The following is a 71,686-nucleotide window of genomic DNA, read 5'->3' on the forward strand; positions in this document are numbered from 1 at the left end:
GCTTTCAATTGTGCATCTGTAAAAGTTTGTCAGGGTTTTAGGTGACAAGACACATTTCTTTAGCCTCCTGAGGTTGAAGTGGCTCTGTTACGCCTTCTTCACCACACTTTCTGTGTGGGTGGTACATTTCAGTTTGTCAGTGATGTGTATGGCCAGGAATTTGAAGCTTTCCACCTTCTCCACTGCAGTCCCGTCGATGAGATAAGGGGGTGCACCCTCTGCTGTTTCCTGAAGTCCACGAATATCTCCTTTGTTTTGTTGACGTTGAGTGATAGGTTGTTTCCAGACACCACACTCCCAGAGTCCTTACCTCCTCCCTGTAGGATGTATCGTCATCGTTGGTAATCCAGCCTACTACTGTTGTGCCGTCTGCAAACTTGATGATTGAGTTGGAGGCGTGCTTGGCCACGCAGTCATGGATGAACAGGGAGTACAGGGGTGCTGAGCACACACCCTTGTGGGGCCCCAGTGTTGAGGATCAGCGGAGTGAAGGTGTTTCCTACCTTCACCATCTGGGGCGGCCCGTCAGGAAATCCAGGACCCAGTTGCACAGAGCGGGGTTCAGACCCAGGGCCTTCAACTTAATGATGAGCTTGGAGGGTACTATGGTGTTGAATGCAGAGCTACTGTATAGTCAATAAACAGCATTCTTACATAGGTATTACCTCTTGTCTAGATGGGATAGTGCAGAGTGATGGCGATAGCATCGTCTGTGGATCTATTGGGGCGGTAAGCAAATTGAAGTGGGTCTAGGGTGACAGGTAGTGTAGAGGTGATATGATCCTTGACTAGTCTCTCAAAGCACTTCATGATGACAGAGGTGAGTGGCTTCAAGACAAGTCTCTGAATGTCCTTAAGTGGCCCAGCCTGAGCCCGGAGTTGAACCCGATCAAACATCTCTGGGGACACCCGAAAATAGCTGTGCAGCGACGCTCTCCATCCAACCTGACAGAGCGTGAGAGGATCTGCAGAAAAGAATGGAAGAAAGTCTCCAAATACAGGTGTGTCTAGCTTGTAGTATCATACCCAAGAAGAATCAAGGCTGTAATCGCTATCAAAGGGGCTTCAACAAAGTACAGAGTAAAGGGTCTGAATACTAAAGAGGGGTTCTTTATTTTAACTATTTTCTAATAAAATAACAGTGATGAAAACTATGAAATAATAATAACACATGTAGTAACCAAAAAAGTGTTAACGAAATCAAAATATATTTTAGATTTTAGATTCCTCAAAGTAGCTACCCTTTGCCTTGATGACAGCTTTGCACACTCTTGGCATTCTCTCAAACAGCTTCATCTGGAATGCTTTTCCAACAGTTTTGAAGGAGTTCCCACAAATGCTGAGCACTTGTTGGCTGAATTTCCTTCACTCTGTGGTCCAACTCATCCCAAACCATCTCAATTGGGTTGTGGTTATGTGATTGTGGAGGTCAGGTCATCTGATGCAGCACTCCATCACTCTCCTTGGTCAAATAGCCCGTACAGAGCCTGGAGGTGTTTTAAGTCATTGTCCTGTTGGAAAACAAATGATAGTCCCACAAAGCCCAAACCAGATGGGATGGCTTATCGCTGCGGAATACTGTGGTAGCCATGCTGGTTAAGTGTGCATTGAATTCTAAATAAATCAGACAGTGTCACCAGCAAAGCACCCCCACACCTCCTCCTCCATGCTTCATGGTGGGAACCACACATGCAGCGATCATCCATTCACCTACTCAGTGTCTCACAAAGATACGGCTGTTGGAATCAGAAATCTCACATTTTTCACTCATCAGCCCAAAGGACAGATTTCCATGGTCTAATGTCCATTGCTCACGTTTCTTGGCTCAAGCAAGTCTCTTGTTCTTATTGGTGTTCTTTAGTAGTGGTTTCTTTGCAGAAATTCGACCATGAAAGCCTGATTCACGCAGTCTCCTCTGAGCAGTTGATGTTGAGATGTGTCTGTTACTTGAACTCTGTGAAGCATTTATTTGGGCTGCAATTTCTGAGGTGCAGTTATCTCTACGGAACATATCCTATGCAGCAGAGGTAACTCTGGATCTCCCTTTCCTGTGGCGGTCCTCATGAGAGCCATTTTCATCATAGCACTTGATGGTTTTTGAGACTGCACTTGAAGAAACTTTTAAAGTTCATGACATTTTCCGAATTGACTGACCTTCGTAAAGTAATGATGGACTGTTGTTTCTCTTTGCTTATTTGAGCTGTTCTTGCTATACTATGGACTTGGTATTTTACCAAATAGGGCTATCTTCTGTATAACACCCCTACCTTGTCACAACACAACTTATTGGCTCAAACGGAAATAAATTCCACAAATGAACTTTTAACAAGGCCCACCTGTTAATTGAAATGCATTCCAGGTGACTACCTCATGAAGCTGGTTGAGAGAATGCAAATAGTTTGCAAAGCTGTCATCAAGGCAAAGGATCGCTGCCTGCACCCGCATGCCCGACGAGCATCACCACCCTGGATGGTTCCGACCTTGAATATGTGGACATCTATAAGTACCTAGGTGTCTGGCTAGACTGTAAACTCTCCTTCCAGACTCATATCAAACATCTCCAATCGAAAATCAAATCAAGAGTCGGCTTTCTATTCCGCAACAAAGCCTCCTTCACTCACGCCGCCAAACTTACCCTAGTAAAACTGACTATCCTACCGATCCTCGACTTCGGCGATGTCATCTACAAAATTGCTTCCAACACTCTACTCAGCAAACTGGATGCAGTTTACCACAGTGCCATCCGTTTTGTCACTAAAGCACCTTATACCACCCACCACTGCGACTTGTATGCTCTAGTCGGCTGGCCCTCGCTACATATTCGTCGCCAGACCCACTGGCTCCAGGTCATCTACAAGTCCATGCTAGGTAAAGCTCCGCCTTATCTCAGTTCACTGGTCACGATGGCAACACCCATCCGTAGCACGCGCTCCAGCAGGTGTATCTCACTGATCATCCCTAAAGCCAACACCTCATTTGGCCGCCTTTCGTTCCAGCACTCTGCTGCCTGTGACTGGAACGAATTGCAAAGACTTTTATCTCCCTCACCAACTTCAAACATCTGCTATCTGAGCAGCTATCCGATCACTGCAGCTGTACATAGTCTATTGGTAAATAGCCCACCCATTTTCACCTACCTCATCCCCATACTGTTTTTATTTATTTACTGTTCTGCTCTTTGGCACACCAATATCTCTACCTGTACATGACCATCTGATCATTTATCACTCCAGTGTTAATCTGCAAAATTGTAATTATTCGCCTACCTCCTCATGCCTTTTGCACACAATGTATATAGACTCCCTTTTTTTCTACTGTGTTATTGACTTGTTAATTGTTTACTCCATGTGTAACTCTGTGTTGTCTGTTCACACTGCTATGCTTTATCTTGGCCAGGTCGCAGTTGGAAATGAGAACTTGTTCTCAACTAGCCTACCTGGTTGAATAAAGGTGAAATAAAAAAATAAATAAAAATAAATAATTTGAAGAATCTCAAAAAATATATATATTTGATTTGTTAAACACTTTTTTGATACTACATGATTCCATGTGTGTTATTTCATAGTTTTGATGTCTTCACTATTATTCTACAATGTAGAAAATAGTAAAAATAAAGAAAAACCCTTGAATGAGTAGTTGAGTCCAAACTTTTGACTGGTACTGCACTGAGTTTACCAAACATTAAGAACCTCTCATCACACAGACCTGTTTCATGTCTCCCCATCATCCACAATGTGGCATTCAAACCTGTGTGCCCAAACCGTAGTTTACTCCACACAACTTCCTCTCTCCTACATCCCATACTCCCCACCTCTTCCTTAACTGCACATTATAAAATTGCCTCCCCTTACTTCTAGCATCCCACTACCTTTGCCAAAGATTGAGCCCGGATCAAGGACTTGACTTCCCTGCGGCCCAGCAGGACCTGAATATCTCCCCCCTCTCTCCTCACCGCACTCTTAGCCACCACATCAGCCTTCTCATTACCCCCCACACCCACATGGGCGGGAACCCAGCAAAAGCTACCACCACTCCAATCCTCTCCAATCCCACAAACAGCACTATCTATCCAACCTGCGGTCTCCACACTCAGCAGATTCTTTGGTGGAGTTTAACATCCAATATGTTGCATTACTGCCACCAACTGAACTATAATACAAATCCATTACCCTTTGTGATACAAAACGGGAAACGAGAAAAATTAAATACAAATATATTTTTAATTACCCTACCCACTACCCCATTCCACTACTTTGACCCTATCTGCTCCTGCACCATGCCAACTGCCTGGCCGACAGGACACCACCACTCAACTCAATTCAAGGGTTTTATTGGCATGGGAAACATGTTTACATGTCCAGTAAAATGACATATATTTTTTTACAGTGCAGGTCTATACTGATAGGGTCTAGTTGTCCTCGGATTCGTTCGGAACGGGTCTCTCTCTATATATATATTTTTTTACAGTGCAGGTCTATACTGAACGGGTCTCGTTGTCCTTGGATTCGTTCAGAACGGGCCTCTATATTTTTTACATGAATTTATGCATATCGGGTCCGGGTGGGAAAGCCCCAGGTCCATCTCGGAACAGGTCCGGGTTTTGGACTCATAAAGGCCTCAAGAGTGAAGGTTTTGCCACATTCTTCGCAATCATTGCACTTGTTCAGGTTCTTCTTGTACTAGCCCCAATTTATCTTATAAGAAAACAAGCAACCAATGGTACAGATATACACACAGACAAACTAATGAATCCGTAGTTGGGAGAGGCACAAAATTAGCGACCAAAAAAAGTGCTTTAAGTAACTTTATATTGGGTTTGAAAACCAAGTCCAGTAGCCTTTGTGGACATTTGCTCTCCTTTTCCGAACTGGGAATGTATTCTTCGTACTCTGTTTATTGTTTTCTCCAATGCCTCAAATATCTAAACAACCACCACTGTTAAACGAGTGAAATAGATAATAAACAAACGTGAAATAAACAATGAACAGTAAACAGTACACTCAGAAAAGTTCCAAAGAAATAGCGACATTTCAACTCTCATTTTATGGCTATCTACAGTGTTGTAGCAATGTGCAAATAGTAGCCAATGCAAATGTAGCCATATATTTCCTGTGACACTTCACAAAGATACACTCAGACTACATTAGTCTCTTTGATTGAGTTTAGTGTAGTTAAAATAATAATCATGGTCAAAATAATGATCTTGTGCGAATGTAATCTTAATGGAAACGGAATGAGATTCTATCCATCTACTTATAATATAGCAGGTGACTGCGAAAAGGCAGGTGTTTTCATAACTTTCATTACCACATGGTAATATAAATCCAGTATTGTACTATACTATTCTTACTACGGAAAACATCAATGTACACGGTTATTGAAATGTAAATCATTTGTAGGAAATCAATACATTTAGCTACAAGTGATTTGTGATTAGCATGTCACGCATTACGTCATACGCAACGTGCCCTGCCGTGCCCCTGCAATTTGGACTAGAAACCCCCAAGCGCGAACCTGCCAACGCCCGCGCAGAGACAGAGAGGAGACGGTACGGAAAATCACTTTTTCATCAATAATTTCCCCCCGAAGAGTGGTTAAAAACTGTTATTACTAGCATCTCACTATCAACGCATGTATCTGGTTGTTTACTTAATTGGAGATAAAATGCTTCATTTTGTCAATCTCATTCAACAACAGCATCCGCTTACCAGCCAGTCTACTGCAAACTAACGTTACTAGCTAGCAGCAGAGGAAGCTGAGAGCAAGCTAGGTCAACGGTAATCATTCATTTTCAATTAAATATTATATCTAAATGAGCTAACCGGTACGACAGGGTTCATATGAAAACAAATAACGTTATTATGTATTTCTTCATCATTGCCCGATCGCACTGTTATTAACTTGGATAACTAAGTAGCTCGAATGGCGATGGTTGCTCACTGCTGGAAACTGCCAGGGAGAGTAACGTTACTGAGAAAGCCGGGAAGGAAAACTAAACGATAGTAGCCAGAACACAGAATGTTTAATTATTTCAAGACAATGTAGTTTTGTAAATGTAACGTTAATATTACCTAGGCGTGTTATTATTTTGCAAATTGTTGTGATTGTCGAACATTTCCCTATCAATGTGATAAAATTGTCACCAAACAGATTAGGCCATCGACTTGTACGATCCGTTACGTTATTTAGCTCGTATGTTATTATTACCAAGCTACCAGGACATTATTCATCATTTACCCAGCTAAGAAGTTAAGGTTGACATTCGGCCAATGTTTTGATGATGCTGCATTCCTGTGAAGTCCGGATGTTGAATCCGCACTAAAATTGATTGCATAGCTAAATAATCCAATAATCTTGGATGTTGCAATAAAACAGACGGCGACTGACCTTCCATGCTAATTACCCAGACCATTTCTAATCAAGGTAGTTGGACTTGAGTTCCATGTCATAGGAAAGTGTGTGGTAACTTGTCTTGTGCAGAGCTGATTTCCCCTATTACACAGTGCCCTATATAGTCAGTGCTAATAGAAAAGGGATCCAACTGAACATTATTGACTTTCTGTAGTACATTGATTTCATTTGCTTGGTGTACCAGACAGTACAATGGTGTGCAGTAATAGTAATTTGGATGTTTTTACTAACATGGACCTTTGATTGAAGGGCTGGTTAGCAGTATGTGAGTCTGTGTTTGTCTACATAGCCAGTAGGAAGGAAACAGGGAGGCTGTGAATGGGTCACTAAAGCCTTTCAGGGTGAGTAAACCGGCGTAATACCAGACACCGCCTTGCAGATAGAGCTGCTTTTGGTAGCCTATTACGGCACAGCATTTAACTGTAAGCCCAGAGGAGGAAGTCCCTGAAAACAATTGTACAACTACATTCTGTGTCCCCTGCTCTCTACATTTTAAAATATGAGTCATTTAGCAGACACTCTTACACAGAGCAAATTACAGTAGTGAGTGCATACATTTGAATACATTTTTTCGTACTGTAGAAGTGCCATAGATATGACACAACATATTGGTTTGCTAGGAAGGGTAGTCTAATTTCACATTTCTACTGAGTTTCTTGCAGATTTTTTATTACAGTGAACCCTTGCAAATACAAAGGAGTAGGATGGAGAATCTTCTCTTTTGACATTCTTGGAATAGCCGAACACCGCTAGTATTAGTTCAACATTAGATGTGTGTGTGGCGATGGAGACGCTTTATAGTTGTAGTAATGACTGCATCAGCCTTTATCCACTCATTTGTATTTGTAGGCCAGCCAGCACTCGGAAGCAAGTTCAGCCAGATCAGTGAAATAAGCTTATAGATAAACCCACAGAATCAGTATTGACAGTCAGACAGATTCAGTGTAGTCTTGAGTCCACAGGTGAAAAGTCCACGTTGCTTGGTGTTGGTTGGCAACTATTGGAGTTTCCTTTTAACAGTACATTTTATTGGCCTATATCAAATGATGAACAGAAGTGTGTGTGTGTGTGTGGAACGCCGGGATCGGGATACGATCCTATGCTCTCACGGGTCTACGTGCACCAAAGATGGTGTCTGTAACCACTAGATGGCCCAACCCCCAGGCTGTTGTGCCTACTTTGAGTCCATCCGTTTTGACTTGGCCTTGGCAGAATTAGCTGTAGCCGTCTCATGACATCTGCTTTGGTCATGCAGGTCACCCTTCTGGAAGTATGACGATTGTATTAGCTATTAACAGTGTTGATTAGTTATAAATAGATGGTGTCAGTGCAGGGTAAAATATGGGTAGACGGATAGACTGTCAGTGCTACTAGACAGACAAGGTGAGAAAACATTTTGCAGGCTGTGGTTGAACATGCTCATTAATCTAGCAGGGGGCAGCAATAGGCTTTAATGGGTCCCAGTTTTGTCTGGTAAACCGCTCAGGGTGGAGGGGCTAGATGTGGCAATGTTTGGACTAGAGGTAGACCGATTATGATTTTTCAATGCCGATACCTATTATTGGAGGACCCAAGAAGCCGATACCGATTAAACAGCCAATTTTTTATTTATTTGTAATAATGACAATTACAACAATACTGAATGAACACTTATTTTAACTTAATATAATACATCAATAAAATCAATTTACCCTCAAGTAAATAATGAAACATGTTCAATTTGGTTTAAATAATGCAAAAACAAAGTGTTGAAGAAGAATGTAAAAGTGCAATATGTGCTATGTAAGAAAGCTAATGTTTCAGTTCCTTGCTCAGAACATGAGAACATATGAAAGCTGGTGGTTCCTTTTAACATGAGTCTTCAATATTCCCAGGTAATACGTTTTAGGTTGTAGTTGTTATAGGAATTATAGCACTATTTCCCTCTATACCATTTGTATTTCATTAACCTTTCCGTCCCCCTAGTTAGCCATTTCACTTCGGTTACACCAGCCTCATCTCGGGAGTTGATAGGCTTGAAGTCATAAACAGCGCAATGAAGAGCTGCTGGCAAAACGCATGAAAGTGCTGTTTGAATGAATGTTTACACGCCTGCTTCTGCCTACCACCGCTCAGTCAGATACTTGTATGCTTGTATACTCAGTCAGATTATATGCAAAGCAGGACACGCTAGATAATATCTAGTAATATCTAGTAATATCATCAACCATGTGTAGTTAACTAGTGATTATGATTGATTGTTTTTTTATGAGATAAGTTTAATGCTAGCTAGCAACTTACCTTGGCTAACTGCATTCGCGTAACAAGGCAGTCTCCTTGTGGAGTGCAACGAGAGAGAGGCAGGTCGTTATTGCGCTGGACTAGTTATCTGTAAGGTTGCAAGACTGAATCCCCTGAGCTGACAAGGTGAAAATCTGTCGTTCTACCCCTGAACAAGGCAGTTAACCCACCTTTCCTAGGCCGTCATTGAAAATAAGAATGTGTTCTTAACTGACTTGCCTAGTTAAATAACGGCAGAAAAAAAATATGTAAAAAAAAATTGGCGCCCAAAAATACCGATTTCCGATTGTTATGAAAACTTGAAATCGGCCCTAATTAATCAGCCATTCCGATTAATCGGTCGACCTCTGTGGGTTCTTCTCGTGCAGACCACCTAAACAGTGCTATCACTCATAACTTGGCATCTGCATCAACTCACCCCAGCCAGTGTCCAGCTGCCTGGAGTCACTGTAGAAAGAGAACACCCTGCTCAATCTGCTGTGTGTCCTACTGGACCAGAACGATGGTCAGTACCACATCCTTCGGGTGTTGTGGTATGGAAGGATGGGGTCCATCTGTGACCAGTTTGTTTGCACACGCTGTTTCTTTCACTCTTACGCTCTCTTGCTCACTTGAAATATGACTTGCAGTCTTACTTTCTCTCTCTTCCTCGCTACATTTGTATGCAATTCACAACTAAATGTTTGCCATCATATCTTTGAATAGCTTTCTGCCAGAAGTCAAAGAGCTCTGGATGAGTTATCTGTACTGGGGATTGGCATTTGACCTCCTTTGACTGTTTGTGTACTCACACATTTCTCGCTCTCGCTCTTATATATATGAGCTGAAATAAACAGGTGTGGCATATCAAGAAGCTGATTAAACTGCACGATCATTACACAGGTGCACCTTGTGCTGGGGACAGTAAAAAGGCCACTTTAAAAATGTGTAGTTCAGTCATACAACACAATGCCACAAATGAGTGTGCAATTGGTATGCTGACTGCAGCTCTCCGACTGATGAATCTGAGGAGTACTCATTTTGATTGGCTTGGCCTTGCTCCCCAGTGGTTGGGTCTATGTCCACCCATGGCTGCACCACTGCCCAGTCATGTGAAATACATAGATTAGGGCCTAATGAATTTATTTCAATGAACTAATTTCCTCATATGAACTGTACCTCAGTAAAATCTTTGTTGCATTTCATATTTTTTTGTTCAGTATAAGTGCTAAAGGTAATATGTAATACCTGCATTGAACACAAGGGGCGTTGTTTTCAAACCCCAATGATACTCTGTAATCCAAAGGTTAGCAATGCTAACAAGTACATGTAAAATCTCATAGAGCATGCTAACTTAATGCTAATGAACGCACTACAACATTTTTGTATATTTTTGGTCAGAATCTGTACAAGTAACTCAAATACAACTCTGTTTGCTGCACGCACAAAACAAATACTAGCCAGCAAGGCTCTTGATCCAGGAGGGGATTCTCTGCTGGTATCAAGTGAATGGTTGATTGTGGAAGAGTTAATTAACCACTTAGCGAGATAGCTAACTAGCTACTAAATTAGCAAACCAAATGCACAACTGCAGAGCATTTAGCACATTTTTAGACAGTTAACTTTTAATAGTTTGAAGATATTTAGCTGTGAATTCCGTACTGTAATTGGATCACCTGGCGCATTCTGCACTACAGTGAGTGATTCACAAGGCTCGGGTCTCATCTTTGTGTGCTTGTAATCAAACACCACGTGACTGGGGACTACAGTAAGCGCCATAATAATGTAACGGGTGACATGAAGAACCCAATGTTTTTTTTAATCTCCTGAACCATTGCACAAGTTGACTGCAGGTATTTTACTTAAAGTAGCTACACGTATTCAAATTTAGAATAAAAAAAACTTAGAAGAATTAGTTTCAACATTATTGGCAGTATTGAAAAATCATCCAGTGGCTTTTTCCAAATACATATTTATTTTACCTCCCAAGACTAGTTCCGACCATAGGAATAGTAAGGGGATTGTTTTATAAACTTGTCCACATATGCCATTGAAACCAGTATTTCTCATGTTTTCAATTTTCTTTTGTTGTCCACCAGCCAAAGACACAACCCTGGTCACTTTAACATGTTGTAAGTCTTTAGCTCTTTCCGTCTCTGCCGTGAAACCACTCGCATTTGCAGTTGTATTAAGTATTAAAATAAATCGAATTGTCGTTTTCTGTCAACGATCTACATGATACTCTGTCCAAGTGGAAGAAAAATGTTAACATTTTTGGAAAATTAAACACTATCTTGATTTAGATAAGTATTCAACCCCCTGTGTCAATGTATGTTAGAATGACCTTTGACAGCGATTACAGCTGTCAGTCTTTTTGGCATGCTCCCCAGCCAAAACTGTTCAGAATAGTTTGCATATGACTCCTTTCTGTGATGTTTTTGTTTGGACTAAGGTACAGATTTTTAAGGCTTTTCGGGCACATTATTCTGTAGCGGAGTCTACGTCCCTTCGTCGGTGATTGGTCAACGGTAGATATTGACGTTGTCGTTCAACAAGAGACGACTTGTTTTCCTGCACATTATTTCATTGAGAAATACAAACATCTTAGTTGTAAAATTGCACAACTAAGATCTCAAATGTAATTCATTTCCGATTTGTTTGATTAATTCAGACTAACAGTACTATTACTGCTTTTTATAAATAAATCAAAATCAAGCAAAGGTCTTTTAAGAGTATGAGCACACTTGTTGGGGTCGGCTATGTGCTAGCCAAACTGAATCATGCTGATGCCTTAAGTCTATGAGCTTTCGACACCCATTTATTATTTTCTAAGTTCTGCAAGCTCTACAACATAGAAAAACATTCTAGACGTTTCTGTGCTTTCAACTTCGTGGCAACAGTTTGGGGAAGGCCCTTTCCTGTTTCAGCATGACAATGCCCACACAGCAAGATCCATACAGAAATGTTTTTGTCGATAGGTGTGGAAGAACTTGACTGGCTTGCACTAGCCCTAACCTCAACCCCATTGAACACCTTTGGAATGAATTGGAACTACAAGCCAGGCCTAATCGCCCAATATTACTGCCCAACATCCCGAATGTTCTTGTGACTGAATGGAAGCAACTCCCCCGTTCCAACATCTAGTGGAATTCATATCCAGAATTGTGGAGGCTGTTATAGCAGCAAAGGGGGGGCCAACTCCATATTAATGCCAAAGATTTTGGAATGAGATGTTCAAGCAGATGTCCACGTACTTTTGGTCCTGTTGTGTATTATGTGACTTAAGCAAATTTTGACTCCTGAACATATTTAGGCTTGCCATAACAAAGGCGTCAAATATTTATTGACTTGAGACATTTCAGATTATTAACTAGTATCATTTTTGAAAAAATAATTCCACTTTGACATTATGGGGTATTGTGTTTAAACATTTTAAATTCAGGCTGTAACAACAAAATGGGAAAAATTCAAGGGGTGTGAGTACTTTCTGAAGGCACTGTATATGTAATTAAAAGTCTCATTCAAGTTTGGCTGCAGTTTCTGTAGCCAATACATATAGTCTATCACCTACACTTTGACATGTAGGCTAATTATTTATATACATTTGTTAGGGCTGTCCACAACAACATGTTGGTCGACTGAAAGTTGTCTGTTCTTTACACCAATCAATTGGTCAAATACTAAACGTATATTCTTCTATATATAGACACACCCTATGTGTTTTTTAGTAAAATCTCCTATTAGAGGTTGACCGGTTAATCGGCATGGCCGATTTAATTAGAGCCGATTTTATAAAACTTTTTTTCCCATAACAATCTGTAATCTGCCTTTTTGGGCGCCAATTATGGCCGATTACATTGCAATCCACAAGGAGGCTGCGTGACAGGCTGAACACCTGTTACACGAGTGCAGCATCAAAATGAATTATCCTACATTATTTGTCAAACATGACTGGTGTTTGGCCTTCAAAGTATTCACACCCCTTGACTTTTTCCATATTTTGTTACATAGTGGTACATGTGGGTGCAAGGAGCCAAGGTAAGTTGCTAGCTTGCATTAAACTTCTCTTATAAAAAACAATGGATATTTTCATAATCACTAGTTAAATACACATGGTTGATATTACTAGGTTAACTAGCTTGTCTTGCGTTGCATATAATCAATGCGGTGCCTGTTCAATTATCAAATTACAGCCTACTTCAACTCTACAAATGGGTGAGGATTTAAGAAAAGTGCATTCGCGAAAAAAGCACGATCATGGGCAAATGTACCTGATCATAAACATCGAAGCCTTTCTTAAAATCAATGTACAGTACATAAAAAAACTGCATGTTTAGTTAAAATAAATGAATGTTAGCAGGCAATATTAACTAGGGAAATTGTAACTTCTCTTGCATTCAGTGCAAGCATTGTCTGTATATGCAGCAGTTTGGGCCGCCTGGCTCGTTGTCAACTCTGTGAACTTTTCTTGAAACATGATCAATTATTTTAACTTGGGTCTGGCCTGAAGCTTGTGCTAGCAAACTTGCAACATTGTATAAAATATTCTGGGTGCTCAGTTTCCAGCGCCAGTGAGCTTCGTACAGAAGCAACAATAGGCTATTTGCGCAAGGGCTTAAGAAGCAGTGTTTGACTTGGGCCTGAGCTCACCAGAGCTGAGTACTGGCACCTCAAATGTTCTACTGCTTGAGCTCCTGTTCCTCTTCTAGAATATTAGCTCAAAAGTATTGTGGAGCTCCTGCACCTAAATAGAAACGGTACCAGCACCCAAAAACAGTATCGGAACCTATTTCAGGCTAAGTCAAGCACTGATAAGTAATCAGGTATGCCTATTTTATGACGTTTCCACAGGGTCAGAGCATGAGATTTTTCGCAGAGTGGTTATCAAAAGGGGGAGGCCTGGAAAGATTTAAAAAATACATTGTGGAACTATTGTAATTCTCAATGGATGTAAAAAGACTTCAATTACTTGCTTTTTGGGGTGAAGAAAACGTTACCTTGAGAAGCTCCAAATGTCATTGGTGGTGTTGCGTTAAGCCAATCAGAAATAGTATCAGATCCCCATATGGGAACATTTATATGTTTATATGTAGGCTTACTTCTATGTGTGCGCGTCCTTACTCAACATTGACGGGAGAACTCCAAACCAAAGACGGTGACTAAATTGTTGAAACTCGTAAATGGAATGAAATAAACAAACTTGTTTCTCACAACTGTAGCATAGGTTGAACTCTGCAAACAATGTGTCCTCTCAGACAATGAAAATGGGAGGACTGGAATAATAATATTGAATGCATTGAAATGCATTACCAAAGTAACAAACATTGTAGATTAGGATTTAACGGTACATGTACAACTGGGGGTATATGTTATGGGTAATTGATATACACTAAGAATCAAAGCAAAAAATTCACACGATGCAAATAGTATGGGTAGCCATTTCATTCAAGGGTTTTTATTTTTACTCTTTTCTATGTTGTAGAATAATAGTGAGGACATCAAAATGATGAAAGAGCACATATGGAATCATGTAGTAACCCAGAGTGTTAAAGAATCAAAATATATTTTATATTTGGGATTCTTGAAAGTAGCCACCGTTTGCCTTGATGACAGCTTTGCACACTCTTGGCATTCTCTCAACCAGCTTCACCTGGAATGCTTTCCCAACAATCTTGAAGGAGTTCCCACACATGCTGAGCCCTTGTTGGCTGCTTTTCCATCACTATGTGGTCCAAACCATCCCAAACCATCTCAATTGGGTCGAGGCCAAGTCATCTGATGCAGCACTCCATCACTCTTCTTGGTCAAATAGCCCTTACACAATCTGGAGGTGTATTGGGTCATTGTCCTGTTGAAAAACAAATGTTAGTCCCACTAAGCCCAAACCAGATGGGATTGCTTATTGCTGCAGAATCCTGTGGTAGCCATGCTGGTTAATTGTGCATTGAATCCTAAATAAATCACTGACAGTGTCACCCCACCTCCTCCATGCTTCACGGTGGGAACCACACATGCAGAGATCATCCGTTCACCTACTCTGTGTCTCACAAAGTCACTGCAGTGGAACCAAGCATCTCACATTTGGACTCATCAGACCAAAGGACAGATTTCCATTGGTCTAATGTCCATTATTTGTGTTTCTTGGACCAAGCAAGTTTCTTCTTATTATTGGTGTCCTTTAGTAGTGGTTTCTTTGCAGCAATTAGACCATGAAGGCCTGATTCATGTAGTCTCCTCTAAAACAGTTGATGTTGTCTGTTACTTGAACTTTTAAGCATTTATTTGGACTGCAATTTCTGAGGTGCAGTTAACTCTAATGAACTTAGCCTCTACAGCAGAGCAAACTCTTGGTATTCCTTTCCTGTGGCGGTCCTCATGAGAGTCAGTTTCATCATAGCGCTTGGTTTTTGCGACTTCAAGAACCTTGCAAGTTTCTTCAAGTGCAATGTTCCGCATTGACTGACCATGTCTTAAAGTAATGATGGACTGTCGTTTTCTTTGCTTATTTCATCTGTCCTTGCCATAATTTGCAGAATTTCTTTCCTTATTAACTTTTAACAAGGCACACCTGTCACTTGAAATGCATTCTATGTGACAAACTCACTAAGCTGGTTGAGTGAATGCCAAGAGTGTGCAAAGCTGTCATCAAGGCAAAGGGTGGCTACTTTGAAGAATCTCAAATAAAATATATTTTAATTGAACTTTTTTTTTGGTTTCTACATGTCTGTTATTTCATGTAGGAAATAGTAAAAAATAAACAAAACCCCTTGCATGAGGTGTCCAAACATTTGACTGGTACTGTATATTTGTATATTTATCTTGGCCAAGTCGCAGTTGCAAATGAGAACTTGTTCTCAACTAGCCTACCTGGTTAAATAAAGGTGAAATAAAAAAATATATATATATTTTTTTGTTAGTGCTCGTTTTAGTCAATCTCGATCGACCAACAGCCTAACGACCAAACAGTCGACTAAATGGGGTCAGCCTTAACATTTTATATAGACTTGTCTTTTCTTAACTGAATTTTTAGTGTTTCGGTTTTCTAATCAATTTATTTGGCTATTTTGGTTAATGGCCTTGGTGCCCTGGCAGTTTGGGAATCTCTTGAAGACCAAATGTCCTTGCCCCTGAGATCACAAAATTCCAGGCCTGGTTGTCTGTGTGAGTGGCCTGCAGTGGCTGGGGACTGACATCACTATATTATCATGAAATAATATGGTAAATGATGTATGTATACAGACAATGTTTTATTTTATTTAGGCTGATTTCAAATGTGTTGTGCCAATAACATCTGCCATTGTCTAGTACTGTGCGTGGATATGGGTTATTGATTTGCTACTAGATGTTGCTGTGCTAATGATAAAGCATTTAGGCCTTGCTGTCAAATCAGTGTCTTAGGTCAGTTTGATCTGTTTATATTTGTCTATCCCTAAACATGTATAGCTGCAATTGAAAGTATGCCACCCTCTTCTTCCAGGTCAGCCAATCAGATCTTTGTCTGCCTGTCTGCTTGCTGGTTTCTTCCCACTTCCTCTCTGTGGTTACTGATGTCCCCCCAGTAAAATGGACCATTTCTGCGTTATTGCGACCTTGGTCTTGCTTGTTCTACGGGTAGTAGATGGGTAAAGTGAAGATCAGTGTGAGGTGTGTGTTCCGTAGCATCACAAAACCCAGTGTTCTCCTCTCACTGATGGAGCCCATTTCTCCATGCCAGGAGCCCAGCTCAGCTGTTTGTGTGACCCTGCACAGCCATGCTTTGTTTGTGTGAATGACACTACTATTTAAATGACCCAAATGTCCTTCCCTCTGTCTATAGTTTTCTCCATTAGGGTCGTTTCTGGAGGCCCCTGTCTCCTCCTATCGCCTCAGATCTAAAATAATGGGAGTGAATTAGAAATATTGAATCTCTATTCAACCCATCTGTGATCCGTAATGCGGAAGGGTTTGGGCCAGAGGTTGTTTTACAGACCCGGGCCTGTGTCAATCAGCTATGGAACAGGAGATGTGTCTGGGTGTTGACTGTAGTCACTGTTGCACCTCTTAACCAACACTTCTCTTTCACTGAACTGTGATTGTGGTCTCTCTGGCTGGATGGTGTGTGTAATGAAAGCATGGTTTATGTAATGAGCAAGTGTGTAATGACAGGGAGAGAAGAGGGTAGTGTGTGCACATGACACACCTGCATGTGTATTGAGAGCGGTTGTGTGTGGGTAGAGAAATGGAGGGAGATGGTGTGTGTAAGAAGAGATGGTCAGAAGACCCCATGGAAGAGATGTGTAATAGTGACTGTCAGAGCTCGGTCTGTCTCACTGGGTGAACTTCAGCTCATGATTATTCCAACCGGTCTTCTTCCTCATCTCTGATTCTCACGTTCACTCAGGGGCAGTATGCTGTCACAACCTCAGTCCGCAGTCCAACCATGCTGCTTGGAATGGAGAATGTAAATGGCATGAAGACAACATTTTCATTTTATTTTAGAAACAAAAAAGCGTAGGCCTTGAACAGGGTGCTCATTAGCCTGTAGCTGTCTCCGAGGCTGTCGTTCTGCCGTTGTACCCACTAATCTCTCTTCTGGTTCTTTTACACTCTAGATCTTGAATGAGTAGAGAGGTTTCTAAAGCACAGCTATGCAAACGATCAAGTGTGTTGTGGTGGGTGACGGAGCTGTGGGTAAAACCTGTCTGCTCATCTCCTACACCACAAACAAGTTCCCCTCTGAATATGTACCCACGGTAAGTACCTTAAACACACACCTCTAACCCCTCTCTCTCTCGCGTGGCTCCCTCTCTCTCGCGTGGCTCTCTCTCTCTCTCTCTCTCTCTCTCTCTCTCTCTCCCTCGCGGCTCCCTCTCTCTCTCTCTCTCGCGGCTCCCTCTCTCTCTCTCTCGCGGCTCCCTCTCTCTCTCTCTCTCTCTCTCTCTCTCTCTCGTGGCTCCCTCTCTCTCTCTCTCTCTCGCGTGGCTCTCTCTCTCTCTCGCGTGGCTCCCTCCCTCTCCCTCTCTCTCTCGCGTGGCTCCCTCTCTCTCTCTCTCTCTCTCTCTCTCGCGTGGCTCCCTCTCTCTCTCTCTCTCTCTCGCGTGGCTCCCTCTCTCTCTCTCTCTCTCTCTCTCTCGCGTGGCTCCCTCTCTCTCTCTCTCTCTCTCGCTCGTGGCTCCCTCTCTCTCTCCCTCTCTCTCGCGTGGCTCCCTCTCTCTCTCCCTCTCTCTCGCGTGGCTCCCTCTCTCTCTCCCTCTCTCTCGCGTGGCTCCCTCTCTCTCTCGCGTGGCTCCCTCTGTCTCTCGCGTGGCTCCCTCTGTCTCTCGCGTGGCTCCCTCTGTCTCTCGCGTGGCTCCCTCTGTCTCTCGCGTGGCTCCCTCTGTCTCTCGCGTGGCTCCCTCTGTCTCTCGCGTGGCTCCCTCTGTCTCTCGTGGCTCCCTCTGTCTCTCGCGTGGCTCCCTCTGTCTCTCGCGTGGCTCCCTCTGTCTCTCGCGTGGCTCCCTCTGTCTCTCGCGTGGCTCCCTCTGTCTCTCGCGTGGCTCCCTCTGTCTCTCGCGTGGCTCCCTCTGTCTCTCGCGTGGCTCCCTCTGTCTCTCGCGTGGCTCCCTCTGTCTCTCGCGTGGCTCCCTCTGTCTCTCGCGTGGCTCCTCTGTCTCTCGCGTGGCTCCCTCTGTCTCTCGCGTGGCTCCCTCTGTCTCTCGCGTGGCTCCCTCTGTCTCTCGCGTGGCTCCCTCTGTCTCTCGCGTGGCTCCCTCTGTCTCTCGCGTGGCTCCCTCTGTCTCTCGCGTGGCTCCCTCTGTCTCTCGCGTGGCTCCCTCTGTCTCTCGCGTGGCTCCCTCTGTCTCTCGCGTGGCTCCCTCTGTCTCTCGCGTGGCTCCCTCTGTCTCTCGCGTGGCTCCCTCTGTCTCTCGTGGCTCCCTCTCTCTCGCGTGGCTCCCTCTGTCTCTCGCGTGGCTCCCTCTGTCTCTCGCGTGGCTCCCTCTGTCTCTCGCGTGGCTCCCTCTGTCTCTCGCGTGGCTCCCTCTGTCTCTCGCGTGGCTCCCTCTGTCTCTCGCGTGGCTCCTCTCTCTCTCGCGTGGCTCCCTCTCTCTCTCGCGTGGCTCCCTCTCTCTCTCTCTCTCTCTCGCGTGGCTCTCTCTCTCGCGTGGCTCCCTCTCTCTCTCTCTCTCTCTCTCTCTCTCTCTCTGGCTCTCTCGTGGCTCTCTCTCTCTCTCTCGCGTGGCTCCCTCTCTCTCTCTCTCGCGTGGCTCCCTCTCTCTCTCTCTCTCTCTCTCCTCTCTCCCTCTCTCTCTCTCGCGTGGCTCCCTCTCTCTCTCTCTCTCGCGGCTCTCTCTCTCTCGTGGCTCTCTCTCTCTCTCTCTCGCTCTCTCTCTCGCGTGGCTCCCTCTCTCTCTCTCTCTCTCTCTCTCTCGCGTGGCTCTCTCTCTCTCGCGTGGCTCTCTCTCTCTCGCGTGGCTCTCTCTCTCTCTCGCGTGGCTCTCTCTCTCTCTCGCGTGGCTCTCTCTCTCTCTCGCGTGGCTCTCTCTCTCTCTCGCGTGGCTCTCTCTCTCTCGCGTGGCTCTCTCTCTCTCGCTCTCTCTCTCTCGTGGCTCCCTCTCTCTCTCGTGGCTCCCTCTCTCTCTCGCGTGGCTCCCTCTCGTGGCTCTCTCTCTCTCGCGTGGCTCCCTCTCTCTCGTCTCTCGCGTGGCTCCCTCTCTCTCTCGCGTGGCTCCCTCTCTCTCTCGCGTGGCTCCCTCTCTCTCTCGCGTGGCTCCCTCTCTCTCTCGCGTGGCTCCCTCTCTCTCTCGCGTGGCTCCCTCTCTCTCTCTCGCGTGGCTCCCTCTCTCTCTCTCTCTCGCGGCTCTCTCTCGCGTCTCTCTCTCTCTCTCGGGCTCTCTCTCTCGCGGCTCTCTCGCGGCTCTCTCTCTCTGTCTCTCTCTCGTGGCTCCCTCTCTCTCTCTCTCTCGCGTGGCTCCCTCTCTCTCTCTCTCTCTGTCTCTCTCTCTCTCGTGGCTCTCTCTCTCTCTCCTCTCTCTCTCTCGTGGCTCTCTCTCTCTCGTGGCTCTCTCTCTCTCTCGCGTGGCTCTCTCTCTGGCTCTCTCTCTCTCTCGCGTGGCTCTCTCTCTCTCGCTCTCTCTCTCGTGGCTCTCTCTCTCGCGTGGCTCCCTCTCTCTCTCTCTCGCGTGGCTCTCTCTCTCGCGTGGCTCCCTCTCTCTCTCGTCCCTCTCTCTCTCTCGTGGCTCCCTCTCTCTCTCTCCGCGTGGCTCCCTCTCTCTCTCTCGCGTGGCTCCCTCTCTCTCTCTGGCTCTCTCTCTCTCTCTCTCGCGTGGCTCTCTCTCTCTCTCTCTCTCGCGTGGCTCTCTCTCTCTCTCGCGTGGCTCCCTCTCTCTCTCGCGTGGCTCCCTCTCTCTCTCTCTCGCGTGGCTCCTCTCTCTCTCTCGCGTGGCTCTCTCTCTCTCCCTCTCCCTCTCTCTCGCGTGGCTCTCTCTCTCTCTCGCGTGGCTCTCTCTCTCTCTCGCGTGGCTCTCTCCTCTCTCTCGCGTGGCTCTCTCTCTCTCTCGCGTGGCTCTCTCTCTCTCGCGTGGCTCCTCTCTCTCTCGCGTGGCTCTCTCTCTCTCTCGCGTGGCTCTCTCTCTCTCTCTCTCGTGGCTCTCTCTCTCTCTCTCGCGTGGCTCTCTCTCTCTCTCCCGCGTGGCTCTCTCTCTCGCGTGGCTCCCTCTCTCTCGCGTGGCTCCCTCTCTCTCTCGCGTGGCTCTCTCTCTCTCTCGCGTGGCTCCCTCTCTCTCGCCCGGCTCTCTCTGTCTCTCGCCCGGCTCCCTCTGTCTCTCGCGTGGCTCCCTCTGTCTCTCGCGTGGCTCCCTCTGTCTCTCGCGTGGCTCCCTCTGTCTCTCGCGTGGCTCCCTCTGTCTCTCGCGTGGCTCCCTCTGTCTCTCGCGTGGCTCCTCTGTCTCTCGCGTGGCTCCCTCTGTCTCTCGCGTGGCTCTGTCTCTCGCGTGGCTCCCTCTGTCTCTCGCGTGGCTCCTCTGTCTCTCGCGTGGCTCCCTCTGTCTCTCGCGTGGCTCCCTCTGTCTCTCGCGTGGCTCCTCTGTCTCTCGCGTGGCTCCCTCTGTCTCTCGCGTGGCTCCCTCTGTCTCTCGCGTGGCTCCCTCTGTCTCTGGCTCCCTCTGTCGCGTGGCTCCCTCTGTCTCTCGCGTGGCTCCCTCTGTCTCTCGCGTGGCTCCCTCTGTCTCTCGCGTGGCTCCCTCTGTCTCTCGCGTGGCTCCCTCTGTCTCTCGCGTGGCTCCCTCTGTCTCTCTCCCTCTGTCTCTCGCGTGGCTGGCTCCTCTGTCTCTCGCGTGGCTCCCTCTGTCTCTCGCGTGGCTCCTCTGTCTCTCGCGTGGCTCCTCTGTCTCTCGCGTGGCTCCCTCTCTCTCGCGTGGCTCCCTCTCTCTCTCTCGCGGCTCTCTCTCTCTCTCTCGCGGCTCTCTCTCTCTCTCTCTCTCTCGCGTGGCTCCCTCTCTCTCTCTCTCTCTCGCGTGGCTCCCTCTCTCTCTCTCTCTCTCTCGCGTGGCTCCTCTCTCTCTCTCTCGCGTGGCTCTCTCTCTCTCGCGTGGCTCTCTCTCTCTCTCGCGTGGCTCTCTCTCTCTCGCGTGGCTCTCTCTCTCTCTCGCGTGGCTCTCTCTCTCTCGCGTGGCTCTCTCTCTCGTGGCTCTCTCTCGCGTGGCTCCTCTCTCTCGCGTGGCTCCCTCTCTCTCGCTCCCTCTCTCTCTCGTGGCTCCCTCTCTCTCTCGCGTGGCTCCCTCTCTCTCGCGTGGCTCCCTCTCTCTCTCGCGTGGCTCCTCTCTCTCTCTCGCGTGGCTCCCTCTCTCTCTCGCGTGGCTCCCTCTCTCTCTCGCGTGGCTCCCTCTCTCTCTCGCGTGGTGGCTCCTCTCTCTCTCGCGTGGCTCCCTCTCTCTCTCGCGTGGCTCCCTCTCTCTCTCGCGTGGCTCCCTCTCTCTCGCTCTCTCTCGCGGCTCTCTCTCTCTCTCTCGCGGCTCTCTCTCTCTCTCTCTCTCTCTCTCGCGTGGCTCCCTCTCTCTCTCTCTCTCTCTCTCGCGCGTGGCTCTCTCTTTCTCTCGTCTCTCTCTCTCTCTCGCGTGGCTCTCTCTCTCTGGCTCTCTCTCTCGCGTGGCTCTCTCTCTCTCTCGGCTGGCTCTCTCTCGCGTGGCTCTCTCTCGCGTGGCTCTCTCTCTCTCTCTCTCGCGTGGCTCTCTCTCTCTCGCGTGGCTCTCGTGGCTCTCTCTCGTGGCTCTCTCTCTCTCGTGGCTCCCTCTCTCTCTCTCGCCCGGCTCTCTCGCCCCGGCTCCCTCTCTCTCGCCCGGCTCCCTCTCTCTCGCCCGGCTCCCTCTCTCTCGCCCGGCTCCCTCTCTCTCGCCCGGCTCCCTCTCTCTCTCTCGCCCGGCTCCCTCTCTCTCTCTCCGTGGTCTCCTCTCTCTCGCCCGGCTCCCTCTCTCTTTCTCTCTCTCGCGTGGCTCCCTCTCTCTCTCTCTCGCTCTCCCTCTCTCTCTCTCTCGTGGCCCTCTCTCTCTCTCTCGCGTGGCTCCTCTCTCTCTCTCTCTCGCGTGGCTCCCTCTCTCTCTCGCTCCGGCTCCTCTCTCGCCGCGGCTCCCTCTCTCTCCCGGCTCCCTCTCTCCGTGGCTCCCTCTCTCTCTCTCTCGCGTGGCTCCTCTCTCTCTCTCTCGCTCTCTCTCTCGCCGGCTCTCTCTCTCTCTCTCTCGCTCCGGCTCCCTCTCTCTCTCGCCCGGCTCCCTCTCTCTCTCTCGCCCCGGCTCCCTCTCTCTCTCGCCCGGCTCCCTCTCTCTCGCTCTCTCTCTCGCCCGGCTCCCTCTCTCTCTCTCTCTCGCCCGCTCCCTCTCTCTCTCTCCCGGCTCTCTCGCCCGGCTCCCTCCTCTCTCTCTCTCGCCCGGCTCCCTCTCTCTCTCGCCTCCCTCCCTCTCTCTCGCCCGGCTCCCTCTCTCTCTCTCCCGGCTCTCTCGCCCTCTCTCTCTCTCTCTCTCCCGGCTCCCTCTCTCTCTCTCTCGCCCGGCTCCCTCTCTCTCTCTCTCTCTCTCGCCCGGCTCCCTCTCTCTCTCGCCCCGGCTCTCTCTCTCTCGCCCGGCTCCCTCTCTCTCTCTCTCTCTCTCGCCCGGCTCCCTCTCTCTCTCTCTCTCGCCCGGCTCTCTCTCTCTCGCCCGGCTCCCTCTCTCTCTCTCTCTCTCGCCCGGCTCTCTCTCTCTCGCCCGGCTCCCTCCCTCTCTCTCTCTCGCCCGGCTCCCTCCTCTCTCTCTCTCTCCGGCTCTCTCTCTCTCCCTCTCTCTCTCTCTCTCTCCTCTCTCTCTCTCCTCGGCTCCCTCTCTCTCTCTCGCCCGGCTCCTCTCTCTCTCTCGCCTCTCCCTCTCTCTCTCTCGCCCCGGCTCCTCTCTCTCTCTCGCCCGGCTCCCTCTCTCTCTCTCGCCCGGCTCCTCTCTCTCTCTCGCCCGGCTCCCTCTCTCTCTCTCGCCCGGCTCCCTCTCTCTCGCCCGGCTCCCTCTCTCTCTCTCTCTCCCGGCTCCCTCTCCTCTCTCTCTCGCCCGGCTCCCTCTCTCTCTCTCTCGCCCGGCTCCCTCTCCTCTCTCTCTCCCGCCCGGCTCTCTCTCGCCCTCCCTCTCTCTCTCTCTCTCCGGCTCCCTCTCTCCGGCTCTCTCTCTCTCCCTTCTCTCTCTCTCCCTCTCTCTCTCTCTCTCTCTCCTCTCTCCCCGGCTCTCTCTCTCGCCCGGCTCCCTCTCTCTCGCCCGGCTCCTCTCTCGCCCGGCTCCTCTCTCTCGCCCGGCTCCCTCTCTCTCCCCGGCTCTCTCTCGCCCGGCTCCCTCTCTCCTCTCTCCGCCCGGCTCCCTCTCTCTCTCTCTCTCTCGCCTCTCGCCCCCTCTCTCTCGCCCGGCTCTCTCCCTCCCTCTCTCTCTCGCCCGGCTCTCTCCCTCCCTCTCTCGCCCGGCTCCCTCTCTCTCTCTCTCGCCTGGCTCTCTCTCTCTCCTCTCTCTCTCTCGCCCGGCTCCCTCTCTCTCTCTCTCTCGCCCGGCTCCCTCTCTCTCTCTCTCTCGCCCGGCTCCCTCTCTCTCTCTCTCTCTCGCCCGGCTCCCTCTCTCTCTCTCTCTCTCGCCCCTCCCTCCCTCTCTCCCTCTCTCGCCCGGCTCCCTCTCTCGCCCGGCTCCCTCTCTCTCTCCTCGCCCGCTCCCTCTCTCTCTCTCTCTCGCCCGGCTCCCTCCTCTCTCTCTCCGCCCGGCTCCCTCTCTCTCGCCCGGCTCCCTCTCTCTCGCCCGGCTCCCTCTCTCTCGCCCGGCTCCCTCTCTCGCCCGGCTCCCTCTCTCGCCCGGCTCCTCTCTCTCCCCGGCTCCCTCTCTCTCGCCCGGCTCCCTCCTCCCTCTCTCGCCCGGCTCCCTCTCTCTCTCCCTCTCTCTCGCCCCTCTCTCTCGCCCGGCTCCCTCCCTCCCTCTCTCGCCCGGCTCTCTCCCTCCCTCTCTCGCCCGGCTCTCTCTCTCTCTCGCCCGGCTCCCTCCCTCTCTCTCTCGCCCGGCTCTCTCCCTCGGCTCTCTCCCTCCCTCTCTCGCCCGGCTCCCCCTCTCTCTCTCTCGCCCGGCTCCCTCTCTCTCATATGTGTCTCTGTGTGTTGCAGGTGTTTGACAACTATGCTGTAACTGTAATGATAGGAGGGGAGCCCTACACCCTGGGCTTGTTTGACACTGCAGGTACAGTCTACACTGGATTCAAATCAAATATTTAAAATGTGTGTCATTGCTATTTTAGATTAGGGTGTGTCCTGGTCTCTATAAAGTGGAGAGTTTTGGCTCTGCCTCAGTTTGATCATAGCCACCCTGCCTTCTCTGGATGGCCTGAATGCTGATGCCAATGTCCCCTAGTGTGTCGGTGTACACATGGAAGTGCATGTTCCATGTGTGTAGGCTAATGTTGTGTGTGTTCTCTCTCTCCCCCCAGGTCAGGAGGACTACGACAGGTTACGACCTCTGAGTTATCCCCAGACAGATGTCTTCCTCGTCTGTTTCTCCGTCGTTTCCCCCTCCTCCTTCGAAAATGTCAAAGAAAAGGTTGGCCTTCTCTTCCTCCCATCTTCTGCTGCTGCCTCTCTTCCAGTCTCCTCCCCGTGTCACTCACACACACTCTAACCCATGTGTTCCAGTGGGTTCCAGAGATCACCCACCACTGTCCAAAGACCCCGTTCCTGTTGGTGGGGACTCAGATAGATCTGCGAGACGACCCGTCCACCATAGAGAAGCTGGCCAAGAACAAACAGAAGCCCATCACTCTTGAGACGGCAGAGAAACTGGCCAAAGACCTCAAGGCCGTCAAATATGTGGAGTGCTCAGCCCTCACGCAGGTAAGACCACACACACTGTTGTGCAACCACACACACACACACACACAGTCCCCACACATGTATGAGCTAAGAGAGACACATGCTACACGCCCCCAGCCTAGCACATGCAAGTCCCTTCCACAAACACGTTAGAACATCATCAGAGTCACTCCCACACATCTTCACAATCCTGAAATCACACAGGACACTTGCAGCTAAGTTTTCTCTCGTCTCTGGTGAGCTGAAGTGAGCGGACATTAAGAAATGCACCATTTTGTTTCAATGCTACATATCATCTGTCACGGCTCAAAGAAACAAGAAAGTGGATGGAGAACGGTACAGAGTGTTGGTTCACGGACTGGCTGCGTGTTCTGATCTGTGTTGTATCCTGACCTTTATGGCAGGAGGTACTAGTGCCCTGAAACCTCAACGTGTCTGGTACAAGTCCCACTCTGGCTGTTCCCTGTGAATCAGTAGAGGAACCTACTAAACCACCTCCATCTGTGGATTGAAATAAAAAGTTGAATGTTTAAACTAATTAATCTGGTTAAATCGATGGGTGTTTTATTCTTAGCCAGTCTTGTGTTTTATTATACATTATTGACTGAATTCCCACTAGTGGCCAGTTTCAAAGCTGCAAAAAGGTATTTTTGAGGCTACTGTCAGATAAGCACATTATTTTTCATAAATTGTTAATAGCTTCTCCAATAAATGACCGTACTTCATACATAAAATGAAGAGATGAATGTGCTTATGTATTGATATGATAGTATTACTATGTGAAAATATGGGTTTTAATTGCTAGCAGTCGTACCTGTATGTCAGTTACACAGTAGCAACTTGAACTACATCAAGGTAATATATTTCAGGCATTCACAGCTTACATTTTTAAATGCATTTTGTCTTATTTTACAGTTAAATTAACCCTGCATTGTCATACATGTCTCAGGTGTGCTTACAGGGTACAGGAGCTCAAAAAGCACCCCTTCTATAAAGAATGTAAATGACATAGCAATATTGTTTAATATTAACTTAATATTAAACAATATAACTTTGCATAATATTTACAATATTATGCAAATATTTTATGAGTAGACTTTGCTATTGTCTTTTTCACCATAAATCACTGCACCAATTAAGCCCAGTGTGGGCCAATTAAGCCCAGTTTGCATTGAAACATGGGGTAGTGTGCTTCTCTAATATTCAGTGAGAGTAAATGTTATTTTTGTTCAGATTTGGAAACCTCTGTCGTCCAAGACTTGTGTGATATCAGGGCTAGAATACCTCCAAGTGGTGGACAAATGGGAGCAGAATTATTTAAACACATTTTTAGCTGAATTCCTGGTGATTTTACGGTCTATTTTGACCATAAACAAAAATCTGGCCTGTTGCCGACCACAGCCATAAGAAATGGGAAAACTGAAGGAGTCCAGCGATCACCCTCCCTCTCATACGGCCATCTTGTGCCCTATGGTGTTACTCGGTGGGAGTCAAGGGCTTTACTGTAACGGAAACCATGGGCCCTAGTGGATCATAACTGTGGCCAAGTTTAGGTCTCCCTCCCCAACCCCATCTTGTGTCTCTTCCTCTCCTGCGCTGCCCTGGCGTCCTGCCCCCGTCCTTCCTCTCTCTAGACCAGCTTCCTCTGCCGTAAGAGCTGCTGATGCAATATCCTGTTTCCTGTGTGACTGTTCTGCTTGCCAGTCAGATTGCCCTAACCACCCGTGCTGGGTCAGATGTTATTTGCACCTGATAGTGAAGGTTGGGACAGGGGGGTAGGGTCATTTGATCCTAGATCTGTGGGTCAGGGAAACTTCTATCTCAAACGCTTCAGCTCCGATCTCGCAGGGCAGTATCTCCATAGTCTAGAGGCTTCCTCATCTCCTCTACCAACTTTAGCTATCTTCCAGTCCTCTTTAGTCTCCTTGTGCTCTGTTAGATTTTCTACACAATGTTGCACTTCCTCTCCCTCTCTACTCCCCCTCCTCTTTTCTCTTTTCCACTCTGTTTCCCTATCCTATTTTCTTCTCTGCTCATCTAAACCCTTTTTTTTCTATGTTTGCTGTGCTAACTGTTGTCGTTTTCTCCCCTCCCCTTTGTCATTATAGCGAGGGCTGAAGAATGTATTTGATGAAGCTATCCTAGCCGCCCTAGAGCCACCAGAGACGCAAAGAAAGAGGAAGTGCTGTATATTCTAATGTCTTTCTCTCCTTGTCTGCTGCTTTCTTTTAGTTTATACCCAACCAACCACCTCTTAAAGCTATCCCCTGTATCCACTTCCCTTTTACGACAGTGTTACTTAATATTTAGTGTGCCATGACTCATCCTTCCCTCCCCTTTTTGTTTACTTGTCCTCATGGCCTTACTGTGCCTGAAGGACTGTGTCTGTTGCTCTTGGGTTTTCTCAGATCTATCAGTGCTGACTTTGGGTTTGGTTAATCACATCACTTATACTCTCAGGGCAAATCTCAAATGACACCCTATTACCCATAGTGGACCAAGTAGTGTACTTTGTGGGAATTAGGATGTGATTTGAGACACGGCCCATGTGTCTTCTTCTTTGGTTAGTGTTTCTCCTTCTGTTATGGTGTTTGGAGAGTCCAGAGTTAAGGGAGTGTCTGATTTACTTGCCTCCACAGCATTGTGATTTAAACACCAATTCTAGGAGCCTCCATGATTCCTAATGTTGTGTTTTTTGTACTACTGCTGGTGTATGACGAGACTGAGGTGTGACCGTGGTGACATTTAGGGCTGTCAAGTGCCAGAGCCACAGATGGAGAGTTTGGCCATCCTGGTTTCAACTGAAAAGCACACCAGTGCTATTAGATAATGTCGCGGACGCCATGTTGGCACCTTTTGGGCAGTGTGGACTGATGACCGACCGTTGAACTTTAAAGCCAAACTTGCAAAGGGAAGCAATGGAATTAGAGCCAGAACCCAGTAGCAGCATCACGGGGCCCAAACTCTCTCTCTGTTCCACTCTGTTATGTTCCATTGCTGCAGTTCATATCTAGCCATCTTGGGAGTTTAAAAAGATGAAAAAGCTAATATAATTGTGTGAAATTATTTGTGAAATGAATGAATAAAGGACTACTAAAATTGCTCTCCTTTTCCTCTGCCTCTCCTTTCCTTCCTCTATCTATGGGGACAGCTGGGTAGCAGCTCAATAGTGCTCTGTCCTCTGGCCGCACAGCCTCCAAGACCAGTATGATATAGAGCCTAAACTCTGGTTTTCAAATATAAGTCTTGCCATAGGTTTTCTGTGGGGTTTCTAGAGTTTCCCCGAACAGAGGGATACATGGGTTTCCTGCTCTGCTCATCTGTATTGTACGACTCTCACATGACATGGCCCAAGGCATTCCTTCCAGTCCTAAGCTGCTCGAACTGTGTGTGCTGCTCTGACTAATTACATGTTGATCTGCTGACGCCATGGGAGGTTCTGGCTAACAGTAGGGTCTTTAGTGATCAGGGTAAACCTGTGTGTCTTTCTCAACACCTTTTTGACTTTAGTGGTCTGACTTTGGTATGGTTGTTTATACTTGAATCCCCTTGGGCCCTGTGTGTGTGTCTCTGAGCCCATCTGAGCCCTCCACTTTCTTGTTTGCCCGGCCTTTGTTTTGAACGCTCACTGCCCGATCCAACTTCACTTTGACATGAATCAATGCAGGTAGTATTACTATTTTCCTTTTGTTGATAATATCCCCAGTTGTCTTTGTTCATTTCCAGCCCTCTATGAGAATGAAGTATCCTGACTTATTTCCTTTTATGTCTAATGCTATGGTTTAGTTTGCACTTGACCTTTTAACCCCTTTGTGTTCTATTAAGTTGAATGCCCTTTTATTGAGCCTGTGTGTGTGTGTGTGTGTGTGTGTGTGTGTGTGTGTGTGTTGCCCTTTCATTTAGCCTGTGTCTGTTGCCCTTTCATTGAGCCTGTGTGTGTGTTGCCCTTTCATTGAGCCTGTGTGTGTGTGTTGCCCCTTCATTGAGCCTGTGTGTGTGTTGCCCCTTCATTGAGCCTGTGTGTGTTGCCCCTTCATTGAGCCTGTGTGTTTTGTTTTTATCCACAGAAAGGCCTAAAGAATGTGTTTGATGAGGCGATACTGGCTGCGCTGGAGCCTCCCGAGCCCAAGAAGAAACGCAAATGTGTGCTGCTATGAATGACCCCAACTCTCACACACATGTACACCCTCCCCCTTCACCCCCATCCCCTCCTCCCTTGCTCTGCTAAGGCTGATTGACAGCCATGCACTCTGAAGCGAAGTATAGGAACAAGCAAAAGTTTCAGATTAGACTCTGCAATAAGGAGCGATGAGTTGCTCCATCCCTGTGTTCAACCAGCAGACCAACAGGAAGAGAGGCACAGAAGAGAACCTAACCCAGCTTGTAACCGTGACTACCGTGGCCACACTCCCGTTCCAGTTACAACAGTCAGAGCTTTCAGATGGACAGAGCGAGACGGGTGCATCTCACAAGGCTCAAGTTGATTTCTCTCATTTGTTTCCCTTTCTCTACACTGGTCTCCAAGTAAATTGTTAGCAAAAGGAATATGATGGATGCCTACTGGGCATTGTCTTTAAACATCAGTGAAGATGAAAGGGAAGGAGACAAGGAGAGGCAGTAACTATAGTCTATTGAGATTCAGCCCTGTACTCAAGGAGAAGGCCAAAACACGCCCCCTTTTACTCTCCAAAGGGTTTGAACCTTCCAGGTGGTTAGATAACACAGGCTGTCATACAGGTGACATAAGCTGTTGTAGGGTTGACGTAAGCTGTCAAGGTGTCATAACCGCTCATTGGTGATAGGACAGCAGGCTGATTTTAAGTATGACATTTATACTGTCTTTGACAGCTTTCTCTGTCAGTGGTGTTGATTTGGCTCTGAGCCACCTAGCTCCTGTGCACTTCTGATAGACCTATGCTCCGCCTTCAAATGAAATGGCTGTCTGAGTGACAGCTTGACACGCTGCTGTATTATTAAGCTCCACCCCTCATGACGAGTACATCAAGCGCCCAATCCCGCTGCTCCACCTCCAACACCACCTGATGAAGCAAAGTAGCCATTTTTTATTTGTTTTCTTTGCCAAAGTCTCCCCTCCCTTCCTAGTGACAGAACAGTCTGCCATTTTAATGATCAATCCCAAATTATCCCCCACCACCTGGGCTCTTTAGTAAATCCAACTCAAGTAGATGGGGAAATATTTTATGACCATACTGCTTATACCGATCCAAATCCTTTCAGAACTGTACTGTAGGGGAAGAGGTTCGAGTAGACTAGTCTGGCATTACTGAAGAACTAAAGGCATCCTGTTGCGATGGGTCTTGATGCAGGAATTGGCCTTTTGAAGCAGGGAACTTAAACAGTGTTAGCAGAAGAAGTGGTTGCCAGGGACCAAGAGAGAGTTAGCTGAACTTTGTCTCAACGTTATGGTAACCATAGAACTATTAGTGAAGCTGACTTGCTCTAAGCAACGTTCTGTTGTGTGTAGACCGGTGGCCATATGTTGTCCCATTTGGATGAATGAATTGATGCTTATAGCATCAGAATTCTGTGCCTTTCTCAGTGTTCTATATTGTCATGCTGCGATGGCAATGCTATTGTGCCGCCATGCTAGGTGTACCTCCTAATAAATCTGTGGTATGAGGGACTGTGTCGGTTCTGTTACTTGTAATTCTGTGGTGGTAACGTTGTGGTAATGCCTGTAGGTGAGCCCCTGGTCTCCTCTGCAGTCAAAGGTTAACAGATTTAATAATAATGTAAGCTGGCACATGCGTCAATGTAGGCTCCAGATGTTTCACCATAATCTGTTTTTATTTTTTTATTTTAATTTTAAAAAGGTTACTTCCTGTCCTTTTACACTTAGGGTCCGGAACTCAGCTGAACTCTTGACACACCAGCTACAAACACCAATGACCTCCAATGACAGGGAATGTCTGTCAACCCTGGATTGTGATTGGTTGGTAGACACTGGTGGCTCCGAGGTTGGGTTGACGTCCAGACCAAGTTAACATTATTGTTATTATAACTGTTGTTGTTTTGGTGCGAAACCAAATGCTTTGTCTTACGTCTCTGTTCTTTGTATATGCATTCTTTGAAACAAATATTAAACTTATACCTTAATTGCCTTTACTCCTTTTCCTTTGCCATTCTTATTCATCAGGCAGTTTACCGAATTATTGTGGTGGTGCTCAAGGGACAAATGCACTACAAAAGACCAAAAGTATGTGGACACCGGCTCGTCGAACATCTCATTCCAAAATCATGGGCATTAATATGGAGTTGGTCCCCCTTTGCTGCTATATCAGCCTCCACTCTTCTGGGGAGGCTTTCCATGAGATGTTGGAACTTTACTGCGGGGACTTGCTTCCATTCAACCACGAGAATTAGTGAGGTCGGGCACTGATGTTAGGCGATTAGGCCTGACCCAGTCGGCATTCCAATTCATCCCCAGGGTGTTCGATGGGGTTGAGGTCAGGGCTCTGTGCAGGCCAGTCAAATTCTTACACCAATCTCGTCAAACGATTTCTGTATGGACCTCTGTGCATGGGGGCATTGTCATGCTGAAACAGGAAAGGGCCTCTTCCTCCAAACTTTACAGTTGGCACTATGCATTGGGACAGATAGCGTGCTCCTGTCATCCCCCAAACCCAGATCCGTCTGTCAGACTGCCAGATGGTGAAGTGTGATTCATCACTCCAGAGAATGCGTTTCCACTGCTCCGAAGTCCAAAGTCCAATGATGTCCTTGTCTCATCGCGCGACTCCCGTGGCGGGCCGGGCGCAGTGCGTGCTAACCAAGGTTGCCAGGTGCACGGTGTTTCCTCCGACACATTGGTGCGGCTGGCTTCCGGGTTGGATGCGCGCTGTGTTAAGAAGCAGTGCGGCTAGGTTGGGTTGTGTATCGGAGGACGCATGACTTTCAATCTTCGTCTCTCCCGAGCCCGTACGGGAGTTGTAGCGATGAGACAAGATAGTAGCTACTACAACAATTGGATACCACGAAATTGGGGAGAAAAAGGGGCAAAAATTCAAAAAAGAAAAGAATTTAATTTAAAATATATATTTAGGATACAATATGTCTTAGCCTCCCCACACACACATTAATGTGCTGCCACCAGAATCCTACTTGCTATTACTAATACTGCACATTTATCATGTAAACAGATCCACTTGATCCCTTTTTGCTGCAGCTTTCTGCACATGGCAGAATCATTAACCTATATTTTTTTACTTGAAACTTGATTTTGGGGTTATCCCTAAGATCTGGAATACTGCTGAAGTGCCCCCCCCCACACACACACACACACGAAAGGTGGAGATTTCCAAGTAAGAGTCCCTGGCCAACTCTCATCTATTTGAACTTCTAATGAGCAACAGTTTTAGACCAGGACATAGCACTGTACCAGTCTGGTTTTAGACCAGGACATAGCACTGTACCAGTCTGGTTTTAGACCAGGACATAGCACTGTACCAGTCTGGTTTTAGACCAGGACATAGCTCTGTACCAGTCTGGTTTTAGACCAGGACATAGCTCTGTACCAGTCTGGTTTAAGACCAGCACATAGCTCTGTACCAGTCTGGTTTTAGACCAGGACATAGCACTGTACCAGTCTGGTTTTAGACCAGGACATAGCACTGTACCAGTCTAGTTTTAGACCAGGACATAGCACTGTACCAGTCTGGTTTTAGACCAGCACATAGCTCTGTTCCAGCGGTTACACTCGTCTTAGATGATGTGCTCTGTTGTTCAGATCATAAAAGTCATTGTGCTGCACTATTTATTGACCTGTCGAAGGCATTTGATACTGTTGACCATTTCTTACTTGTTCCAAGGTTGTTTGAAATAGGCCGAGATCAGGCATCTTCCAATTGTTTCCAGAACTAACGGGCAGGACCCATTGTGTGCTTACTGACTGTATCAAATCTAGTTTCCTCAATATTATGAAAGGTGTGCTGCAGGGGTCTGTTTTGGTGGGCCCTGTTCTCTTCACTACTTCAACCAATATTATTGGTCTATCTGTTAACCTCTATGCGGATGATTGGACATTAACTCTGGTGCCCCCTCAGTTCAGCAGGCCCTTCATGACCTTCAGCATGGTTTTGACTCAATTCTAATCTCGCTAACTGATGTTTAAACTAGGTTTAATTATCATTTAGCTGTAGTTTATGTTCTCTAGGTTTCGTAATATTGACCATGGGAACCTGTGTATTTGCACATTGAAGGGAGCTCAAATTGAGAAAGTTCCCCCCATTTATAAGTACTTTGGTATTTGGAATGCTGATAATCTGTCTTTTTAAAGCCCACATTGACCAACTGACAAAAGCTGATAATTAATGTTTTCTTTTCAAGAAGTAAATCCTGCCTCTCTTTGGAAAGCAGAAGGAAGATTGTTCAAGCAACGCTTCTCCCAGTACTTAATTATGGTGATATTATCTACGTGCAGCAGCCTCTGTTTTTAAAACCTTTGGATTCAGTCTATCACTCAGCACTGTTTTATCACTGGGGACAATTTCCGTACGTATCTCTGCATTTTGTATAGTTCTGTTGGCTGGGAGTCTCTTGACAACCAGAAGGGCCTTGCATTTGCTACTTTTTGGATATAAATCGGTTCTTCAGAGACTCAACTCACGTATTAAAGGATACGGTCTTTATTTTTACAACAATATCTCTATTTTTTTATGTAAATTATGTTATAGAAGAGTCCAGGCACCTTTTTTTGTGATTTCATATTTCCTCATCCTCGTTGTGTAGTATGGGGGCCCCGAAAAAACACCCAAATATGTCCTTTTAGAAGTGGCAAAGCTCTTCGTATAGTGAAACGGGTCTTTAGAAGTTTTTGAACGTTATCTGCAATGTTATATAACTGTGTTTTCGAGGTCCTGCGGGTCTCCACTGACCTGGGGGGGGAAATGATTTTAGTTTTTATGCCCCCAACTCATGGAATAGCACCTTGAAATAGACTCGCTTGTCTCCATGAGATGGAGTTGAAGGAAGGTGATGTGAGTTTTCTTTATTCATCTTGATGTATTTATTGTATTGATTGTCTTGCACAGTTTAATACATAATGTATGTTAATGTTCACATGGTTCCCTTGTAAATGACACCCTGGTCTCAATGGTGACCCGCCCTGTAGAAATAAAAGTGAAATAAAAAATACACTCCCCCCACCCGTCCCTGATACAGTTGAAGTCGGAAGTTTACATACACCTTAGCCAAATACATTTAAACCCAGTTTTTCACAATTCCTGACATTTAATCCAAGTAAAAATTCCATGTCTTAGGTCAGTTAAGATCACTACTTTACGAATGTGAAATAACTACAGAGAATGATTTATTTATTTCAGCTTTTATTTCTTTCATCACATTCCCTGTGGGTCAGAAGTTTGCATACACTCAATTAGTATTTGGTAGCAATGCCTTTAAATTGTTTAACTTGGGTCAAATGTTTCGGGTAGCCTTCCACAAGCTTCCCACAATAAGTTGGGTACATTTTGGGCCATTCCTCATGACAGAGCTGGTGTAACTGAATCAGGTTTGAGGCCTCCTTGCTCGCACACGCTTTTTCAGTTCTGCCCACAAATTTTCTATAGGTTTGAGGTTAGGGCTTTGTGATGGCCACTTCAATACCTTGACTTTGTTGTCCTTAAGCCATTTTGCCACAACTTTGGAAGTATGCTTGGGGTCATTGTCCATTTGGAAGACCCATTTGCGACCAAGCTTTAAATTCTTGAGATGTTGCTTCAATATATCCACATCATTTTCCTACCTCATGATGCCATCTATTTTGTGAAGTGCACCAGTCCCTCCTGCAGCAAAGCGCCCCCACAACATGATGCTGCCACCCCTGTGCCTCCCAGTTGGGATGGTGTTCTTCGGCTTGTGAGTCTCCCCATTTTTCCTCCAAACAGTTCAATTTTTGTTTCATCAGACCAGAGGACGTTTCTCAAAAGTACGATCTTTGTCCCCATGTGCAGTTGCAAACCGTAGTCTGGCTTTTTTTATGGCGGTTTTGGAGCAGTGGCTTCTTCCTTGCTGAGCGGACTTTCAGGATGCTGATATAGGACTCGTTTTACTGTGGATATTGATACTTGTGTACCTGTTTCCTCCAGCATCTTCACAAGGTCCTTTGCTGTTGTTCTGTGATTGATTTGGACTTTTCGCTCCAAAGTACGTTCATCTCTAAGAGACAGAACGTGTCTCCTTCCTGAGCGGTATGCCGACTGCGTGTTCCCATGGTGTTTATATTTGCGTACTATTGTTTGTACAGATGAACGTGGTAACTTCAGGCATTTGGAAATTGCTTCCAAGGATGAACCAGACATGTGGAGGTCTACAATTTTTTTTCTGGGGCTGATTTCTTTTGATTTTCCCATGATGTCAAGCAAAGAGGCACTGAGTTTGAAGGAAGGCCTTGAAATACATCCACAGGTACACCTCCAACTGACTCAAATTATGTCAATTAGCCTATCAGAAGCTTCTAAAGCCAAACTTAGTGTATGTAAACTTCTGACCCACTGGAATTGTGATACAGTGAATTACAAGTGAAATAATCTGTCTGTAAACAATTGTTCGAAAAATTACTTGTGTCATGCACAAAGTAGATGTCCTAACTGACTTGCCAAAATGTGTAGTTTGTGTAACTTAAATGTAAATGTAATGTTCACAAGAAATTTGTGGAGTGGTTGAAAAATGAGTTTTAATGACACTTATGTTAGAGTATGTAAACTTACGCCCAACTGTACATGTTTAAATATTGTGCTGTCATCTGTGCCTTCCATTATTATACTATACTTATGATAAGATGTTTATTCTTTTCTACTGAGCCATTTACTTTTGTAGCATTTTATTTACAATGCATTACATGGGCTTGCTCCTACCCATCTCTCTGATTTGGTCCTGCCGTACATACCTACACGTACTCTACGGTCACAAGACGCAGGCCTCCTAATTGTCCCTAGAATTTCTAAGCAAAGAGCTGCAGGCAGGGCTTTCTCCTATAGAGCTCCATTTTTATGGAATGGTCTGCCTACCCATGTAAGAGACGCAAACTCGTTCTCAACCTTTAAGTCTTTGCTGAAGACTCATCTCTTTAGTGGGTCACATGAAGATAAGTGTAGTCTGACCCAGGAGTGGGAAGGTGAACGGAAAGGCTCTGGAGCAACGAACCGCCCTTGCTGTCTCTGCCTGGCCGGTTCCCCTCTTTCCACTGGGATTCTCTGCCTCTAACCCTATTACAGGGGCTGAGTCACTGGCTTACTGGAGCTCTCTCTTACCGTCCCTGGGAGGGGTGCGTCACCTGAGTGGGTTGAATCACTGATGTGATCATCCTGTCTGGGTTGGCGCCCCCCCCCCCCCTTGGGTTGTGCCGTGGCGGAGATCTTTGTGGGCTATACTCAGCCTTGTCTCGGGATGGTAAGTTGGTGGTTGAAGATATCCCTCTAGTGGTGTGGGGGCTGTGCTTTGGCAAAGTGGGTGGGGTTATATCCTTCCTGTTTGGCCCTGTCCGGGGGTGTCCTCGGATGGGGCCACAGTGTCTCCTGACCCATTCTGTCTCAGCCTACAGTATTTATGCTGCAGTAGTTTATATGTCGGGGGGCTAGGGTCAGTTTGTTATATCTGGAGTACTTCTCCTGTCCTATTCGGTGTGCTCTCTCTAATTCACTCTTTCTTTCTCTCGGAGGACCTGAGCCCTAGGACCATGCCTCAGGACTACCTGACATGATGACTCCTTGCTGTCCCCAGTCCACCTGGCCGTGCTGCTGCTCCAGTTTCAACTGTTCTGCCTTATTATTATTGGACCATGCTGGTCATTTATGAACATTTGAACATCTTGGCCATGTTCTGTTATAATCTCCACCCGGCACTGCCAGAAGAGGACTGGCCACCCCACATAGCCTGGTTCCACTCTAGGTTTTGGCCTTTCTATGGAGTTTTTCCTAACCACCGTGCTTCTACACCTGCATTGCTTGCTGTTTGGGGTTTTAGGCTGGGTTTCTGTACAGCACTTTGAGATATCAGCTGATGTACGAAGGGCTATATAAATAAATTTGATTTGATTGTTGCATCGTCAAGAAGGAACCTGCAAGTCTGTAAGTGTTTAGTTTGGACGGTGCATGGCTATCCTGTACATCCCATGAATACATCTGTAAGTGTTTAGTTTGGACGGTGCATGGCTATCCTGTACATCCCATGAATACAGCTGTAAGTGTTTAGTTTAGACGGTGCATGGCTATCCTGTACATCCCATGAATACATCTGTAAGTGTTTAGTTTAGACGGTGCATGGCTATCCTGTACATCCCATGAATACATCTGTAAGTGTTTAGTTTAGACGGTGCATGGCTATCCTGTACATCCCATGAATACATCTGTAAGTGTTTAGTTTAGACGGTGCATGGCTATCCTGTACATCCCATGAATACAGCTGTAAGTGTTTAGTTTAGACGGTGCATGGCTATCCTGTACATCCCATGAATACATCTGTAAGTGTTTAGTTTAGACGGTGCATGGCTATCCTGTACATCCCATGAATACATCTGTAAGTGTTTAGTTTAGACGGTGCATGGCTATCCTGTACATCCCATGAATACATCTGTAAGTGTTTAGTTTGGACAGTGCATGGCTATCCTGTACATCCCATGAATACATCTGTAAGTGTTTAGTTTAGACGGTGCATGGCTATCCTGTACATCCCATGAATACATCTGGAAACTTGTTTTACGCAGCTTGTTGTCCATTAGCCAGTCGGCGTTTCTCAATGTGTTCAAGGTACGTGAATGCAACCAACTGGGATTTACAACTTCACAACTGATCAACTCCAACCTCACGCGCGACGACCAACTCAGCGCAGCATAATGTTGAACATGCCGAGTATGTGTTATTTGTGGATGTGTTCAGATTGTAAGGCTACTGAAGATGACTACAGACAGAAGTGGAGGGGGGAGGTGCATCTGCGACAGCCGAAAGTCAGACACTGTAATGGTTTTCCCACAGAAAGCCTCAGATCAATATGGCTGTGTGAACATAGCTGCCGTTTAAGTTTGTCTTTTTAATGTCGAAATAAATCTAACCCCCTATTTCACACTCTCAAACTGAAATGTGTACACTGCCCAAACAATTGGTGAGCGAGATGGTCTCGAATATCACATTCATTTGTCAGATACACAGTGGTGTTTATTCATAGGTGCCAAGGGAAGCCAGGCTTACCAATAAAAAATTATATATATTTTATCTTTTGTCCCTCTGTGTTTCATAATTTTCAAGAGGCTGAATGTATCTCACCAAAGAAAGCATCCGAGTGAGTGAAACAGCGCCCCTCTGTCTGTATCTTGTCCATATTTCTGATGCTGTCTGCTCAAATTTCTGTACTGACCAATGATTATAACAGCGATTCTGATCCAACCATAAATTCATATGTTGTTTTTCTGACCTGGGAAGATGGAGGTTCTATATGTAGCTGGATGAAGTAGGCTAATCGTTGCCCATAAAAGGAAGTTAGGCTAGCAGGCAAGGATTTTAGCCAGGTAGCCTCGGACGACAACTAAAAGTGTGTACTGTATGACAGCCATAGACTGTTTTGGCAACATGAAAGAGAGGAGGATGGCATTGGTGTTTCTCTACAAGTAAAGGTGCGTAATGTTTTTTCTACTTACACACACATACACACGCTTTGAGGACAATACAGTGCCACTGACACGGCCTGCTACCAAAACCTGCGGACTCTCCTTCACTGCAGCCAACGTGTTAACCCTTGCAAGGCTGCCGGCCCGGACGGCATCCCCAGCTGCTTCCTCAGAGCATGCGCAGACCCAGCTGGCTGGTGTGTTTACGGACATATTCAATCAATCCTTATCCCAGTCTGCTGTTCCCACATGCTTCAAGAGGGCCACCATTGTTCCTGTTTCCAAGAAAGTGAAGGTAACTGAGCTAAACGACTATCGCCCCGTAGCACTCACTTCCGTCACCATGAAGTTCTTTGAGAGATTAGTCAAGGACCATATCACCTCCACCCTACCTGACACAGACGATGCAATCACACTGCACACAGCCCTAACCCATCTGGACAAGAGGAACCTATGTAAGAATGCTGTTCATTGACTACAGCTTAGCAGATGACTACAGCTTAACGCCATAGTACCCTCAAAACTCGTGATTAAGCTCGAGACCCCGCCCTGTGCAACTGGGTCCTGGACTTCCTGACGGGCCGCCCCCAGGTGGTGAGGGTAGGAAACAACATCTCCACCCCACTGATCCTCAACACTGGGGCCCCACAAGGGTGAGTTCTCAGCCCTCTCATGTACTCCCTGTTCACCCATGACTGTGTGGCCATGCACGCCTCCAACTCTATCATCAAGTTTGCAGATGACACTACAGTGGTGGGCTTGATTACCAACAATGATGAGACAGCCTACAGGGAGGAGGTGAGGGTCCTCGGAGTGTGGTATCAGGAAAATAACCTTGCACTTAACGTCAACAAAACAAAGGAGATGATTGTGGACTGCAGGAAACAGCAGTGGGAGCACCCCCCTATCCACATCGATGGGACAGTAGTGGAGAGGGTAGTAAGTTTTAAGTTCCTTGCCGTACACATCACGGACAAACTGAAATGGTCCACCCACACAGACAGCATCGTGAAGAAGGCGCAGCAGCGCCTCTTCAACTTCAGGAGGCTGAAGAAATTCGGCTTGTCACCAGAAACACTCACAAACTTTTACAGATGCACAATCGAGAGCATCCTGTCGGGCTGTATCACCGCCTGGTACAGCAACTGCTCCGCCCACAACCGTAAGGCTCTCCAGAAGGTAGTGATGTCTGCACAACGCATCACCGGGGGCAAACTACCTGCCCTACAGGACACCTACACCACCCGATGTCACAGGAAGGCCAAAAAGATCATCAAGGACAACAACCACCCGAGCCACTGCCTGTTCACCCCGCTATCATCCAGAAGGCGAGATCAGTTCAGGTGCATCAAAGCGGGGACCGAGAGACTGAAAAACAGCTTCTATCTCAAGGCCATCAGACTGTTAAACATCCATCACAAACATTGAGTGGCTGCTGCCAACATACTGACTCAAATCTCTAGCCACTTTAATAATGGAAAAATTGATGTAATAAATGTATCTCTAGCCACTTTAAACAACGCCACTTTATATAATGTTTACATACCTTACATTACTCATCTCATATGTATATACTGTACTCTATACCATCTACTGCAGCTTGCCTATGCCGTTTGGCTCATTCATATATTTTTATGTACATATTCTTATTCATTCCTTTACACTTGTGTGTGTATAAGGTAGTTGTTCTGAAATTGTTATATTACTTGTTAGATATTACTGCATGGTCGGAACTAGAAACACAAACATTTCGCTACACTCGCATTAACATCTGCTAACCATGTGTATGTGACAAATAACATTTTATTTGATTTAGAAATTAGTACCATGGACAGCCACATGATTTTATCGTACATTGATTGGACTAGATTGTATTTGGAATATTTTAGATGTCACTGTATTAGACTAAGCATAGGGGATTTAATGATGTTGAGATGGTGCTGGAATAGTGGAGGCAGCGCCTGTTGTCTTTGCGACTTGCGGTGCCTCTCAGTTGTTCTAAATCAGTGGTTCCCAACCAGAGGTACGAGGACAAATCCACAGGGGTACGAGGACAAATCCACAGGGGTACGAGGACAAATCCACAGGGGTACGAGGACAAATCCACAGCGGTACAAGGACAAATCCACAGGGGTACGAGGACAAATCCACAGGGGTACGAGGACAAATCCACAGGGTTACGAGGACAAATCCACAGGGGTACGAGGACAAATCCAGGGTTACGAGGACAAGTCCACAGGGGTACAAGGACAGATCCACAGGGGTACAAGGACAGATCCACAGGGGGTACTTCAAAAGACTAATGAGACCTTAGGTTTATTGGTAAAATGCCCATGATGGTGTTCTTCTGGGATACTCAGGGCAGATCAAAATTCAGTTGTTGGTACAGTAACTGAAAAAGGTTGGGAACCATTGTTTTAAATCAAGTTGTATAGCAGTCTGAAAGTTGTATGGTAGTCTGACCATTACCTTGCTTGACCCTGCTGTAGGTCATGTAACTGTTACATGCGATATGTTTTGTGGACTCCACTGGACAGATGTTGCTCTCCGGTTTTGTGATGAAACAAAAGTGTGGTGGAATTTATTCTATCATTGTGTCTTCTTATTGTTTTGGCCTATATATCTCAACGGCATATTAACTAAACGGTTATAGAGCAAACAACGCAATTATCATAACACATACAGATGTTCTAAAATTGGTTGGTACCCATCCACAAAAAACGAAGAATGCACAATTTTCTCTGAAATAACTTGAAACTGACAAAAGCAATTGGCGTCCACCATTGTTTCTTCCATATTGAATAGAAATCAGACTTTGCTTTTAGATTTTAATCAACATTATTTTGTAAATAATAAAACAAATGAAAATGGCATGGACAAAAAAGATGGGAACCTTAATTAACCTAATATTTTGTTGCACAACCTTTAGAGACAGTCACTGAAATCAAAAGTTTTCTGTAGTTCTCAATGAGACGTCTGCACCTGTTAACAGGTCGTATGGCCCACTGTTCCTGAGCAAACTGCTCCAGCTGTCTCAGGATTGATGGGTTCCTTCTCCAGACTGCAGGCTTCAGCTCTTTCCATAGATCTTCGATAGGATTCTGATCAGGACTCACAGAAGGCTACTTCAGAATAGTCCAATGTTTTGTTCTTATCCATTATTGGGTGATTTTAGCTGTGTGTTTTGTGGTCATTATCCTGTTGGAGGAGCCATGACCTGCGACTGAGACAGAGCTTTCTGACACTGGGCAGTACGCTTTGCTCCAGAATGCCTTGATTGTCTTGAGATTTCATTGTGCCCTGCACAGATACAAGGCACCCTGTGCCAGGCGCAGCAAAGCAGCCCCAAAACATAACCCAGCCTCCATGTTTCACTGTAGGTATGGTGTTCTTCTCTTTGAAAGCTTCATTTTTTCGTCTGTGAACAATGAGCTGATGTGACTTGCCAAAAAGCTCCAGTTTTGACTCATCTGTCCAAAGGACATTCTCCCAGAAGGATTGTGGCTTGTCAATATGCATTTTAACAAGCTCCATCTGGCTTTGTTATGTTTTTCTTTCAAAAGTGGAGTCCTTCTTCCATGGAGCCCACTGTCGCTCAGAAAGCGGCGGATGGTGCCATCAGAAACTGCCCTACCTTCACCTTGGAGTTCAGCTTGTATCTCTTTGGCAGTTCCTTGTTTTTTTCTACCGTTCACACACTCCTTCTATTCAATCTGGGGTCCATTTTCCTCGTGCGGCCGCGCCCAGTGAGGTTGGCTACAGTTCCACGAACCTTAAACTTGTTAATAATATTTGCAACTATTGACACAGGAACATCAAGCTGCTTGGAGATGGTCTTGTAGCCTTTAACCTTTATCATGCTTGGCTATTATTTTATTTCTGATCTCAGACAAATCTCTCCTTTGCTTTACTCTGGTCCATGTTCAGTGTGGTGACCACAATGATACCAAACAGCACAGTGACTACTTTACTCTGGTCCATGTTCAGTGTGGTGACCACAATGATACCAAACAGCACAGTGACTACTTTACTCTGGTCCATGTTCAGTGTGGTGCACACAATGATACCAAACAGCACAGTGACTACTTTACTCTGGTCCATGTTCAGTGTGGTGACCACAATGATACCAAACAGCACAGTGACTACTTTACTCTGGTCCATGTTCAGTGTGGTGACCACAATGATACCAAACAGCACAGTGACTACTTTACTCTGGTCCATGTTCAGTGTGGTGACAACAATGATACCAAACAGCACAGTGACTACTTTACTCTTGTCCCTGTTCAGTGTGGTGACCACAATGATACCAAACAGCACAGTGACTACTTTACTCTGGTCCATGTTCAGTGTGGTGACCACAATGATACCAAACAGCACAGTGACTACTTTACTCTTGTCCCTGTTCAGTGTGGTGACCACAATGATACCAAACAGCACAGTGACTACTTTACTCTGGTCCATGTTCAGTGTGGTGACCACAATGATACCAAACAGCACAGTGACTACTTTACTCTGGTCCATGTTCAGTGTGGTGACCACAATGATACCAAACAGCACAGTGACTACTTTACTCTTGTCCCTGTTCAGTGTGGTGACCACAATGATACCAAACAGCACAGTGACTACTTTACTCTTGTCCCTGTTCAGTGTGGTGACCACAATGATACCAAACAGCACAGTGACTACTTTACTCTGGTCCATGTTCAGTGTGGTGCACACAATGACACCAAACAGCACAGTGACTACTTTACTCTGGTCCATGTTCAGTGTGGTGACAACAATGATACCAAACAGCACAGTGACTACTTTACTCTGGTCCATGTTCAGTGTGGTGACCACAATGATACCAAACAGCACGGTGACTACTTTACTCTTGTCCCTGTTCAGTGTGGTGACCACAATGATACCAAACAGCACGGTGACTACTTTACTCTGGTCCATGTTCAGTGTGGTGACCACAATGATACCAAACAGCACGGTGACTACTTAACTCTGGTCCATGTTCAGTGTGGTGACCACAATGATACCAAACAGCACAGTGACTACTTTACTCTGGTCCATGTTCAGTGTGGTGACCACAATGATACCAAACAGCACAGTGACTACTTAACGCTGGTCCATGTTCAGTGTGGTGACCACAATGATACCAAACAGCACAGTGACTACTTTACTCTGGTCCATGTACAGTGTGGTGACCACAATGATACCAAACAGCACAGTGACTACTTTACTCCGGTCCATGTTCAGTGTGGTGCACACAATGATACCAAACAGCACAGTGACTACTTTACTCTGGTCCATGTTCAGTGTGGTGACCACAATGATACCAAACAGCACAGTGACTACTTTACTCTGGTCCATGTTCAGTGTGGTGACCACAATGATACCAAACAGCACAGTGACTACTTTACTCTGGTCCATGTTCAGTGTGGTGTGACCACAATGATACCAAACAGCACAGTGACTACTTTACTCTGGTCCATGTTCAGTGTGGTGACCACAATGATACCAAACAGCACAGTGACTACTTTACTCTGGTCCATGTTCAGTGTGGTGACCACAATGATACCAAACAGCACAGTGACTACTTTACTCTGGTCCATGTTCAGTGTGGTGACCACAATGATACCAAACAGCACAGTGACTACTTTACTACAGTGTGGTGACCACAATGATCCAAACAGCACAGTGACTACTTTACTCTGTCCATGTTCAGTGTGGTGACCACAATGATACCAAACAGCACAGTGACTACTTTACTCTGGTCCATGTTCAGTGTGGTGACCACAATGATACCAAACAGCACAGTGACTACTTTACTCTGGTCCATGTTCAGTGTGGTGACCACAATGATACCAAACAGCACAGTGACTACTTTACTCTGGTCCATGTTCAGTGTGGTGACCACAATGATACCAAACAGCACAGTGACTACTTTACTCTTGTCCCTGTTCAGTGTGGTCCATGTTCAGTGTGGTGACCACAATGATACCAAACAGCACAGTGACTACTTTACTCTGGTCCATGTTCAGTGTGGTGACACAATGATACCAAACAGCACAGTGACTACTTTACTCTGGTCCATGTTCAGTGTGGTGACCACAATGATACCAAACAGCACAGTGACTACTTTACTCTGGTCCATGTTCAGTGTGGTGACCACAATGATACCAAACAGCACGGTGACTACTTTACTCTTGTCCCTGTTCAGTGTGGTGACCACAATGATACCAAACAGCACGGTGACTACTTTACTCTGGTCCATGTTCAGTGTGGTGACCACAATGATACCAAACAGCACGGTGACTACTTTACTCTGGTCCATGTTCAGTGTGGTGACCACAATGATACCAAACAGCACAGTGACTACTTTACTCTGGTCCATGTTCAGTGTGGTGACCACAATGATACCAAACAGCACAGTGACTACTTAACGCTGGTCCATGTTCAGTGTGGTGACCACAATGATACCAAACAGCACAGTGACTACTTTACTCTGGTCCATGTACAGTGTGGTGACCACAATGATACCAAACAGCACAGTGACTACTTTACTCCGGTCCATGTTCAGTGTGGTGCACACAATGATACCAAACAGCACAGTGACTACTTTACTCTGGTCCATGTTCAGTGTGGTGACCACAATGATACCAAACAGCACAGTGACTACTTTACTCTGGTCCATGTTCAGTGTGGTGACCACAATGATACCAAACAGCACAGTGACTACTTTACTCTGGTCCATGTTCAGTGTGGTGACCACAATGATACCAAACAGCACAGTGACTACTTTACTCTGGTCCATGTTCAGTGTGGTGACCACAATGATACCAAACAGCACAGTGACTACTTTACTCTGGTCCATGTTCAGTGTGGTGACCACAATGATACCAAACAGCACAGTGACTACTTTACTCTGGTCCATGTTCAGTGTGGTGACCACAATGATACCAAACAGCACGGTGACTACTTTACTCTGGTCCATGTTCAGTGTGGTGCACACAATGACACCAAACAGCACAGTGACTACTTTACTCTGGTCCATGTTCAGTGTGGTGACCAAAATGATACCAAACAGCACAGTGACTACTTTACTCTGGTCCATGTTCAGTGTGGTGACCACAATGATACCAAACAGCACAGTGACTACTTTACTCTGGTCCATGTTCAGTGTGGTGACCACAATGATACCAAACAGCACAGTGACTACTTTACTCTGGTCCATGTTCAGTGTGGTGACCACAATGATACCAAACAGCACAGTGACTACTTTACTCTGGTCCATGTTCAGTGTGGTGACCACAATGATACCAAACAGCACGGTGACTACTTTACTCTTGTCCATGTTCAGTGTGGTGACCACAATGATACCAAACAGCACAGTGACTACTTTACTCTGGTCCATGTTCAGTGTGGTGACCACAATGATACCAAACAGCACAGTGACTACTTTACTCTGGTCCATGTTCAGTGTGGTGACCACAATGATACCAAACAGCACAGTGACTACTTTACTCTGGTCCATGTTCAGTGTGGTGACCACAATGATACCAAACAGCACAGTGACTACTTTACTCTGGTCCATGTTCAGTGTGGTGACCACAATGATACCAAACAGCACAGTGACTACTTTACTCTGGTCCATGTTCAGTGTGGTGACCACAATGATACCAAACAGCACAGTGACTACTTTACTCTGGTCCATGTTCAGTGTGGTGCAACACAATGATACCAAACAGCACAGTGACTACTTTACTCTGGTCCATGTTCAGTGTGGTGACCACAATGATACCAAACAGCACAGTGACTACTTTACTCTGGTCCATGTTCAGTGTGGTGACCACAATGATACCAAACAGCACAGTGACTACTTTACTCTGGTCCATGTTCAGTGTGGTGACCACAATGATACCAAACAGCACAGTGACTACTTTACTCTGGTCCATGTTCAGTGTGGTGACCACAATGATACCAAACAGCACAGTGACTACTTTACTCTGGTCCATGTTCAGTGTGGTGACCACAATGATACCAAACAGCACAGTGACTACTTTACTCTGGTCCATGTTCAGTGTGGTGACCACAATGATACCAAACAGCACAGTGACAACTTTACTCTGGTCCATGTTCAGTGTGGTGCACACAATGATACCAAACAGCACAGTGACTACTTTACTCTGGTCCATGTTCAGTGTGGTGACCACAATGACACCAAACAGCATGGTGACTACTTTACTCTGGTCCATGTTCAGTGTGGTGCACACAATGATACCAAACAGCACAGTGACTACTTTACTCTGGTCCATGTTCAGTGTGGTGACCACAATGATACCAAACAGCACAGTGACTACTTTACTCTGGTCCATGTTTAGTGTGGTGACCACAATGATACCAAACAGCACAGTGACTACTTTACTCTGGTCCATGTTCAGTGTGGTGACCACAATGATACCAAACAGCACAGTGACTACTTTACTCTGGTCCATGTTTAGTGTGGTGACCACAATGATACCAAACAGCACAGTGACTACTTTACTCTGGTCCATGTTCAGTGTGGTGACCACAATGATACCAAACAGCACAGTGACTACTTTACTCTGGTCCATGTTCAGTGTGGTGACCACAATGATACCAAACAGCACAGTGACTACTTTACTCTGGTCCATGTTCAGTGTGGTGACCACAATGATACCAAACAGCACAGTGACTACTTTACTCTGGTCCATGTTCAGTGTGGTGACCACAATGATACCAAACAGCACAGTGACTACTTTACTCTGGTCCATGTTCAGTGTGGTGACCACAATGATACCAAACAGCACAGTGACTACTTTACTCTGGTCCATGTTCAGTGTGGTGACCACAATGATACCAAACAGCACAGTGACTACTTTACTCTGGTCCATGTTCAGTGTGGTGACCACAATGATACCAAACAGCACAGTGACTACTTTACTCCATTTATATAGGCTGAATGACTGATTAGAAGATTGGAGATGTGATACTAACTAAAGAAAATAAGTAGTCTGAAATATCACTATAATCCAATTATTTATTATCTTTTCTAAGGGATACCAACAAATGTGTCCAGGCCATTTTAGAATATCTTTGTAGAAAAAGCAATAATTAATCTATTTTCACAGCTTCTTTGCTTTATTCTATGACATACCAAAGACATGCAAGTATACAGTCGTGGCCAAAAGTTTAGAGAATGACACACATTCATTTTCACAACGTCTGCTGCCTTAGTTTGTATGATGGCAATTTGCATTTACTCCAGAATGTTATGAAGAGTGATCACATGATTCTCTCGTTAACACAGGTGTGAGTGTTGACGAGGACAAGGCTGGAGATCACTCTGTCATGCTGATTGAGTTTGAATAACAGACTGGAAGCTTCAAAAGGAGGATGGTGCTTGGAATCATTGTTCTTCCTCTGTCATCCATGGTTTCCTGCAAGGAAATATGGGCCATTATCATTGCTTTGCACAAAAAGGACTTCACAGGCAAGGATATTGCTGTCAGTGAGATTGCACCTAAATCAACCATTTATCAGATCATCAAGAACTTCAAGGAGAGCGGTTCAATTGTTGTGAAGAAGGCTTCAGGGCGCCCAAGAAAGTCCAGCAAGCGCCAGGACCGTCTCCTAAAGTTGATTCAGCTGCGGGATCGGGACACCGCCAGTACAGAGCTTGCTCAGGAATGGCAGCAGGCAGGTGTGAGTGCATCTGCACGCACAGTGAGGTGAAGACTTTTGGAGGATGGCCTGGTGTCAAGAAGGGCAGCAAAGAAGCCACTTCTCTCCAGGAACAACATCAGGGACAGACTGATATTCTGCAAAAGGTACAACGATTTTACTGCTGAGGACTGGGGTACAGTCAGTGTCTCTGATGAATCTCCTTTCCGATTGTTTGGGGCATCTGGAAAAAAGCTTGTCCGGAGAAGACAAGGTGAGCGCTACCATCAGTCCTGTGTCATGCCAACAGTAAAGCATCCTGAGACCATTCATGTGTGGGGTTGCTTCTCAGCCAAGGGAGTGGGCTCACTCACAATTTTGCCTAAGAACACAGCCATGAATAAAGAATGGTACCAACACATCCTCCGAGAACAGCTTCTCCCAACCATCCAGGAACAGTTTGGTGACGAACAATGCCTTTTCCAGCATGATGGAGCACCTTACCATAAGGCAAAAGTGATAACTAAGTTGCTCGGGGAACAAAACATCAATATTTTGGGTCCATGACCAGGAAACTCCCCAGACCTGAATCCCATTGAGAACTTGTGGTCAATCAGCAAAGTTGGCTCCTGTTTCAGTCACGTCTTTGGTCACATTCGCATGGGTCAACCAAAAAAGCATAATGATTGGTTGAATAATTGTGCCTATCACTAGGCAGGTGATGGCTGCGTAGTGCAGTCGGTGAGAAGCAACTGCAGCGACTTCATCAATGGCCATGTTCGAGAGCAGCAAATCCATGATGCATCTTGGGTGAATAGTGACTAACTGACTGATCTACAAATAATAATGAGTAAACTACTTTTGTGAGAATTATTTTGTTTTTGTAGTACAATTTTCAAAAAACAAAAAAAATCTATGGCACTTATACTTTGTGAAATGTGTTGAATCAGTTCTGTGTTGTAAAATGTATTTACTTATTTTAACTGGCATTTAATTTGCTGTGTTTTGATTGGTTGAGTGTTTGTGTCTTGTCAAAGAAAGAACCAGGAAGTTGGGGAGTTCATGTTCAAGCAGAGACTGAACATAGCTTTCCTTTGTTTGTTGGGGAATTCATATGTCACTATGTTTGGACCCTTGTTCTGATCAGAAGAACAAAGAGAACATCTACACAAGGTAGAGAGAGACATTTTACACAGACACATTTAGACACTGCATGAATGACTTCTTGTTCTATTAGCTATAATACAATATCTTGTTTTAAGTCATTTGATATCAGTGTCTTTGAGACCCCTGGAGCTGTTCTGTCGGAGTGACCGAAAGTATGTGTGTCAGATCTGTCCCTATAGAGGAAGAGTGTGGAGAGAGGAAGGCTCACCTGCAGAAGCCAAGGGGGAAAGCACAGCAGTGATCCAGTGAGTAGAGGTTAAGGAGATCCAACACTCAGTAGAGCTCAACAAGAGAGAAACAGAGATGGAGATGGCGGGCAGTGTGGAGGTCTTCACTGGTGCGATTCATTGACAGAAGCCAGGTTGAGCTAATTGAGGTCATTGAGGAGAAGCAGAGAGGCAGGCTGAAGGCCTCATTAAAGACCCGGAGCAGGAAATCACTGAGCTACAGAGGAGAAGCACTGAGCTGGAGAAACACACTGAGGACCACCTCCTTCTACTCCAGAACTTCCCATCGCTCTGCAGCCTTCCATCCACCAAGGACTGGACTGAGATCAGTGTGCAGTCTGTGTGTGGGGACTGTGATGAGAGCCGTTTCTCATATGGAGAAGGCACTTACTAAAGAGATGGAGAAGTTGCCTGAAATCAAACTGAAGAGGATACAACAGTATGCAGTGGATGTGACTCTGGTACAACGAATCCCTTTCTCATCATATCTGAAGACAGAAAACAAGTGAGGTATGACATCATCCAGGATCTGCCTACAAACCCAGAGAGATTTGATCCTGCTGCGTGTATTATGGGAAAGGAGGGGTTTTCCTCAGGAAGATCCTACTGTGAGGTCCAGGTGGAAGGGAAGATCCGCTGGGCTTTAGGATTGGCCAGAGAGTCTATCAACAGGAAGGGGAGAATTACACTAAATCTAATAAATGGGTTCTACACTGTAAGGCTGAGGTTGGATGAGTATGTGTCTAACGCAGAACACGGTGTACCTCTCACTGAATGAGAAGCCCCGGAAGGTGGAGGTGTGTGTGGATTATGAGGAGGGGGAGGTCAACCAATGTGGAGGCCAGGTCTCATATCTACTCTTTCACTGGCTGCACCTTCACTGAGAGGCTGAACCCATTCTTCTTTGCAGGTGATAATAATGGTGGTAAAAACACAGCACCAATGATCATCTTTCCTATAAGGCCCTTAGCTTAGTTTGACATCAAATGGGTTTTTGCAATGTGAGGCTCTAAATCACAATCGAAGTGTAAATATTCAACATTCCAATCATACTGAGAAAAAGGCTAAGTTAAGTTCATCACTGTATCCTCCATACTAATCACAATCCAGGATGCAGTTGCGCATGCAGTCTTTCAAGGATGTGATATTCTTGAGTATATGTAGAACAATCCTTAACCACCAGGGAGCGCCGTTTGACCACAGGTGAGACATACTGCTCTCACTGCTGCCATCTGCTGGAGAAAAAAATATACGACAGCGAAATGGACTACTAATGTTTTGCCTCCATACTCATTACATGAAACTAAATATGAAAAGATCAAGTCTGTGTTGTCTGGCTTTATTGATGGGGTTGTTTGTGTTGAAACGCACCAACATGCACATGGGTACACAGATGCTGGCAAACACACACCACAGAATTGGAATTCCTCAAATTGCTGTAGATGAGGGAGAACTCCCAGGATAGGTGACCCAGATTATCTGGCCCTAAGGGGGGTAGAAATATGCCCCCCCTACACACACCCATCCACCCCTGCGAGGCCTTCACACATTCCGTGCATTTCTGGACTGCTGTCTGTCAGCGTCTTCTTACGCTAAAGAGAAACGGACAGCCATGAATTATCCCACAGGCTGAGGTAAGGGCATTCCTATATGTGATGGTATGTTAGCTAGGGGTAGACACCTGCAGAGGGGACATTTAGACAACGCTGTTGCTATCCAAGCACACAGATTAGTCGTCATAATGCCATAGTGGTGATACCAAAACCTGCTGATATCCATCCTGTTTTTCAAGGTCCAGGCCTGTTATACTTCACATTACACTGCAGAACTAGAAAAATAAGTATTTTTCCTGCTACTTTCTATGATAAACTGTGTTTGCCAGTACAAGTATCATCTACTCTTCAACTCTCACAACTCATAAAACCAGAACCCCGTGGGCAAAATCACCACCATCACAGCTGAGCTAGTGGTCTGCTCTTATCCTGTCTCTCTCCTCTTTCATTCTCCCTCTCTGTGTGTTAGTGGGAGGGGGGGGGGGTGTTCAGGACAACTCTCCTCTCTCGTTCTCTCTCCTCTCTGTGTGTTAGTGGGAGGGGGGGTGTTCAGGGGGTGGGGTGTTCAGGACAACTCTCCTCTCTCGTTCTCTCTCCTCTCTGTGTGTTAGTGGGGGGGGGGGGGTTCAGGACAACTGTTCAGGACAACTCTCCTCTCTCGTTCTCTCTCCTCTCTGTGTGTTAGTGGGAGGGGGGTGGGTGGGGTGTTCAGGACAACTCTCCTCTCTCGTTCTCTCTCCTCTCTGTGTGTTAGTGGGAGGGGGGGTGTTCAGGACAACTCTCCTCTCTCGTTCTCTCTCCTCTCTGTGTGTTAGTGGGAGGGGGGTGTTCAGGACAACTCTCCTCTCTCGTTCTCTCTCCTCTCTGTGTGTTAGTGGGAGGGGGGGGTGTTCAGGACAACTCTCCTCTCTCGTTCTCTCTCCTCTCTGTGTGTTAGTGGGAGGGGGGGGGTGTTCAGGACAACTCTCCTCTCTCGTTCTCTCTCCTCTCTGTGTGTTAGTGGGGGGGGGTGTGTTCAGGACAACTCTCCTCTCTCGTTCTCTCTCCTCTCTGTGTGTTAGTGGGAGGGGGGTGTTCAGGACAACTCTCCTCTCTCGTTCTCTCTCCTCTCTGTGTGTTAGTGGGAGGGGGGTGTTCAGGACAACTGTCCTCTTTCGTTCTCTCTCCTCTCTGTGTGTTAGTGGGAGGGGGGTGTTCAGGACAACTCTCCTCTCTCGTTCTCTCTCCTCTCTGTGTGTTAGTGGGGGGGGTGTTCAGGACAACTCTCCTCTCTGTGTGTTAGTGGGAGGGGGGGTGTTCAGAACAACTCTCCTCTCTCGTTCTCTCTCCTCTCTGTGTGTTAGTGGGAGGGGGGGAGTGTTCAGGACAACTCTCCTCTCTCGTTCTCTCTCCTCTCTGTGTGTTAGTGGGAGGGGGGGGTGGGTGGGGTGTTCAGGACAACTCTCCTCTCTCGTTCTCTCTCCTTTCTGTGTGTTAGTGGGGGGGGGGGTGTTCAGGACAACTCTCCTCTCTCGTTCTCTCTCCTCTCTGTGTGTTAGTGGGAGGGGGGGGGTGGGTGGGGTGTTCAGGACAACTCTCCTCTCTCGTTCTCTCTCCTCTCTGTGTTAGTGGGAGGGGGGGTGTTCAGGACAACTCTCCTCTCTCTCCTCTCTCTGTGTCTCTCCTCCTCTCTCTCCTCTCTGTGTGTTAGTGGGAGGGGGGTGTTCAGGACAACTCTCCTCTCTCGTTCTCTCTCTCTCTGTGTGTTAGTGGGGGGGGGTGTTCAGGACAACTCTCCTCTCTCGTTCTCTCTCCTCTCTGTGTGTTAGTGGGAGGGGGGGTGTTCAGGACAACTCTCCTCTCTCGTTCTCTCTCCTCTCTGTGTGTTAGTGGGGGGGGGGTGTTCAGGACAACTCTCCTCTCTCGTTCTCTCTCCTCTCTGTGTGTTAGTGGGAGGGGGGGTGTTCAGGACAACTCTCCTCTCTCGTTCTCTCTCCTCTCTGTGTGTTAGTGGGAGGGGGGGTGTTCAGGACAACTGTCCTCTCCTCGTTCTCTCTCCTCTCTGTGTGTTAGTGGGAGGGGGGGTGTTCAGGACAACTCTCCTCTCTCGTTCTCTCTCCTCTCTGTGTGTTAGTGGGGGGGGGGGTGTTCAGGACAACTCTCCTCTCTGTGTGTTAGTGGGAGGGGGGGTGTTCAGAACAACTCTCCTCTCTCGTTCTCTCTCCTCTCTGTGTGTTAGTGGGAGGGGGGGTGTTCAGGACAACTCTCCTCTCTCGTTCTCTCTCCTCTCTGTGTGTTAGTGGGAGGGGGGGGTGGGTGGGTGGGGTGTTCAGGACAACTCTCCTCTCTCGTTCTCTCTCCTTTCTGTGTGTTAGTGGGGGGTTCAGGACAATTCTCCTCTCTCGTGTTCAGGACAACTCTCCTCTCTCGTTCTCTCTCCTCTCTGTGTGTTAGTGGGAGGGGGGTGTTCAGGACAACTCTCCTCTCTCGTTCTCTCTCCTCTCTGTGTGTTAGTGGGAGGGGGGTGTTCAGGACAACTCTCCTCTCTCGTTCTCTCTCCTCTCTGTGTGTTAGTGGGAGGGGGGGTGTTCAGGACAACTCTCCTCTCTCGTTCTCTCTCCTCTCTGTGTGTTAGTGGGAGGGGGTGTTCAGGACAACTCTCCTCTCTCGTTCTCTCTCCCTCTCTGTGTGTTAGTGGGAGGGGGGTGTTCAGGACAACTCTCCTCTCTGTGTGTTAGTGGGAGGGGGTGTTCAGGACAACTCTCCTCTCTCGTTCTCTCTCCTCTCTGTGTGTTAGTGGGAGGGGGGGTGTTCAGGACAACTCTCCTCTCTCGTTCTCTCTCCTCTCTGTGTGTTAGTGGGAGGGGGGTGTTCAGGAGGACAACTCTCCTCTCTCGTTCTCTCTCCTCTCTGTGTGTTAGTGGGAGGGGGGTGTTCAGGACAACTCTCCTCTCTCGTTCTCTCTCCTCTCTGTGTGTTAGTGGGAGGGGGGGTGTTCAGGACAACTCTCCTCTCTGTGTGTTAGTGGGAGGGGGGTGTTCAGGACAACTCTCCTCTCTGTGTGTTAGTGGGAGGGGGGTGTTCAGGACAACTCTCCTCTCTGTGTGTTAGTGGGAGGGGGGATGTTCAGGACAACTCTCCTCTCTGTGTGTTAGTGGGAGGGGGGGTGTTCAGGACAACTCTCTCTCTCGTTCTCTCTCCTCTCTGTGTGTTAGTGGGAGGGGGTGGGTGGGTGGGGTGTTCAGGACAACTGTCCTCTCTCGTTCTCTCTCCTCTCTGTGTGTTAGTGTGGGGGGTGTTCAGGACAACTCTCCTCTGTGTGTTAGTGGGAGGGGGGTGTTCAGGACAATTCTCCTCTCTCGTTCTCTCTCCTCTCTGTGTGTTAGTGGGAGGGGGGTGTTCAGGACAACTCTCCTCTCTCGTTCTCTCTCCTCTCTGTGTGTTAGTGGGAGGGGGGTGTTCAGGACAACTCTCCTCTCTCGTTCTCTCTCCTCTCTGTGTGTTAGTGGGAGGGGGGTGTTCAGGACAACTCTCCTCTCTCGTTCTCTCTCCTCTCTGTGTGTTAGTGGGAGGGGGGGTGTTCAGGACAACTCTCCTCTCTGTGTGTTAGTGGGAGGGGGGTGTTCAGGACAACTCTCCTCTCTGTGTGTTAGTGGGAGGGGGGTGTTCAGGACAACTCTCCTCTCTGTGTGTTAGTGGGAGTGGGAGGGGGTTCAGGACAACTCTCCTCTCTGTGTGTGTAGTGGGAGGGGGGGTGTTCAGGACAACTCTCCTCTCTCGTTCTCTCTCCTCTCTGTGTGTTAGTGGGAGGGGGGTGGGTGTTGTTCAGGACAACTCTCCTCTCTCGTTCTCTCTCCTCTCTGTGTGTTAGTGTGGGGGTGTTCAGGACAACTCTCCTCTCTGTGTGTTAGTGGGAGGGGGGGTGTTCAGGACAATTCTCCTCTCTCGTTCTCTCTCCTCTCTGTGTGTTAGTGGGAGGGGGGGTGTTCAGGACAACTCTCCTCTCTCGTTCTCTCTCCTCTCTGTGTGTTAGTGGGAGGGGGGGTGTTCAGGACAACTCTCCTCTCTCGTTCTCTCTCCTCTCTGTGTGTTAGTGGGAGGGGGGTGTTCAGGACAACTCTCCTCTCTCGTTCTCTCTCCTCTCTGTGTGTTAGTGGGAGGGGGTGTTCAGGACAACTCTCCTCTCTCGTTCTCTCTCCTCTCTGTGTGTTAGTGGGAGGGGGGGTGGGTTAGTGGGGGGTGTTCAGGACAACTGTCCTCTCTCGTTCTCTCTCCTCTCTGTGTGTTAGTGGGAGGGGGGTGTTCAGGACAACTCTCCTCTCTCGTTCTCTCTCCTCTCTGTGTGTTAGTGGGAGGGGGGGTGTTCAGGACAACTCTCCTCTCTCGTTCTCTCTCCTCTCTGTGTGTTAGTGGGAGGGGGGTGTTCAGGACAACTCTCCTCTCTCGTTCTCTCTCCTCTGTGTGTGTTAGTGTGGGGGGTGTTCAGGACAACTCTCCTCTCTGTGTGTTAGTGGGAGGGGGGGTGTTCAGGACAACTCTCCTCTCTCGTTCTCTCTCCTCTCTGTGTGTTAGTGGGAGGGGGGTGTTCAGGACAACTCTCCTCTCTCGTTCTCTCTCCTCTCTGTGTGTTAGTGCGGGGGTGTTCAGGACAACTCTCCTCTCTCGTTCTCTCTCCTCTCTGTGTGTTAGTGGGAGGGGGGTGTTCAGGACAACTCTCCTCTCTTGTTCTCTCTCCTCTCTGTGTGTTAGTGGGAGGGGGGGTGTTCAGGACAACTGTCCTCTCTCGTTCTCTCTCCTCTCTGTGTGTTAGTGGGAGGGGGGGGGGGTGTTCAGGACAACTCTCCTCTCTCGTTCTCTCTCCTCTCTGTGTGTTAGTGGGAGGGGGGGGTGTTCAGGACAACTCTCCTCTCTCGTTCTCTCTCCTCTCTGTGTGTTAGTGCGGGGGGTGTTCAGGACAACCAGGGCTACAAGCAGAACACAAAACAATTTGGCAAACAGTTGAATTTGTGAGTTTTATTGACAAATGTCAATACAAATATGAAGGACCAACTAGTCAGTGACAACTCTTTGGAGTTTGACAGTATTATAGACACTGTCCTTCTTGGATCTTCTTTGTTTAAGAAACCTTTACCTTCTAGCAACAGCTGTGTGGCTTCTGAGTGTCTCAGCTTTCCATAGATACAGTAGTTTTTAATAGTTTGTAGCTCAGACCTTTCGGATTACAGACCATTCAGATTACAGACCATTCAGACTACAGACCATTCGGACTCCAGACCATTCAGATTACAGACCATTCAGACTACAGACCATTCGGACTCCAGACCATTCGGACTACAGACCATTCGGACTACAGACCATTCGGACTGCAGACCATTCGGACTACAGACCATTTTGACTACAGACCATTCGGACTACAGACCATTTGGACTACAGACCATTCGGACTACAGACCATTTGGACTACAGACCATTCGGACTACAGACCATTCAGACTACAGAACTTTCGGACTCCAGACCATTCGGACTACAGACCATTCGGACTCAGAAACGCCACTCTAGTTAATAAGCCCCCGTTAATCACACAGACTATTGGTTGGTACCAACTGATGTAGAAGAAAGAGACGAATCAACCGATAAGTATGTAGCTCAAACACACAATGTGTTGTTAGAATTATATATCGTGAGTCCCACCTGTGTCGCGGTGGGACTCATTGGGTTAATGTAGAGCTGAGTGAAGAGTCCCACAAGACTCATTGGGTTAATGTAGAGCTGAGTGAAGAGTCCCACAAGACTCATTGGGTTAATGTAGAGCTGAGTGAAGAGTCCCACAAGACTCATTGGGTTAATGTAGAGCTGAGTGAAGAGTCCCACAAGACTCATTGAGTTAATGTAGAGCTGAGTGAAGAGTCCCACAAGACTCATTGAGTTAATGTAGAGCTGAGTGAAGAGTCCCACAAGACTCATTGAGTTAATGTAGAGCTGGGTGAAGAGTCCCACAAGACTCATTGGGTTAATGTAGAGATGAGTGAAGAGTCCCACAAGACTCATTGGGTTAATGTAGAGCTGAGTGAAGAGTCCCACAAGACTCATTGGGTTAATGTAGAGCTGGGTGAAGAGTCCCACAAGACTCATTGAGTTAATGTAGAGCTGAGTGAAGAGTCCCACAAGACTCATTGGGTTAATGTAGAGCTGAGTGAAGAGTCCCACAAGACTCATTGGGTTAATGTAGAGCTGAGTGAAGAGTCCCACAAGACTCATTGGGTTAATGTAGAGCTGAGTGAAGAGTCCCACAAGACTCATTGAGTTAATGTAGAGCTGAGTGAAGAGTCCCACAAGACTCATTGAGTTAATGTAGAGCTGAGTGAAGAGTCCCACAAGACTCATTGGGTTAATGTAGAGCTGAGTGAAGAGTCCCACAAGACTCATTGGGTTAATGTAGAGCTCAGTGAAGAGTCCCACAAGACTCATTGGGTTAATGTAGAGCTGAGTGAAGAGTCCCACAAGACTCATTGGGTTAATGTAGAGCTGAGTGAAGAGTCCCACAAGACTCATTGGGTTAATGTAGAGCTGAGTGAAGAGTCCCACAAGACTCATTGGGTTAATGTAGAGCTGAGTGAAGAGTCCCACAAGACTCATTGGGTTAATGTAGAGCTGAGTGAAGAGTCCCACAAGACTCATTGGGTTAATGTAGAGCTGGGTGAAGAGTCCCACAAGACTCATTGCTCTTCCACATTACTGACAGACTGGTTTAAGTATCTCCTCTGGGAGGGCCAATCAAGATTAAGCCTGTTTAAATGTCCCCTTAGGGACAGCCAATCACGATCGAGCATGTTTTAACGTCTCCTCTGGGATAACAAATCAGAGCTTGGAAATAACTGAGAACCACAAGAGGAACCCTTCAACTTGGGACACACACCCAGCTGGCTGAGAGCCATGTTCCAGGATGTGAATAGTGAGAGAAGCGCAGTGCTGAACACTAGAACTGTGTGTGCTATGCAACGTTTTACGACTTGAGCGTTTTACGATGATCTCCACAGAAGATGACTTATGATGAAAAGCACAAGGTTTTAGCAGTTTATTAAAGCACTACAGTAAATTACTGTACAGATATGTCTAGGAGACGCATGGGCATGCCACCTCAGCATTGTGTGTGTGTGTCTGTGCGTGGGGGGTGGGTGTGTGTGCGTGTGCGCGTGTGTGTATGTGTGTGTGGGTGTGTGCAAGCGCACGCCTGTCTGTTTATCTGTCTGCCTGCCTGTCTGTGTGTATTGCAATAATTGACTGTCATTAAACAATTCCATGTCATGTCTGCCATTCAGGGCTGTTAACTTAGAGGGCTGTTAACTTAGAGGGCTGTTAATTTAGAGGGCTGTTAATTTAGAGGGCTGTTAACTTAGAGGGCTGTTAACTTAGAGGGCTGTTAACTTAGAGGGCTGTCTATTTACTGTCTTTTGCCAGACACTCTTGCCAATATGTGGAAGACGATGTGTTTTTCATCAAGTAAGAGGGAGAGAAAGGGGGGAATAAAGAGAAAAGGAAGGAAAAGATAGAGAGAGAAACAGGTGTAGGTCTTCTGACTGTGGTGTGAACGTGGCCCATGATGCCATGCTAAAGATGGCCACTGGGATGGCAGAGGGAGAGAAAGATTTAGATGTCTGATATTTCATCTGGAGTTGCTGTCTCCCAGGTCCATTCTGAATTATTTTACAATCCTTCTTTACTTTCTTGAAGTATTCACATCTCATCATCTCACAGGTCAGTGATCAACTCAGTGAAGGAAGGTTATCAATATGTCTGTATATTGGTTCTCTTTGATTGACCTGAAAGGCAGCATGCTTTTGGGTTTAGGCACAGGTTGTTGAGTGTATTTCAGGACAATAAATGTACTAAGACAGAACATCCCTACTTTATGTCATTTCCTATCAATTCCATTACTAGCTCAGACTTGGCAAAGCTAGTGTTTGTGTGAGAGAGAGATATGTTGCAGCGGAGTGGGTTTGAGGGGCTGTTTGTGGAGATCATGGATACCAAGCTCCTGTCACAGCACAGCTTGTTGTGAGATGGTAAGTCGTCACCGGCTAACAGATACATGTAACACACACACAGCCCGTCTCCCCTCAGCCTCAGCTGTACTACACACACACACAGTCCTTCTCCCCTCAGCCTCAGCTGTACTACACACACACACAGTCCGTCTCCCCTCAGCCTCAGCTGTACTACACACACACACAGTCCTTCTCCCCTCAGCCTCAGCTGTACTACACACACACACAGTCCGTCTCCCCAGCCTCAGCCTCAGCTGCCTCAGCTGTACACACACACACAGTCCTTCCCCTCCCTCAGCTGTAGCCTCAGCCTCAGCTGTACTACACACACACACAGTCCTTCTCCCCTCAGCCTCAGCTGTACTACACACACACACAGTCCGTCTCCCCTCAGCCTCAGCTGTACTACACACACACACAGTCTCCCCTCAGCCTCAGCTCCCACACACACAGTCCTTCTCCCCTCAGCCTCAGCTGTACTACACACACACACAGTCCGTCTCCCCTCAGCCTCAGCTGTACTACACACACACAGCCTCAGCTGTCTCCCACACACAGTCAGCTGTACTCAGCCGTCTCCCCTCAGCCTCAGCTGTACTACACACACACACAGTCCGTCTCCCCTCAGCCTCAGCTGCCTCAGCTGTACACACACACACAGTCCGTCTCCCCTCAGCCTCAGCTGTACTACACACACACACAGTCCTTCTCCCCTCAGCCTCAGCCTCAGCTGTAGCCTCAGCTGTACACACACACACACAGTCCTTCTCCCCTCAGCCTCAGCTGTACTACACCTCAGCTGTACACACAGTCCGCCTCAGCTCCCCTCAGCCTCAGCTGTACTACACACACACACAGTCCGTCTCCCCTCAGCCTCAGCTGTACTACACACACACACCGTCTCCCCTCAGCCTCAGCTGTACTCCACACACACAGTCAGCCTCAGCTGTACTACACACACACACAGTCCTTCTCCCCTCAGCCTCAGCTGTACTACACACACACACAGTCCGTCTCCCCTCAGCCTCAGCTGTACTACACACACACACAGTCCTTCTCCCCTCAGCCTCAGCTGTACTACACACACACACAGTCCGTCTCCCCTCAGCCTCAGCTGTACTACACACACACACAGTCCGTCATCCCTCACCTGCCACGCCACAGATACATTCCCACAGGTGCTAGCACTGTCCAGGTGTGAGGAACATCTCACACATCTCTGATCCACCCGTATGATGTGTCGACACACCGTCCTGCCTGAGATGGTCTTCATATATCCACTGTGTCCACAGCTGTATGTTAGAGACAGAGGTGGTCGCCATGCAGGCCAAGGGGAACCAATACTGAGTCCAATCCCCCATAGAAAAACCCACCAGCATGGAGAGAGCTAGTGCAGCTGAGCCCATATAAACAGTACTGGCCAAGACAACAGCAGGCTGCCCACATGAACACAGTGCCTGGAAAGCTCTGGACCACGACACGCCTGTCACTTTCACTCCCTGTCTGATCCACGCTGTTCTCCTTATCTGATTTATCCACTCAGGGAGGAGATGATGTTATCAGTGAGGTCACTCACCATCTGTCTCACTGATACAGTATCTGTCCTCTCTCGTTTCTTCTCCTCTCTTTCTCCCTCTGCTGCTTTCCATTCCCTAGCTCCATCTCCTGGCTGATTCCCGGAGTTTATGGAAAGAGTGAAGTCAGCGGAACTGTCCCTTTGGGACATCAGTTTGGGGATGTGAACCCTTTTAAAGCCCTCTAGAGTTTATTGAGGCCCACCAGATAGACAGAACCATGTTTCTAACCAACCCAAGATGAATCTCATACTCCAGACCTTAATCCCATAGAAAATCTGTGGAAAGATGAAGGTTCGAGTTGCCAAACGTCAGCCTCGAAACCTTAATTAACTTGGAGAAGATCTGCAAAGAGGAGTGGGACAAAATCCCTCCTGAGATGTGTGCAAACCTGGTGGCCAAATATAAGAAATATCTGACCTCTGTGATTGCCAACAAGGGTTTTGCCATCAAGTACTAAGTCATGTTTTGCAGAGGGGTCAAATACTTATTTCCCTCATTAAAATGCAAATCTATTTATAACATTTTTGACATGCGTTTTTCTGGATGTTGTTGTTGTTATTCTGTCTCTCACTGTTCAAATAAACCTACCATTAAAATTATAGACTGATCATTTCTTTATCAGGGCAAACGTAGAAAATCAGCAGAGGATCAAATACTTTTTTCCCTCACTGTACCTCTGCTGCTGAGGATACAGTGGGGCAAAAACGTATTTAGTCAGCCACCAATTGTGCAAGTTCAGTCTTCCCAGCCTGGTGAAGGTCTACAATTTTGTTTCTGGTGTCCTTTGACAGCTCTTTGGTCTTGGCCATAGTGGAGTTTGGAGTGTGACTGTTTGAGGTTGTGGACAGGTGTCTTTTATACTGATAACAAGTTCAAACAGGTGCCATTAATACAGGTAGCGAGTGGACGACAGAGGAGCCTCTTAAAGAAGTTACAGGTCCGTGAGAGCCAGAAATGTTGCTTGTTTGTAGGTGACCAAATACTTATTTTCTACCATAATTTGCAAATAAATTCATTAAAAATCCTACAATGTGATTTTATGGATTTTTTTCTAATTTTGTCTGTCATAGTTGAAGTGTACCTATGATGAAAATTACAGGCCTCTCTCATGTTTTTAAGTGGGAGAACTTCCACAATTGGTGGCTGACTAAATACGTTTTTTGCCCCACTGTACGTTCATTAGAGTTAACTGCACCTGAGATTGCAGACCAAATCAATTCTTCATAGAGCTCAAGTAACAGACACATCTCAACATCAACTGTTTAGAGGAGACTACATGAATCAGGCCTTCATGGTCTAATATCTGCAAAGAAACCACTACTAAAGGACACCAATAATAAGAAGAGACTTGCTTGGTACAAGAAACACGAACAATGGACATTCGACCAGTGGAAATCTGTCCTTTGGTCTGATGAGTCCAAATTTGAGATTTTTGGTTCCAACCGCTGTGTCTTTGTGAGACGCAGAGTAGGTGAACGGATGATCTCTGCATGTGTAGTTCCCACCTTGAAGCATTAAGGAGGAGGTGTGATGGTGTGGGGATGTTTTGCTGGTGACACTGTCAGTGATTGATATAGAATTCAAAGCACACTTAACCATCATGGCTACCACAGCATTATGCAGCGATACGCCATCCCATCTGGTTTGCGCTTAGACTATCCTTTGTTTATCAACAGGACAATGACCCAATACACCTCCAGATTGTGTAAGGGCTATTTAACCAAGGAAGAGAGTGATGGAGTGCTGCATCAGATGACCTGGCCTCCACAATCACCCGACCTCAACCCAATTGAGATGGTTTGGGATGAGTTTGATCACAGAGTGAAGGAAAAGCAGCCAACAAGTGCTGAGCATATGTTGGAACGCTGGTTGAGAGAACGCCAAGAGTGTGCAAAGCTGTCATCAAGGCAAAGGGTGGCTACTTTGAAGAATCTCAAACATAAAATATGTTTTGATTTGTTTAACACTTTTTTGGTTACTACATGATTCCATATGTGTTATTTCATAGTTTTCATGTGTTATTTCATAGTTTTCATGTGTTATTTCATAGTTTTCATGTCTTCTATTATTCTACAATGTAGAAAATAGTAAAATTCAAGAACAACCCTTGAATGAGTAGGTGTGTCCAAACTGTTGACCGGTGCTGTATATATGAATATACTTCTCAATTTCAGTATTTTACATTTAAACATGGGTGTTCACTAAAGTCTAGTGATTGCAATGGTATACACTGAGTGTACAAAACATTAAGAACACCTGCTTTTTCCATGACACAGACTGACCAGGTGAACCCAGGTGAAAGCTATGATCCATTATTGATGTCACTTGTTAAATCCACTTCAATCAGTGTAGATGAAGGAGAGTACAGGTTAAAGAAGGATAGTTAAGCCTTGAGACATGGATTGTGTATGTGTGCCATTCAGAGGGTGAATGGGCAAGACAAAATATTTAAGTGCATTTGAACGGGTATGGTACAGTAGTAGGTGCCAGGCGCATCGTTTTGAGTGTGTGAAGAACCGCAACGCTGCTGGGTTCTTCACGCTCAACAATAACCAGTGTTGATCTAGAATGGTCACCACCCAAAAGACAGTCAGCCAATTTGACACAACTGTGGGAAGCGTTGGAGTCAACATGGGCCAGCATCCATGTGGAATGCTTTCAACACCTTTTAGAGTCCATGCGCCAATGAATTGAGGCTGTTCTCAGGGTAAAACGGGGTGCAACTCAGCATTAGGAAGGTGTTCTAATGTTTTGTACACTCAGTATAAATATCTTATGTAATCATAGAAAGTGTGCATGTACAACAGTACGCAGAGGTCGTAGATCCATGGAGATCTTCACAATTTCTATAATAATCTGTGAAGAATCTCAAACAGCATTGATCACTTGCACTATGTACTTTTAATGTAATCTCAACTGCAATTCTGGTCATTTGGTTGAGCTATTAGATTAAGTTATTGTATAAATACAAAATTGTACTCCCATTTCTACCTTGTTGGGCTTTTAAATGGTTGAAAGTGCAGTGGTAACACATTTAGATGACAACAACACCAAACATTGGACATTCTTTTTGTATTTGGTTGTGCTTTCAGATGGTTCAAAGCGTAGCGATAACACATTGGGAATTCAAAAACTGTATTTTTGAGAAGGTGAATAAATGTTGAAATCTCATTATTACAAAATATTACCCAAACATCCACATTTGATGATGTGGTGTGCCCATCCCTAGCAAACATGGGGTGGCAGGTAGCCTAGTGGTTAGAGGCAGGTAGCCTAGTGGTTAGAGCATTGGACTAGTAACTCAAAGGTTGCTAGATTGAATCCCTGAGCTGACAAGGTAAACATCTGTCATTCTGCCCCTGAACAAGGCACTGTTCCTAGGCCGTCATTGAAAATAAAACTGACTTGCCTAGTAAAATAAAACACAGCTGATTAAACTAATTGCATTCTAAACTGAAGCTTTTGATGATTGGTGTTAGCCGGGGCAAACACCAATCAGGACACCAAGAGATACCTGGTCAGTAATGCAACTGAATGCATTCAATTGAAATGTGCCTTCCACATTAAAACCAACCCCTCTGAGATGCGGGAGGCTGCCTTAATCGACATCCATGTCATCAGTGCCTGGGAAGCATATGTTGTTCTGGGTTAACTGCCTTGCTCAGGGGCAGAATGACAGATTTTTACCTTCTCGGCTCAGGGATTCAATCAAGCAACCTTTCTTTCCAGCAACTGGCCCATTGTTTCTACCTGCCAGGTTACCTGCCACCCCCATAAGCTGCTCATCGCTGTTTTAAAGGATACACATACTGTATCTTCATTCTGCAATGGCACTATAGCTAGATATCTTTATTTAAACCTTTACTTGCTTTGGTAAAGGTTGAATGGTCTCATCATAAAATCATTTAGTTAAAATGGGTTACCTATCTCTCTGCTTGGCATAAGTAATTTCTTTGGCATTTATATATATATATATATATATATATATACATTAGATTACAGACAGGGGGCTCTGTTTTGAAGCCCCTACACCTCCATCCTGGTACTCCCCTACTGTTGCCAAATAATATTTTGGGAGCTATAGAATTCCATTTCCTAACATCTAAATTAGTTGTTGACAGATTACAGACACCTTAATGCATACTTTAAATTATATGTGAGCTAAACTTAAATACATGTCATTTTGTCCTTGAAATATTGAACTCCATTCATCCCTATGGAGGACTGCATTTCTGAGGAGGGGATTTGGATTTGACCCAACGTGACATGTTCAGGGCTGGTTTCCTGTCACATTTCTTCAAATTGACACGATATAGAATATCATATTATATATCATTGCAATCAGTAGATGCCATGGAACATTCATATAAACTTTTATGAGTGTTTACATGTAAACTATTGAGCTAGCTATGAAAACATTTACAAAAAACAGTACACTTGTTCACCACTCTTCTACTACAATTTCAAAGGATACATGTACTGCATATGGCATATTTGGACCATTTTATTTTCTTCTCCAGACCCCCTCAAACATTTTAAGCCATCATTGGGCTTCCTGTACATATCATTTATGGAGCTAGTTGGTGGCCATTTTGGAAAGGGCCACCCGGGTGTAATGGACCAGATATGCGATGGCACTAAAGCCAAAAATACATCTTTAGACATAGCCTACCTGTGTGTGAAATTTGGTGGCTTCTTCACAAAGTCAAAGAAATGTGTTTAGTCACTGGACTAGTAGGGGGGCACCTAACTGCATGGTGTAGTCATGTGTTGTGATTTATTCAGATCAATGTATATTTTTTTGCCTTCTATCATGATGATGTCTTGAAGAATAATATTGTATTGTATTCCATGTAATATTTACAGTGTCCATTCCAAATGTGAGTGTGAGTGCGTGTCTGTGTGTATCCAATTTAGCAAGATAGACTAGAAATGCAGACTCAAAGATGCTGTGAGTCACCTAACTACATCACAACCCATATGCCTCATGCAGCAGCTATAGGTGGTGCTATTGCTTATACCTCCATGGATCAGTGAAAAGGGAACGAACGAAGGCAGAGGGGTCTCTCGTCTACTACCTACCAGTGGAGGCTGGTCTCTAGACTACTACCTACCTGTGGGTCTAGTGGAGGCTGGCCTCTAGACTACTACCTACCTGTGGGTCTAGTGGAGTCTGGCCTCTAGTCTACTACCTACCTGTGGAGACTGGTCTCTCGTCTACTACCTACCTGTGGAGGCTGGTCTCTAGACTACTACCTACCTGTGGGTCTAGTGGAGGCTGGCCTCTAGACTACTACCTACCTGTGGGTCTAGTGGAGGCTGGCCTCTAGTCTACTACCTACCTGTGGAGGCTGGTCTCTCGTCTACTACCTACCTGTGGAGGCTGGTCTCTAGACTACTACCTACCTGTGGGTCTAGTGGAGGCTGGTCTCTAGTCTACTACCTACCCGTGGAGCCTGGTCTATAGTCTACTACCTACCTGTGGGTCTAGTGGAGGCTGGGCTCTAGTCTACTACCTCCCTGTGGGTCTAGTGGAGGCTGACCTCTAGTCTACTACCTACCTGTGGGTCTAGTGGAGGCTGGTCTCTAGTCTACTACCTACCTGTGGGTCTAGTGGAGCCTGGTCTCTAGTCTACTACCTCCCTGTGGGTTTAGTGGAGGCTGGGCTCTAGTCTACTACCTCCCTGTGGGTCTAGTGGAGGCTGGGCTCTAGTCTACTACCGCCCTGTGGGTCTAGTAGAGGCTGGGCTCTAGTCTACTACCTCCCTGTGGGTCTAGTGGAGGCTGGGCTCTAGTCTACTACCTCCCTGTGGGTCTAGTGGAGGCTGGGCTCTAGTCTACTACCTACCTGTGGGTCTAGTGGAGGCTGGTCTCTAGTCTACTACCTACCTGTGGGTCTAGTCTACTACCTCCCGTGAGGGATGCTGGTCTCTAGTCTACTACCTACCTGTGGGTCTAGTGGAGGCTGGGGTCTCTGGTCTCTAGTCTACTACCTACCTGTGGGTCTAGTGGAGGCTGGTCTCTAGTCTACTACCTACCTGTGGGTCTAGTGGAGGCTGGTCTCTAGTCTACTACCTACCTGTGGGTCTAGTGGAGGCTGGTCTCTAGTCTACTACCTACCTGTGGGTCTAGTGGAGACTGGTCTCTAGTCTACTACCTCCCTGTGGGTCTAGTGGAGGCTGGTCTCTAGTCTACTACCTCCCTGTGGGTCTAGTGGAGGCTGGTCTCTAGTCTACTACCTACCTGTGGAGGCTGGGTCTAGTGGAGGCTGATCTCTAGTCTACTACCTACCTGTGGGTCTAGTGGAGGCTGGTCTCTAGTCTACTACCTCCCCGTGGGTCTAGTGGAGGCTGGTCTCTAGTCTACTACCTACCTGTGGGTCTAGTGGAGGCTGGTCTCTAGTCTACTACCTACCTGTGGTTCTAGTGGAGGCTGGTCTCTAGTCTATTACCTCCCTGTGGGTCTAGTGGAGACTGGTCTCTAGCCTACTACCTCCCTGTTGGTCTAGTGGAGACGGGTCTCTAGTCTACTACCTCCCTGTGGGTCTAGTGGAGGCTGGTCTCTATTCTACTACCTACCTGTGGGTCTAGTGGAGGCTGGTCTCTAGTCTACTACCTCACCGTGGGTCTCGTGGAGGCTGGTCTCTATTCTACTACCTACCTGTGGGTCTAGTGGAGGCTGGGCTCTAGTCTACTACCTACCTGTGGAGGCTGGTCTCTAGTCTACTACCTCCCCGTGGGTCTAGTGGAGGCTGGTCTTTAGTCTACTACCTCCCTGTGGGTCTAGTGGAGGCTGGTCTCTAGTCTACTACCTACCTGTGGGTCTAGTGAAGGCTGGCCTCTAGTCTACTACCTACCTGTGTGTCTTGTGGAGGCTGGTCTCTAGTCTACTACCTACCTGTGGGTGTAGTGGAGGCTGGGATCTAGTCTACTACCTACCTGTGGAGGCTGGTCTCTAGTCTACTACCTCCCTGTGGGTCTAGTGGATGCTGGTCTCTAGTCTACTACCTCCCTGTGGGTCTAGTGGAGGCTGGTCTCTAGTCTGCTACCTACCTGTCGGTCTAGTGGAGGCTGGTCTCTAGTCTACTACCTACCTGTGGGTCTAGTGGAGGCTGGTCTCTAGTCTACTACCTCCCTGTGGGTCTAGTGGAGGCTGGTCTCTAGTCTGCTACCTACCTGTGAGTCTAGTGGAGGCTGGTCTCTCGTCTACTACCTACCCGTGGGTCTAGTGGAGGCTGGTCTCTAGTCTATTACCTTCCTGTGGGACTAGTGGAGGCTGGTCTCTAGTCTACTACCTCCCTGTGGGTCTAGTGGAGGCTGGTCTCTAGTCTACTACCTCCCTGTGGGTCTAGTGGAGGCTGGTCTCTAGTCTACTACCTCCCTGTGGGTCTAGTGGAGGCTGGTCTCTAGTCTACTACCTACCTGTGGGTCTAGTGAAGGCTGGCCTCTAGTCTACTACCTACCTGTGTGTCTTGTGGAGGCTGGTCTCTAGTCTACTACCTACCTGTGGGTCTAGTGGAGGCTGGGCTCTAGTCTACTACCTACCTGTGGAGGCTTGTCTCTAGTCTACTACCTCCCTGTGGATTTAGTGGAGGCTGGGCTCTAGTCTACTACCTCCCTGTGGGTCTAGTGGAGGCTGGTCTCTAGTCTGCTACCTACCTGTGGGTCTAGTGGAGGCTGGTCTCTAGTCTACTACCTACCTGTGGGTCTAGTGGAGGCTGGTCTCTAGTCTACTACCTCCCTGTGGGTCTAGTGGAGGCTGGTCTCTAGTCTGCTACCTACCTGTGGGTCTAGTGGAGGCTGGTCTCTAGTCTACTACCTACCTGTGGGTCTAGTGGAGGCTGGTCTCTAGTCTATTACCTTATTGTGGGTCTAGTGGAGGCTGGTCTCTAGTCTACTACCTCCTGTGGGTCTAGTGGAGACTGGTCTCTAGTCTACTACCTACCTGTGGGTCTAGTGGAGGCTGGTCTCTAGTCTACTACCTCCCTCTGGGTCTAGTGGAGGCTGGTCTCTAGTCTACTACCTACCTGTGGGTCTAGTGGAGGCTGGTCTCTAGTCTACTACCTCCTGTGGGTCTAGTGGAGGCTGGTCTCTAGTCTACTACCTACCTGTGAGTCTAGTGGAGGCTGGTCTCTAGTCTACTACCTACCTGTGGGTCTAGTGGAGGCTGGTCTCTAGTCTATTATCTTCCTGTGGGTCTAGTGGAGGCTGGTCTCTAGTCTACTACCTCCCTGTGGGTCTAGTGGAGACTGGTCTCTAGTCTACTACCACCCGGTGGGTCTAGTGGAGGCTGGTCTCTAGTCTACTACCTCCCTGTGGGTCTAGTGGAGGCTGGTCTCTATTCTATTACCTACCTGTGGGTCTAGTGGAGGCTGGGCTCTAGTCTACTACCTCCCCGTGGGTCTCATGGAGGCTGGACTCTATTCTACTACCTACCTGTGGGTCTAGTGTAGGCTGGGCTCTAGTCTACTACCTCCCTGTGGGTCTAGTGGAGGCTGGTCTCTAGTCTACTACCTCCCTGTGGGTCTGGTGGAGACTGGACTCTTGTCTACTACTTACCTGTGGAGGCTGGTCTCTAGTCTACCTCCTCCTTGTGGGTCTAGTGGAGGCTGGTCTCTAGTCTACTACCTCCCTGTGGGTCTAGTGGAGGCTGGTCTTTAGTCTACTACCTCCCTGTGGGTCTAGTGGAGGCTTGTCTCTAGTCTACTACCTACCTGTGGGTCTAGTGAAGGCTGGCCTCTAGTCTACTACCTACCTGCGTGTCTTGTGTAGGCTGGTCTCTAGTCTACTACCTACCTGTGGGTCTAGTGGAGGCTGGGCTCTAGTCTACTACCTACCTGTGGAGGCTGGTCTCTAGTCTACTACCTCCCTGTGGGTCTAGTGGAGGCTGGTCTCTAGTCTACTACCTACCTGTGGGTCTAGTGGAGGCTGGTCTCTAGTCTACTACCTACCTGTGGGTCTTGTGGAGGCTGGTCTCTAGTCTACTACCTACCTGTGGGTCTAGTGGAGGCTGGTCTCTAGTCTACTACCTACCTGTGGAGGCTGGTCTCTAGTCTACTACCTCCCCGTGGGTCTAGTGGAGGCTGGTCTCTAGTCTACTACCTACCTGTGGGTCTAGTGGAGGCTGGTCTCTAGTCTACTACCTACCTGTGGTTCTAGTGGAGGCTGGTCTCTAGTCTATTACCTCCCTGTGGGTCTAGTGGAGGCTGGTCTCTAGTCTACTACCTCCTGTGGGTCTAGTGGAGGCTTGTCTCTAGTCTACTACCTCCCTATGGGTATAGTGGAGTCTGGTCTCTCGTCTACTACCGACCTCTGGGTCTAGTGGAGGCTGGTCTCTAGTCTACTACCTCCCCGTGGGTCTAGTGGAGGCTGGTCTCTAGTCTACTACCTACCTGTGGGTCTAGTGGAGGCTGGTCTCTAGTCTACTACCTACCTGTGGGTCTAGTGCTGGCCTCTAGTCTACTACCTCCCTGTGGTCTAGTGGAGGCTGGTCTCTAGTCTACTACCTACCTGTGGGTCTAGTGGAGGCTGGTCTCTAGTCTACTACCTACCTGTGGGTCTAGTGCTGGTCTCTAGTCTACTACCTCCCTGTGGGTCTAGTGGAGGCTGGTCTCTAGTCTACTACCTACCTGTGGGTCTAGTGGAGGCTGGTCTCTCGTCTACTACCTACCTGTGGGTCTAGTGGAGGCTGGCCTCTAGTCTACTACCTCCCCGTGGGTCTAGTGGAGGCTGGTCTCTAGTCTACTACCTACCTGTGGAGGCTATTCTCTAGTCTACTACCTCCCCGTGGGTCTAGTGGAGGCTGGTCTCTAGTCTACTACCTACCTGTGGGTCTAGTGGAGGCTGGTCTCTAGTCTACTACCTACCTGTGGGTCTAGTGGAGGCTGGTCTCTAGTCTACTACCTCCTGTGGGTCTAGTGGAGGCTGGTCTCTAGTTTACTACCTACCTGTGGGTCTAGTGGAGGCTGGTCTCTAGTCTACTACCTCATCTGTGGGTCTAGTGGAGGCTGGTCTCTAGTCTACTACCTCCCTGTGGGTCTAGTGGAGGCTGGTCTCTAGTCTACTACCTCCCTGTGGGTCTAGTGGAGGCTTGTCTCTAGTCTACTACCTACCTGTGGGTCTAGTGAAGGCTGGCCTCTAGTCTACTACCTACCTGTGTGTCTTGTGTAGGCTGGTCTCTAGTCTACTACCTACCTGTGGGTCTAGTGGAGGCTGGGCTCTAGTCTACTACCTACCTGTGGAGGCTGGTCTCTAGTCTACTACCTCCCCGTGGGTCTAGTGGATGCTGGTCTCTAGTCTACTACCTACCTGTGGGTCTAGTGGAGGCTGGTCTCTAGTCTGCTACCTACCTGTGGGTCTAGTGGAGGCTGGTCTCTAGTCTACTACCTACCTGTGGGTCTAGTGGAGGCTGGGCTCTAGTCTACTACCTACCTGTGGAGGCTGATCTCTAGTCTACTACCTCCCCGTGGGTCTAGTGGAGGCGGGTCTCTATTATACTATTTACCTGTGGGTCTAGTGGAGGCTGGTCTCTTGTCTACTACCTACCTGTGGAGGCTGGTCTCTAGTCTACTACCTCCCTGTGGGTCTAGTGGAGGCTGGTCTCTAGTCTACTACCTACCTGTGGGTCTATTGGAGGCTTGTCTCTAGTCTACTACCTCATCGTGGGTCTAGTGGAGGCTGTCTCTAGTCTACTATCTCCATGTGGGTCTAGTGGAGGCTGGTCTCTAGTCTGCTACCTACTGTGGGGAGAACAAGTATTTCATACACTGACAATTTATCAGGTTTTCCTACTTACAAAGCACATAAAGGTCTGTAAGTTTTATCATAGGTACACTTCAACTGTGAGAGACGGAATCTAAAACAAAAATCCAGAAAAT

The 71,686-nt window shown here is 47.0% G+C and overlaps 1 protein-coding gene across 3 annotated transcripts; it reads left to right on the forward strand.

Moving 5' to 3' along the window:
• The first annotated feature begins 5,459 nt into the window (after positions 1-5,459).
• On the forward strand, positions 5,460-31,096 carry LOC135540053 (cell division control protein 42 homolog). 3 transcript variants are annotated; one of them, XM_064966372.1, is made up of 7 exons: positions 5,532-5,548; positions 5,698-5,777; positions 17,262-17,402; positions 24,272-24,344; positions 24,592-24,701; positions 24,794-24,991; positions 29,038-31,096. In XM_064966372.1, exons 3-7 carry the CDS (start codon positions 17,298-17,300, stop codon positions 29,125-29,127), a joined length of 576 nt encoding a protein of 191 aa, XP_064822444.1. In that variant the 5' UTR covers positions 5,532-5,548; positions 5,698-5,777; positions 17,262-17,297; the 3' UTR covers positions 29,128-31,096. The 3 variants fall into 3 exon arrangements, with proteins under 3 accessions (XP_064822443.1, XP_064822445.1, XP_064822444.1); XM_064966371.1 differs by lacking the exon at positions 5,698-5,777 and having other exon boundaries at positions 5,460-5,548; XM_064966373.1 differs by lacking the exons at positions 5,698-5,777; positions 29,038-31,096 and adding an exon at positions 27,079-28,073 and having other exon boundaries at positions 5,460-5,548.
• Positions 31,097-71,686: the final 40,590 nt, after the last annotated feature.

This window comes from Oncorhynchus masou, chromosome 5 (assembly GCF_036934945.1).
Source record: "Oncorhynchus masou masou isolate Uvic2021 chromosome 5, UVic_Omas_1.1, whole genome shotgun sequence".
In the NCBI taxonomy this organism is placed as follows: Eukaryota; Metazoa; Chordata; class Actinopteri; order Salmoniformes; family Salmonidae; genus Oncorhynchus; species Oncorhynchus masou.

Coding starts and splice junctions, on each gene's coding strand:
- LOC135540053 (XM_064966371.1), top strand. CDS start 17,298: ATGCAAACGATCAAGTGTGTTGTGGTGGGTGACGGAGCTGTGGGTAAA. Junction 17,403..24,271: donor CCTCTGAATATGTACCCACG/GTAAGTACCTTA, acceptor TGTGTGTTGCAG/GTGTTTGACAACTATGCTGT. Junction 24,702..24,793: donor TCGAAAATGTCAAAGAAAAG/GTTGGCCTTCTC, acceptor CATGTGTTCCAG/TGGGTTCCAGAGATCACCCA.